At 46.3% G+C, this 53513-nt stretch overlaps 3 protein-coding genes across 18 annotated transcripts; all 3 read left to right on the top strand.

Annotated features, from left to right (window-relative positions):
* Positions 1–23562: 23562 nt before the first annotated feature.
* On the top strand, positions 23563–28311 carry SLAMF9 (SLAM family member 9; the record flags this gene model as incomplete). Its single annotated transcript, XM_081025242.1, is given in 8 exon segments — positions 23563–23618; positions 26341–26371; positions 26373–26403; positions 26406–26672; positions 27428–27468; positions 27474–27699; positions 28090–28098; positions 28101–28311. Coding segments are annotated over 8 exon segments (855 nt in total). The 3' UTR covers positions 28295–28311.
* Positions 28312–28364: 53 nt separating this feature from the next.
* On the top strand, positions 28365–32373 carry LOC308487723 (uncharacterized protein). The gene has a single exon (XM_081026327.1). The coding sequence runs from the start codon at positions 31346–31348 to the stop codon at positions 31856–31858; it is 513 nt and encodes a 170-aa protein (XP_080882453.1). The 5' UTR covers positions 28365–31345; the 3' UTR covers positions 31859–32373.
* Positions 32374–35292: 2919 nt separating this feature from the next.
* IGSF9 (immunoglobulin superfamily member 9) lies at positions 35293–52791 on the top strand. Of its 16 annotated transcripts, none has more exons than XM_081026315.1 (21): positions 35295–35319; positions 37312–37557; positions 37757–37945; positions 42958–43110; positions 44085–44239; positions 44479–44596; positions 45506–45647; positions 45750–45895; positions 45988–46130; positions 47451–47591; positions 48052–48168; positions 48379–48529; positions 48701–48824; positions 49053–49228; positions 49485–49735; positions 49945–50029; positions 50123–50299; positions 50511–50553; positions 50847–51710; positions 51973–52100; positions 52313–52791. In XM_081026315.1, exons 2-21 carry the CDS (start codon positions 37500–37502, stop codon positions 52492–52494), a joined length of 3543 nt encoding a protein of 1180 aa, XP_080882441.1. In that variant the 5' UTR covers positions 35295–35319; positions 37312–37499; the 3' UTR covers positions 52495–52791. The 16 variants fall into 16 exon arrangements, with proteins under 16 accessions (XP_080882446.1, XP_080882441.1, XP_080882437.1 ...); XM_081026314.1 differs by having other exon boundaries at positions 35298–35332; XM_081026317.1 differs by having other exon boundaries at positions 35300–35332; positions 44479–44563.
* The last annotated feature ends 722 nt before the right edge of the window (positions 52792–53513 follow it).

Here is a 53513-nt window from a genome sequence, read left to right as displayed (position 1 = left end):
CACGGCTGAACCCAACGCTCACGGCAGAGACCTTGGAGAAAAGACTGAGGGAAGAAGGCTGAAAACGGTGGTTTAAGGCCTCACTACCAAGCAGAGAACAGAAGCCTTAGACACTGAGATTAACCACCCCTCCCTACCCTGCCAGAGCTTGCCCAGCTAGAAGCAGAACAGTAGCAGTGTAGATCAAAAGAACAGAATATTTGCTGTTCTGAGAACTGTGGACCACAGACACAGATTAGCAGCCCAATTAGTTCTGGCAACAAGGAGAGAGCTGTGGAAGCTAGGACAGGCTGTGGTGGTGGTGGCAGCCATTGCTCTTGGCCACATCTCACAACTCACCTGGCCCCTGGCCGGGCGAGATTAAGAACTCAGTAGAAGAAATTAAGAATGAAATAGCCAGCTTAAGTAATAGAGTTGACCAGATGGAGGAAAGAATCAGTGACATCTAAGATAGAAACCTGGAAATGACACAGATGGAAGAAGAAAGAGACTTGAGACTTAAAAGAAATGAAAGAACTCTACAAGAACTTTCTGACTCTATCAGAAAGAGCAATATAAGAATAATGGGCATACCAGAAGGAGAAGAAAGAGAGAAGGGAACAGAGAATATATTCAAACAAATTGTTGATGAGAACTTCCCAAACTTGTGGACAGAGCTGGATCCTCGAATCCAAGAAGCAAATAGAACACCTAATTACCTCAATCCCAACAGGACTTCCCCAAGGCACATTGTATTGAAGCTGTCTAAAATCAACAACAAAGAAAGAATCCTCAAGGCAGCCAGGGAAAACTAGATGGTAACCTACAAAGGAAAGCCCATTAGATTATCATCAGATTTTTCAGCAGAAACTCTACAAGCCAGGAAGGAGTGGAACCAAATATTCAAACTATTGAAAGAGAGAAATTATAAGACAAGAATAATATATCCAGCAAAGATATCCTTTAGATATGAAGGCGGAATAAAGACCTTTCCAGACATACAGAAGCTGAGGGAATTTTCTAATACATTACCTGCACTACAAGAAATACTATAGGAGGCTATTCGATCAACAGGGACAATTTGTGGCAACATAAAATGGGGGAGAGTAAGGCCTCAACCGGAATATGGGAATGGAGAAAGTAAGCATGCTGAAGAAAATGGAATACTCTAAATATCAAACATTCTTTTACATGAACGTAAGTGTAACCACTCAAAAAAAATCCAGAACTGAAATATATATTGTAATAAAAGAAAAAACAGAGGGAAACATCATAGAATACCACCACACAGAAATAATAGACAACAAGAAAAAGGTAAAGAAACAATGGAGACATAGCCTTACCAGAAAACTAAAGATAGAATGACAGGAAATCCTCTCGTATCAATAATCACCCTAAATGTAAATGGACTGAACTCAGCAATAAAAACGCACAGAGTAGCAGATTGGATCAGAAAACTAAACCCAACCATATGCTGTCTCCAAGAGACACATCTCAGCTACAAGGACAAGCATAGTCTCAAAGTGAAAGGGTGGAAATTGACACTCCAAGCAAATGGTATCCAGAGAAAATCAGGTGTAGCCATACTGATATCAGATGAAACAGACTTCAGGGTGAAAAAGGTAACAAGAGACACAGATGGACATTTCATAATGGGAAAGGGGACTATATAACAAGAAGACATAACAGTCATCAATATTTATGCCCCCAGTCAGGGAGCACAGAAATACACCAAGCAATTACTAGCAGAACTAAAGGGAGAAATTGACCAAAACACAATTATACTAGTGGACTTAAATACATCATGGACAGCTATGGATAGATCATCCAAACAGAAAATAAATAATGAAATGGCCGCCCTAAATGACACATTAGATGAAAAGGACATAATTGACATATATAGAGCACTTCATCCTAAAACATCAGACTATACATGTTTTTTTAGTGTACATGGAACGTTCTCAAGGATAAACCATGTATTGGGACATAAAATCAGCCTCAGCAAATTTAAGAAGATTGAAATCATGCCAAGCATATTCTCTGATCACAAGTCTTTGAAATTGGATATCAACTGCAAAAAGAAAGCAGGAAAAAACACAAATACATGGAGATTAAACAACATACTTTTAAAGAATGACAGGGTCAAAGAAGAAATTAGAGGAGAGTTCAAAAGATACATAGAAACAAATGACAATGAAAATACATCCTACCAAAATTTTTAGGATGCAGCAAAAGCAGTTTTAAGAGGGAAATTTATATTTTTACAGGCCTATCTCAAGAAAAATCCCAAATAAGTAACTTCAGGAAAAATACAAAATAAGTAACCTCATGTTACACCTTAAAGAACTAAAAAAAGAACAAATGAAACCCAAGGTCAGCAGTAGAAAGGAAATAACAAAAAACAGAGCAGAACTAAATAAATAGAGAACAAAAAGACAATAGAAAAAATAATGTGGTTCTTTGAAAAGATTAACAAAAATGATGAACCCTTGGCTAGACTCACTAAGGTAAAAAGAGAAAAGACACTAATTAACAAAATCAGAAATGAAAAAGGGGAAGTTATCACAGATGTTACAGAAATACAAAGGATCATCTAAGAATACTATAAAGGACTATATGCCACCAAATTCAATGACCTAGAAGAAATGAACAAGTTCTTAGAAACATATAGCTTTCCTAGGATGAACCATGAAGAACTGGAAAATCTAAACAGAACGATCTCCAGTAAAGAAATTGAATCAGTCATCCAAAACCTTCCCAAAAGCAAAAGTCCAGGACCAGATGGCTTCACTAGTGAGTTCTACCAAACCTTCAAAGAGGATCTAATACCAATCCTGCTCAATCTCTTCCAAAAACTTGAAGAAGAGACAGTACTCCCTAACTCATTTTATGAGGCCAACATTACCCTGATACCAAATCCTGGTAAAGACAACGCAAAAAGGAAACTGCAGACCAATATCTCTGATGAAAAATCCTAAACAAAATTCTAGCAAATCGAATACAACAATGCATTAAAAAGATTGTTCCTCACGACCAAGTGGGGTTCATCCCCGGGGCACAAGGATGGTTCAACATCTGCTAATCCATCAATGTGACACATCACGTAAACAAAATAAAAGACAAAAATCATATGAGTATATCAATTGATGCAAAAAAAGCATTTGACAAGATACAACTCCATTTATGATTAAAACACTTAATAAAATAGGTATAGAAGGAAAGTACCTTAACATAATAAAGGCCATATATGACAAGCCCTCAGCTAATCTCAGAATTAATGGTGAAAAACTGAAGTCCTTTGCTCTACGTTCAGGAACATGACAAGGCCATCCCCTATCACCTCTGCTTTTCCACACAGTGTTGTAAGTCCTTGCCAGAGCCATCAGGCAAGAGAAAGAAATAAAAGGCATCCAAATTGGGATTGAAGAAGTTAAATTATCACTCTTTGCAGATGACATGATGCTATAGATAGAAAACCCTAAAGACTCCACCAAAAAGCTATTAGAAACAATCAATGAATACAGTAAAGTTGCCAGCTACAAAATCAATGTACAAATGTCCATTGCATTCCTATATACTAACAATGAAATCTCAGTAAAAGAAATACAAAAAACAATTCCTTTTGCATTTGCAGCAAAAAGACTAATATACCTAGGAATAAACTTAACGAAGGATGTGAAAGACCTGTATGCTGAAAAGTAAGACAATTGAAGAAGACACAAAGAAATGGAAAGATATTCCGTGCTCATGGATTTAAAGAATCAACATAGTTAAAATGGCCATATTACCCAAAGCAATATACAGATTTAATGCAATCCCCATCAAAGTCCCAATGGCATTTTTTAAAGAAATAGAACAAAAAATCATCAGATTTGTTTGGAACCACAAAAGACCCCAAATAGCCAAAGCAATCTTAAGAAAAAAGAACAATGCTGGAGGTATCACACTCCCTGACTTTAGCTTGTACTACAGCGCTACAATAATCAAAACAGCATGGTATTGGCAGAAAAACAGACACATAGACCAATGGAATAGAATTGAGAACCCAGAAATAAAACCACATAAATATGGACAGATAATTTTTGACAAAGAAGCAAAAAACATACAATGGAGGAAAGACAGCCTCTTCAATAAATGGTGCTGGGAGAATTGGATAGCCACGTGCAAAAGAATGAAACTGGACTGCTATCTGTCACCATGTACCAAAATTAATTCAAAATGGATCAAAGACTTAAGCATAAGACCTGACACAATAAACTGCATTGAAGAAAACCTAGGTACTAAACTTATGGACCTTGGGTTCAAAGAGCATTTTATGAATTTGACTCCAAAAGGCAAGGGAAGTAAAAGCTAAAATAAATGAAAGGGACGATGTGAAACTTAAAAGCTTCTGCACAGCAAAAGCAACCATCGACAAAATAAAGAGGCAACCAACTGAATGGGAGAAGATTTCTGCAAACAGTGCCCCTGATAAGGGGCTAATATCCAAAATATACAAGAAACTCATGAAACTCAACAACAAAAAGACATACAACCCAATTGAAAAATGGGCAGAGGACCTGAAGAGACATCTCTCCAAAGAGGACATACAAATGGCAAATAGACATATGAAAAAATGCTCAACATCACTAATCATCAGAGAAATGCAAATAAAAACCACAATGAGATATCACCTCACCCCAGTTAGAATGGTTATCATCAACAAGACAAATAGTAACAAGTGCTGGAGAGGCTGTGGAGAAAAAGGAACCCTCATACACTGTTGGTGGGAATGTAGATTGGTGCAGCTGTTATGGAAGGCAGTGTGGAGGTTCCTCAAAAAATTACAAATAGCATTACCATATGACAGCAATCCCTCTCCTGAGTATCTACCCCAAAAATCTGAAAACATTTATCCATAAAGACACGTGTGCTCTAATGTTCATTTCAGCTTTGTTTACAGTGGCCAAGACATGGAAACAACCAAAATGTCCTTCGATAGATGAATGGATAAAGAAGTTGTAGTATATATAGACAATGTAATACTATTTGGTGGTAAGAAAAGATGATATAGGAACATTTGTGACAACATGGATGGATCTTGAGAGTATAATTCTAAGTGAAATAAGTCAGACAGAAAAAGCAGAGAACCCTATGATTTCACTGATATGTGGTATATAAACCAAAAACAACAAAAGAACAAGACAAACAAATGAGAAACAAAACTCATAGACACAGACAATAGTTTAGTGGTTACCAGAGGGTAAGGGGGTGGGCGGTGGGAGATGATGGTAAGGGGGATCAAATATATGGTGGCGGAAGGAGAACTGATTCTGGGTAGTGAACACACAATGGGATTTATAGATGATGTAATACAGAATTGTACACCTGAAATCTATGTAAATTTACTAACAATTGTCACCCCAATAAATTAAAAAAAAAAAAAAGAAAGAAAGCAGGATAGGAATGATACCGAAGGGCAACTGAGTTCGGGGCTTGTGCTGCCTTCACTGCTCAGCCAATAGACTAACACAGGTGTTGGGCTATTTAGAATAAGCGTTTATTGTTAGAGCACCAGTGGTCTGAGAAGGGTGCAGGTTAATACCTTCAAAAATTGCCTTAACATTTTCAGACTGGCTTAGGGTATTCAAGGAAACATCTGGGCATTCCTCCCGAGGCTACATAATGGTTCCAGGGGTTTGTATGGAGCCTTCCCTCTGGCATCATCAACCCAGGAACAATGATGGGAATAGCGTGGAAAGAATGCTAGATCACAAAGATTGTGCTCAATAAACATAAGGGTATTAATCATAAGTTTCAGGGTGATTTTCTAAAGTAGGGAACTGGGACAGGACATTCCAGCTCAAGACACAGGAGGGCAATTACTAAGCTACAGGTCAGGCAAAGGTGAGGCCGGGGACATGGCAATGCCTCTACTATGGAGGTCCTAACTGGGCTCTGTTTCAATTCCCCGCTGTCTTTTATTCATTTTATTTCTGTAAAATTTGATTGGTTTTAAGGGTAGGGGACGATGACTGTTCTTGGCTGCTTCCTGCTGAGAGTGGGTGTTGTTCCATGTCTATGGGCACTAGAGTTTCTTGCTAATCTATTATAGCAGGGAGGGGGCTATTTATGGCATATCCTGCAATTAGACAGGCTATTTCCACTAGCTCTTATATTAGATCCCAGGTGGGGCACAAGTAAAGAGGAAAACCAGACTCAAAATAAGACCCAAGAGAAAGGAAATTATGAGCAGCTCCAGCAGTCATCAGTACTTATCAGTTTTGGGAGATTGGCTTGCCTATCTGTTTGAAGAGGAGTTTAAGGTCTTCAGTTGGCTCATAGAAACAGAAGCAACAGTCTTCCTTCTGGGAGAGTCCTGTAGAGAATTCGTGATACATGTTTGATTCAAGGGAAGTGGACCCAGCCACTGACTTTCTGAAGCCCAACAATAGTTGGGGTGCTCAGAAGAACTGCAAAGGGTCCCTTCCAATTAGGAGCTAACTGGTCTGTTAGGAACCCCTCCTTCTCTAGGCTTTTAATAGTACCTGGTCCCCTGGCTTTCCGGGGCTATAATGTGTAAAGGGGTCAGTTTGGGGGAGGTGCCAGTACCCCATATTTTCTAAGTGCCTGCTGAACCTCTTCCAAGTTAACAGTATAGGAAATAAAAGAATTGAGGTCAGACTCCAAAGCAATGGGCAGCAATTAGAGCCAGGGCTCAGAAGTCTCCTGAAAAAACTTTTCCAGAGACCTTTTTAAGTCTGCTTTGCTCATTTTATATTTCCTCTAAAGTATAGGTCAATGGTTAAGGAATAGGCTTGAGGATGAGCCCAAATTTTGGGGCTTTATTTATCCTCACAACGAAGTATGTTTCACAGGAAACAGGTCCAGAGTGAGTGGTCAAGACAATAAATGGCTCCCATATCAATCAGGAAATCAACAGGCTTACCTGCCACTTCAAGGGTCACCAGCAGTTCCACCCCTGTAATGAGAATAGCCTCTTTCTTCTGGGTTGCTGCCAAAGAACTTCAGCCCGGTTAGTCAACCACAGCCATTTGCAGGGAAGGAGTTGGTCCCCACTCCCTTCAGATCAAGGGACAATCCCTCCTCCAGTGCCCTTTTAGTTTGCATGGGAGGCACGGCCGCTTTGGAGGATCAGGACACTCCTTGTTCCAATGGTCTGGGCTTCCACATTCAAAGCAGGCTCCTTTACTGGTCTTCCTCTTCTGGGGTGGCCCTCAGGGTGGCCCTGAGGTGGCTTAAGCCCTAGTTTGTCCATAACTGCAGCCGAAAGTCTGGCCTGTCTAGTTTCCTGTCTCACTGTTCCTTTCTTTCCTTGTTTTCCCTGTCTTGGTTGTTAAGGACATTTAAATAAATTCCCTGCCCTTCTCTATTAAGATGTAATAGTAAGTCAGAATTACTGTAACACTATGCCAGGACAGGGAAAATAGGCCAAGCTTCCTTACACTTACCTATATCTGACACCAAGGAGGGCACATGAACTCTAGCAATCCCCAAATACAGAAGTTTACATAATTATTAGCAAAACTATTGTGGAGATTTAGTTTCCTTAAGTAATTAAAGACCTAATTAAGACAATATAAAATATAGACATTATTCTGATGACACATGTACTCTGCTTTTTAGGCAGAAAACTTTTTAATAATATCAGTAGACTAATCATCTAAGAAACTTTGTCTTATTTAGCGGAAAGAGAAAACTTTAATTTTGGAACAGCTTACTTTTGATATTCAAATTTACTTAATCACATTTAGCTTAATCATATATAAAATTCTCTCAAGATTTTGCTTTACAAACCTTTTACAAGTTCCCCAGTCCCTCTTAGTTCGTGTCCTCTCATTCATTCAGAAATAACTATCCATAGGACAAACTACTTTCATTCAATTCCTTCAAAAATGTATTTCTAGGGGCGGACGGGTGGCTCAGTTGGTTAGAGCGCAAGCTCTGGGCAACAGGGCTGCTGGTTCGATTCCCACATGGGCCAGCAAACTGCGCCCTCCGCAACTAGAATGAAGTCAATGAGTTGCTGCTGGGCTCCCAGGTGGCCAGATGGCTCAATTGGTTGGAGCGCGTGCTCTCAACCACAAGGTTGCCGGTTCACGGCAACCGGACCTGGAGCTGAGCTGTGCCCTCCACAATTAAGATTGAAAGGACAACTTGACTTGAATGGAGCTGATGTGTCCTGGGGAAAACACACTACTGTTCCCCAATAAAAAGTCCTGGAAATAGACGCTGTTCCCCAATAAAATAATGTTCCTTTTCCCCAATAAAATCTTTTAAAAAATGTATTTCTATACCTTATAGTTTCCTTGAAAACATATTATTTCCTTTCATATTAATTAGAATCCATAACCTTCAGAATCTTAACTTTTATTAACAATTAAAAGCAAGCAATCAGCATTTACATTGGCAAATCCAGGAACATATTTTGAAATCTCCAAAAGCATAGGCTTTTGTAATAAAATACAAGATATACTGATTAACAGATCTTAATTTATCTTTAAATATTCCTATGACAAGAAGCTAGAAATAGAGGAACTCAGACCTATTCAATAATTAATATTTCAGCATTTCATTATTTTGAAATACCTAGTTATTCAATAATTTTTATCATTTAACATAACTTAGCAAAACTAAAATCTTTAATTACCAGCAGATTCTGGGAAACTACGTTCAAGCATCTACATTATATAATTATTACTGAAAAGTTTCATCTAAAACCTTATTTTAGTTACTTCTTATTAGTTCTTAACTCTATGAGATTTTAAAGTTAATTATTACTCAAGCTATTCCCTTGACAAATTTTGTAACAGAAATAACATGAATTTATTTTTTGCAAACTCAGGTAAAATAAAAGATAACATATTTAATGTTAATAACTTTAAAAGAGATGTTTATTTAACCAAAAGTTAAGCCAGCTTTAGTATCAAATATTTTATTAGATCACATGATGCTGAAAAGTACTTGGGTTAGTTTTCATCATTTTAATTTATATAAGCACTTAATCATTTTCTTTAATCAAATGTCATAAACTGGTAATACCATCTGGAGGCAAAAACACTGTTGTATATAAAACACAGTCAAGAACAGATATCAACGATCATATACATATAAAGAGAACTATTAACAATTGTAGAGAGGCCCCTACAATTTTAAAGAGTCTGGAAAAAAGTGTAGGGGGTCTGGCTTGAGAATCAGCTGCTTGGTTTTAAAAGTCCCTCTTTTTTTTTTTTAAAGTATCTCAGTCTCAGACAGTAGTGGCTGTTTACACTTCAGGTTATCTGCAAGATCTTGAAAGTTACCAGAAGTTAGAAAAACCTTAAAAGACTTTTACTTTGGCCAAGTTTCTGAACATATATTTGGTGTCCAATTATAAGTGGATTAGGAGATGAGTGAATTCCCCTTTTCTCTAAACCATCAGCTTAGTTCCCTTCTTTTTAGTCTGTTATAAAGGCTTATACATAAGAAATTTCATTCTATTTCCCAGACCTCTAATAGAACAATTCCAGTTGCAAAATAGTATAATAATTCAATAAACTATTGAGCGACCAGCGCTCTCCAGAATCTAATATATACGTTGGCCAAGCAGTACTGTAATAGAACATTAATTTCTTTTTGGTCAACGGCTCATAGCTATAGTTTTGCCAATGACCTAATAGTCTGCCCAATGGGCTTCCAGCTGCATTGAAATCTTAGATCCCATTATTGAGTTGGAACAGATGCAGCTGCTTTTAGTACAGACTTAAACACACAGACACAGATCCAAGTATTCCCTGGATCAGGCAGACGAAACCATGAAAACCAGATTCGGATCCAAATACCAGATACAGAAACCAGACCTAGCTAGGTGACAGATTTGGATGCAACGTTGTCTTACTCCATATACATGAGCCATTGACCATCAGACAATTGACCAGTGGGCTAAAACCAGAAACCAGATGTGGCCTTAAGACTACCAGATGCCCAAAGGCCAAAATCACATGTGGTGGCTTTTATAGAGTGGCAGATGGACTCCACATTCCCAGGGAACAATGTTGCCAACCACAAGTATACTTCCAGAACCAGAGCAAGTTTGCAAACAGAGCCCCTTGCCGGTGGGGGTATTATGCCTTGCTGGACAATGAAGCCTCACCTATTGGTGCCAATGAGTCAATATGACCCCCAGATGGCCCTCAAGGAGGAACGCCAGACGGTGAGTGCAAAACCCTCTGGGGCCACCCCACTTTCCGGACCAGTAAGTAGAGGCTGGAAAACAGAGCAAATGCTTATTCTATCCCAACTGAGCAGAAGGGCATCAGTGATAGGAGAGCCATAGCACAAGGCCCACTTTGGTGAGCAAAATCACTAGGCAGCTGCATCCAGAGTCGGTCTTATGTCAAGGAATCTGCCCAGTCCCAGGCAGCCCCTGAGATCCTTTGCAAGGTGGCTTACCAGAGGAACCCTGAGGCCATCCCACTGCAGAGTCACCAGAAACTGAAATTGGAGGGCAACCGATTTCAGGGCTCGTGCTACCTGCATGGCGCAGCCAATAGACCAAGACAGGAGTTGGGCTATTTAGAATAAGGATTTATTGTCGGAGAACCAGTGGTCTGAGAAGGCAGCAGGTTAACACCTTCAAAAACTGCCTTAACATTCTCAGACTGGCTTAGGGTATTTAAGGGAAAGTCTGGGTGTTCCTGCAGAGGCTACGTGATGGTTCCAGGGGTCTGCATGGAGCCTTCCCTCTGGCAACATGGTTCTCTGGTGGTGTCAACAATCCAAGAACAATGATGGGAGTAGCATGGAAAGAATGCTAGACGATAGAGATTGTGATCAATAAGCATTAGGGTATTAATCATAAATTTCAGGGTAATTTTCTAAAGCAGGAAACTGGGACAGGGACATTTGGAGCTCAAGCTACAGGGGGACAATCTATTATTAAGCTATAGGTCAAGGAAAGGTGAAGCCTCTACTATGGGGCTCCTAACCAGGCCCTGCTTCAGGAATACAAGCTGGAGATGTTCTGTTCCTGTCTATGATGGGTGTTTGTTAGCTTGCAGGGATTTGCCATTGCAGTTGGCCTCGAACTGTTCTGTAGGATGTTTTTTTGTATTGTTGATGTTTACCTTTGCTATGAGAAAACTTTTTAGTTTGATGTAGTCCCACTTGTTTATTTTTTCTTTTGTTTCCCTTACCTGAGGAAATATATCAATAAAAATATTACTAATGGTAATGACCTAGAGTTTACTTCCTATATTTTCTTCCAGGAGTTTTATGGTTTCAAGTCTTACATTTAAGTCTTTAATCAATTTTGAGTTTATTCTTGTATATGGTATAAGAAAGTGGTCCAGTTTCAGTTGTTTTGCATGTATCTGTCCAGTTTCCCAGCAGCATTTATTAAATAGACTATCTTTACCCCAGTGTAAATTGTTGCTTCCTTTACCATAGATTAAGTGACCAAATAGGCTTGGATTTATTTCTGGGCTCTTATTCTGTTCCATTGATCAATGTATCTATTTTTATGCCAATACTATGCTGTTTTGATTACTATAGCCTTGTAGTATAATTTGATATCTGGTAGTATGATACCTCCAGCTTTGTTCTTCTTTCTCAGGATTGCCTTGGCTATTTGGGGTTTATGTTTCCATATAAATTTTAGGATTATCTGTTTTAGTTCTGTGAAAAATGCCATTGGTATTTTGTTAGAGATTGTGTTGAATCTACATATTGCTTTGGGTAGTATGGGCATTTTAGCTATATTAATTCTTCCTATTCACGAGCATGGTATATGTTTCCATTTATTTGTATCGTCTTTCATTTCTCTCTTCAATGTCTTATAATTTTCTGAGTACAGGTCTTTTACTGCCTTGGTTAAATTTATTCCTAAGTATTTTTGGTGCAATTGCAAATGGGATTGTTTTCTTAATTTCTCTTTCTGATAGTTCATTATTGGTGTATAAATATGCAACTGATTTCTGAATATTAATTTTGTATCCTGCTACTTTACAAAATTCAATTATCAGTTCTGATAGTTTTTTTGGTGGAATCTTCAGGGCTGTCTATATGTTATATCATGTCATCTGCAAATAATGACAATATTACTTCCTCCTTTCCAATTTGGATGCCTTTTTTTTTTTTCTTGTTGGATTGCTGTGGCTAGAACTCCCAGTACTATGTTGAATAAAAGTGATGAAAGTAGGCATCCTGTCTTGTTCCTGATGTGAAGGGGGATACTTTTAGCTTTTCCCCATTGAGTATGATGTTAGCTGTGGGTTTGTCGTATATGGCTTTTATTACATTGAAATATACTCCCTCTATTACCACTTTGCTGAGAGTTTTTATCATAAATGGATGCTGGATTTTATCAAATGCTTTTTCTGTATCTATTAATATGACCATATGATTTTTATTTTTTATTTTGTTTATGTGCGTAGCACGTTAATTGATTTGCAAATATTGAACTAACCTTGCATACCAGGAATGAATCCCACATAATCGTGGTGTATGGCCTCTTAATGTTTTGCTGGATTCGGTTTGCTAATATTTTGTTAAGGATTTGTTAGGGATACCAGCTTATAGTTTTCTTTTTTTGTAATTTTTATTTGTTTGTTTTGGAATCAAGGCAATTGTGGCTTGTGAAATAAACTTGGGAGCCTTCCCTACACTTGGATTTTTTGGAATAGTTTGAGGAGAATTGGTGTTAGTTCTTTTTTGAATGTTTGGTAAAATTCACCTGTATAGCCATCTGGTCCAGGACTTTTGTTTGTTGGGAGTTTGTTGATTACTGATTCAATCTCATTGGTAGTGATAGGTCTGTTCCAATTTTCTGTTTTTTCTTGATTCAACCTTAGAAGACTGTATGCTTCTAGGAATTTACCCATTTCTTCCAGATTGTCTAATTTGTTGATGTATAGTTGCTTATAGTATTTTATTAAAACTTTTTGTATTTTTGTGGTGTCAGTTGTCACTTTTCCTCTTTTATTTCTGGTTTTATTTATTTGGGTTTTCTCTCTTTTTTTCCTTGATGAGTCTAGTTAAAGGTTTGTCAATTTTGTTTATCTTTTCAAAAAATCAGCTCTTGGGGACGGCCCTGTGGCTCAGGCGGTTAGCGCTCCATGCTCCTAACTCCGAAGGCTCCCGGTTAGATTCCCACATGGGCCAGTGGGCTCTCAACCACAAGGAAGGCTGCCAGTTCAATTCCTCGAGTCCCGCAAGTGATGGTGGGCAGCACCCCTGTAACTAAGATTGAACACTGCACCTTGAGCTGAGCTGCTGCTGAGCTCCCGGATGGCTCAGTTGGTTGGAGCGCATCCTGTCAACCACAAGGTTGCCGGTTTCAACTCCCACAAGGGATGGTGGCCTGTGCCCCCTGAAACTAGCAATGGCAACTGGACCTGGAGCTGAGCTGCACCCTCCACAAATAAGACTGAAAGGACAACAACTTGAAGCTGAATGGCACCCTCCACAACTAAGATTGAAAGGACAACAACTTGACTTGGAAAAAAGTCCTGGAAGTACACACTGTTCCCCCAGTAAAGTCCTGTTCCCCTTCCCCAATAAAAAATAAAAAATTGAAGGGAAAAAAATCAACTCTTGGTTTCTTTCATCTTTTGTTTTGTTTTGTTTTTGTTTCTGTTTTATTTATTTCCACTCTGATGTTCATGGTTTCCTTCCTTGTACTGACTTTGGGTTTTGTTTGCTTTTCCTCCCCACCACCCCAGTTCCCTTAGATGTAAGGTGTAAGATAGGTTGATTTGAGGTTTTTCTTGTTTCTTTAGGTAGGCTATGAATTTCCCTCTTAGGACTGCTTTCTCTGTGTCCCATAGATTTTGGGTCTTGTTTGCATTTTCAATTGTCTCAAGGTATCTTTTGATTTCTTCCTTGATCTCATTATTGACCCATTCATTATTTAAGGAGCATATTATTTCGTTTCCATGTGCTTGTGTGTTTTTCAGTTTTTTTCTTGTAATTGATTTCTAGTTTCATATCACTGTGGTCAGAGAAGATGCTTCATCTGATTTCAATCTTCTTAAATTTACTGAGAGTTGTTTTGTGGCCTGATATGTGGTTTATCTTGGAAAATGTTCCACATGCACTTAAAAATAATGTATATTCTGCTGTATTGGGGTGAAATGCTCTAAAAATATCAATTAAATCCATCTGGTCTAGTGTGTCATTTAAGGATGCTGTTTCCATGTTGATTTTCAATCTAGAAGATCTGTCCATTGGTGTCAGTGGAGTGTTAAAGTCCCCTACTGTGGGTGTGTTACTGTTGATCTCTGCCTTTATGTTGGTCGATACGTTGTATTTGCTTTATGTATTTAGATGCTCTGGTGTTCAGTGCATAAATGTTTAGTAGGGTGATGTCCTCTTGTTGAATTGATCCCTTTATTATTATGTAATGTCTTTCTTTGTCTTTTATTGTAATCTTTATTTTAAAGTCTATTTTGTCCAATATAAGTATTGCTACCCCAGGTTTTCTCTTGTTTCCATTTGCGTAAAATATCTTTTTCTATCCCTTTACTCTCAGTCTGTGTGCGTCTTTCGATCTGAGGTGGATCTTGTTTGTAGAGCATATGCATGGATTTTGTTTTCTTATCTACTCAGCTACCTTATGTCTTTTGATTGGAATATTTAATCCATTTACATTTAAAGTAAAGTACATTTAAAGTAAAGCCATTTTATTATTCATATTTTTTATCTTCATTTGTTTGTTTGTTTTTTCCTTTCTTCTTCTTAAAGAAGTCCTTTTAACATTTCTTGTAATGCTGGCTTAGTGGTAATGAATTCCTTTAGCTTTTTCTTGTCTGGAAAGTTCTTTAGCTCTCCTTCAATTTTAAATGATAGCCTTGCTGGGTAGAGCAGTCTTGTTTTTCATCACTTTGAATATTTCTTGCCACTCAGTTCTGGCCTGCAAAGTTTCTGTTGAGAAATCAGCTGATAGTCTTATGGGAGCTCTCTTGCTGCTTTTAGGATTCTCTCTTTTTCTTTAACCTTTGCCATTTTAATTATGATACCGTGTTTCTCCGAAAATAAGACCTAACCGGAAAATAAGCCCTAGCATAATTTTTCAGGATGACATCCCCTGAACATAAGCCCTAATGTGTCTTTTGGAGCAAAAATTAGTACAAGACCCAGTCTTATTTTCGGGGAAACACGGTATGTCTTAGTGTGGGCCTGTTTAGGTTCATCTTGTTTGGGACTCTGCACTTCCTGAACTTGTATGTCTAGGAGTATTTCCTTTGCCAGGTTAGGGAAGTTTTTAGTCATTATTTCTTCAAATAGGTTCCTGATCCCTTGCTCCCTCTCTTCTCCTTCTGGTACTCCTATGATGCAAATGTTGTTATGCTTGATATCATCTCACAGGACCCTTAAAATATCTTCATTTTTTTAAGTTCTTTTTTCTTTTTGTTGTTCTGATTGGGTGTTTTCTGCTACCTTGTCTTCTAAATTACTGATTTGATCCTCTGCTTCATCTCATCCACTGTTGATTCCTTCTAGTGTATTCTTTATATCTGACTGGTTTTTTTTTTGGTTTCTATGTCCTTCTTTATGCTTGCTGTCTCTGTCGAAATTCTTGCTAAGTTCTTTAAACATCCTTAGAGCCAGTGTTTTAAACTCTGTCTCTGGTAGGTTGGTTGCCTCTATTTCATTTATTTCTATTTCTGGAGGTTTCTCCTGTTCTTTTTTTTGGGACATGTTTCTGTAGTTCCTCATTCTGGCTGCCTCTCTGTGTTTGCTTCTGTGTATTAGGTAGATCTCCTATGCCTCTCAGTCTCTGATGGGTGGCCTTATATAGTATATGTCCTATGTGGTCCAATGGCATAGTCTCCCTGATCTCCTGTGTATGTGTTCCAGGAGTGTCCCTTGAGTGTGTTGTGTGTGTTCTTCTGTTGTAGTTGGTTTTGGTGTGTCAGTAGGTGGAAGTGACTCCCATGCTGACTGACTGTGAGGATTGGCTATGTCCACAGTGTATAAGCTGCTGTGTGGGGCTCACCCCTCAGAGGAGAATTTTCCCCCATGGGCTCTTGTGCCGGTTGAGACCTCCTTTTGGGTTTGCCACTTTTGGGGTTAACCAGGTAGTGTTCTGGTGTGATCTGAAGCTGGCCTCTGGGTGTGTTGTTTCTGGTATCTCTTGGGAGGGGCTCCCGAGTAGGCCAATTTCAGCCTTGCCAGTTACCAGCCTGCTGCAACCCAGTAGGAGTGCAAAGCTATATGTGGTTGGCTGCAGCCTATGCTGAACCTGGAGGTGTGTGGGAGTGGCCTCGCCATGAACTGAGGCCTGCTGCCACCAATAGTGGGCCTGAGGCAGCTTAGAAAACGGCCTAGGGCCCTTTAGGCCTATTGCCACCCACTAGCTGCTCACAAGGCTCAGCCATTGAAAGAGCCTCTTTAGGTGCATGGGCCAAGCTATTTGACCTGGTGTTAAGAGTGTCCTTGGCGATGCGGCACTAGCTGGATGGTGCGGAGTACCAGGGAGTCACAAAACATGGCCTGTGGTTTTTACAATGTTAATGCAGATTCAGATTCTTATGCCAGTGCCTGGGCTATGACTACATAGCACAGAACACCACAGGGAGCTACTGCTCACCTCGGGGCAGTGCCTGGACTGTGTCCTCTTCACGAAATTCTCTTAGAACACCGCAATCAGCCACTGTTTGCCTCAGGCTTGCAAAGCCCCGAGAGCTGCCCAAGAGTGACTGTGTGACAGGTTTTGGGTCACTATCCACCATCAAAATATTCCTGGACCATCATGAGCCGTCTGCTGCTACAAAAGGCCTCCATGGCTTGTGGTACAAGGCTGGCCACCCAGGTGCCTAGTGTGCCCCTCATAATGCAGCTCTAGGCAGGCAGAGGGGTGTTCCAGGGATCTAAGTAGTGTGGTTGGTGGTTTCTACAAAGTCAGTGTAGACGAGGTTTCCTAACCAGTGCTAGGCCTGCAACCACCCTGCTAAAACACCCCAAGAACACTATGGTCAGCCACCACCTGACTCAGGCCCACAGGTTCCCAAGAACCACCAGAGATGCTGCAGTGCAGATCTTGGGTTATTGCTCATAAGCGAACTTTTCCCGGGCTGCTGTGGGCCATCCACCACTGAAAAAAGGCATCTGCAGCCTGTGGGGAGAGACCAGAAGCCCAGCAGTAAAGAGTGTCTGGAATGATATAAAGCACCAACTGTATAGAGGGCAGGGACCCAAGTCATCACCAAGGCAGTATGCAGGCGCAGATTCCACTAAACCAATGCAGTATCAGACTTGGCCCTTTGGTGGAGGGCTTCAACACTGAAAAGATGGTGACCTCCTATACTCCACACATGTGTCAATCTCCACACAGGGACAACAAAGGCTCCTGTCCCTCCAGCTCCCACCCCAAAGCCATTCACCTCAGTTCTTCCCTGCACATCCCTCAGCCACCCAAGCTGGTCTCCACCAGAGACCAGGCAAGTGCACACAAGGGAGCGAGTTCCTGTGGGGGTTCTATAAGAGGGCCTCTGGGTTTCCATCTGCCCTCTACCCTACTGGGATGGACAGAGTCCTCGCTGATTTTCACTGGCAGATACCATGGGAACTCCTCTTCCTGGCACAGGACTTTTGGGCTAGGGAGACCGGTGTGGGTCTGAGACCCCGCCTTCTTCAGGGAGGACCTCCCTCACTGAGATGTCCCTCCCGGCGTTCAACCACCATTCACGGGCTTGGGGTCAGCCTGATTCATGTGTCTGCCTCCCGCTACCAGTCTCAATGTGGCCTCTTCTTTATATTCTTAGTTGTAGGGATTCTGTTTAACTTGTCTTCAGATGCTTCTTGAGGTTGATTGTTCTATAATTTTATTTGTAATTTTGGTGTGATCCTAGGATGCAGTAGGCCTAGCGTTTACCCAATCTGCCATCCTGGACCCTTCCCTATTTTGATATAATTTTAGATTTATAGAATTACAGAGTTCGTGTATACCCTTCATCCTGCTTCCACTAATGTTAGCACTTTACTTAAGCATGGTGCAGTTGAACCAAATGCTTGAATCATAGATCATCTTTTCTCTAACACTGTGCTCCCAGGGCAGCCTTTTACTGATAACTCTGCATACTGACTGTGTGCTGCAAGGAGATGGCAGAGCAATGTAGCTGCAACTGGTGAATTTGAGCTGAATGTCCTCAACAAAGTGGCCTTCTTGCCCCCATTCTTCTCTATTCCCTTTTCCTGATTTGTTGTCCCTCACAGTACTTGATTACTTGCTGTTATATATTTGTCTGTTTGGTGTGTGTTGTTCTCTCCCCACAACTATAGTTGGGGCCACCCCAACTCTAATGGAAAATCCATGTTTCCCTGCTCACTGCTACACCCACATTTAGAACAGTGCCTGGCACTTAACTGGAGCAACAAAAATATTTGTAGGATGAATGGCTAATTTTATGTCAGTTGACGACAGCTCTAATAAAGTCAGGCTGCATCCTAGATTCTCATCAACTCTGAGACATTGATGAGCTGGTGTGTTGAGCCAGTACTGTGGAGAATTGGAACCTGATCAGTGCTAAATTCACTAAGAAAACTATTACCCTGTGCAGACCTGTCTGGGTGGCCAGCTGGCTTTCCTCAGGCCACTCCATTCTGTTTTCTTCAGGTTCTCCTGAGGACCTCCAGTCTAAAGTACAAATGAATAATAAGAAAGTAATAATGACATTACCAATAATAATAAAATTTACTGAGGGTTTTCTATGTGCTGGACATAGCCAGATATATTCTGTTACATCCCAAATGAGTTTAATCAAGTAAAGTCTTGCCAGCAAGACACCAGGAGACCTGGGTTAGGGCCTCAGCTTAGCCATTAAACTGTGTGGCTTTGGAGAAGTTCCTACACCACCTAAATCTCTGGGTTTTATTTCTTGTGTTTTTAATTTATAAAATAAAGGGTAGGACAAGATCAGTAGATTCTAAACCTTTTTTGTTTGAGCAACAGCACTCTGTTTCCAGCATCAACATCTATCAAGTGATAAAAGCTGACATCTCTTGTTCAAGCTTCTGGTCTCGTACCTGTTCCACCCACCTCCCTAATCCCCGCCCCCAGTCCCAGGAGAACAGACTCAACGAGCCCTCCAGAAGCCCAGAATAAGAAGGCAGCAGTTTCACAGTTCCACTTAGGGGGAAAGAAAAATTTTGTGTTTGGAGACAAAGGCATGACCAGCTGGGGAACTTCCTCTGCTTCAGAAAAACAGAGGAGCAGGCAGTGTGGCATTCTCAAACATTAGCTGAAGTGGAATCTGCTGGGACCTTGATAAGCAGGTGGATTTGCAGACCCCTCCTTCCCATGCCCTATATCCTGATTCCCTGGGTCTGGAGCGGGGCCAAGGAATCAGCATTGTAACCTGCCCTCCATGTGATTCTGCTGCAGATGGCACAAAACCTGCATTGTGAGAACAATGAGCATGAGGGAAGCAGAGGACATATAACCTAGCAAGTCGATTTCAGGAAAGAAGGGCAGACAAACCCTGCTTAAGAGAGAAGTTGAGGGGAGGGTGTGCGTGTGTGTGTGTGTGTGTGTGTGTGTGTGTGTGTGAGTGTGTGTAGGAACCACTCTGGGATCTTTGATGCTAGAGAAACAAGGAATGAGTTGTTTGGCAGTGTGTCAAAGAGGTTCAGCGTAGGACTCCGCATCTCTGCATGTCTACCAGGCTGATCTGGAAAAGAGGCAAGCTGTGTGGAAAACACCCAGCTGGGCTGAATGTCCTGGCCACAATGCCTGCTGTATCCTCAGTCCAGGGACTGATAGGTGCTGCCAGCAAATATTCTCGAGTAAATCTATTTATGTGTCTTCTGTTAGACACTTCCTGTGTATTCTTTTCAGTGGCCAGACCCTCGCCAATTAAAGAGTTTCCAGATTAATGCCAAAGCCCATGATCCTGAAATTTAAGTAACCTTCAGGAATAACCACAACTCACATTCCTTGAGCCCTCACCATGTGCCAGGCTCTGCTAAGTGCTTTAGAGGCGTCATTGCATTTTCACAATCACCCTATAAAGCAGGTATTGTGAGAATCCCATTCTGCAGATGAAGAAACCCAAGCACTTTGGTTTCAGATGCATTCTCTTATCTCCTGCCCATCCTCCTGTTTCCCCCAGATTTTCAGGGCAATATGTTGACCAGAAAAGCTAAGAGTGGCCTTGAACTCTCTTGTGTTCTAGGGTAACCATATAATTTATCCTATAAACCAGGATACTTTCTAAGAGTGAAAGAGGACAGTATTAATAATTAGGCCAGGACAACAGACTTAAACTGGGATTGTCCCAAGAAACAATCCCAGATTGTGGATAGAGTCATCTCATCTGTTTCAAACTTTGTCCATTCTCCTGAAATACCTGCCTTTGACACACACACTTAAACTTTCAGGTTCAGCAGATAATTTTGTCACTGTTTTAGAGACGAAATTGAAACTACCAGACAAGACTCCCCTTAACTTTTGCCACGTACAAATCTGCCTGCAACTCTGACCATCTGTTCTTATTCTAATGAAGGGCCATGTTGCAACTAAAGTCACTTCTCACTCCTGGGCCCTGAATCTCAGGCCTTGCTCCATTCATTATCTCCTTTCTTCCCTGCATCTTCAGCTGCACTCCCTACTGGCTTCTCTCCTCAGCACTTAAATGTGTCCAAATCTTTTCCATCTTTAAAAACAAAAAATCAACAACACTAAAACATTCCCTCTACCTTGTGTTCTCCTTTCACCTCCATCCTATATATTTCTCCTGCCCATCATAGATAAACTTCTTCTTTATTATTATTATTGTTGTTGTTATTATTGTTATTATTATTCCTAAAGTAAACTTCTTGAGAGAAAGAGTGTGACATAAACTCTGGGCTCTGGTGAGCTGGTTCCAGTGCATCTTTGCAGCCTCGCTTGTCTCAGCTTTTCTCCACCTCACTCTCTCTGCCCCACCTTATTGAGATTCTGTCTGTGCCTCCAAGTGCTCTGCTCTGTCCCAACTAGGGAATCCTGCACAGGCAGGTCTGTCTGCAAGGGACACTGCTTTCTCCTCTGTTTCATAATGGCTTCTTTGGGTGCAACTCAATGGTTTGCAGACTGTTTCAGTTCTCTGCAGCCACCTTCGTGGTTCAGCCAAATAATCTCTTTTAACCCTGACAATTAAAAAAAGGAAAAAGAAAAGGGAAAGCCATGTGTCAAGTGCATAGCAGACCCTCTGATAGAATAGAAGGTGACTTATTTGGACCTTTCCTGTTAATGGTTCCTCCAGGACCATGGCTCTACTATGTGTCTCTGTATCTCTCCAGACCCAAAGAAAAGCTGAGGGACTAACAATTGTCACCCCAATAAACTTTAAATAAAAATAAAAAAAGAAAAGCTGAGGGGAAAGTTTGATCAAAAGTTTAACCTTTATTATCACCCCATCCTCTTCATCAGAGTAGGACCAGTTCTTCACTGGTCCCTGTTTCCTAAGGCTGTTATATCAGAAGAATTGGGGTGAAAGTCTTATTTTTCATTGACTATTTGCTCCTAAGGACTGAGGCAAAAGAGAAAGGGGATCTACATTTTACTGGCTCAGCTACTTTATCATGTATAATAGTCTCTTAGTCTATATTCCTTCCAAAGAGGATCTTTGATGAGAACTTGGGTGGAGGAAGTCTTTCGGGGAGATGATCAGGAGACTGGAAAGAATGAGGAATATGAGATGGGAAAGGGAAAAAAGCCAGAAAAGGATCTGTTAATGGCTGCCGTGAGCAACCAGAGCTCAATCCCTCTGAAGAACCATGGAGAACAAGCCTCAGAATTGTCCCATAGAAGGGCAGGAAGGCTGGGACATCTATAAACCAACTCAGCGCTCCCCTGGCGGTGGCATCTGAAGTCTGTGCACTCCCCACTACTTCCTGCTGCACTGCTCCTGGGCTGAGGACCTTCCACTGCTTCAGAGAAAGTCCTAAAGCAGAAAAGCAGAGATGCAAACTTTGGGGTACAGGGACACAATCATGAAACTGTCCACCAGAGCAGGGCAGAGATCAGCTGGGTCAAAGGTTGTGGTGAGGGAACACTAAGTATATGCTACAAGTTAGGTGTCAGCTGGAACTCTCTCTGCTGTGGTCACTCCAAAGTGTCCGTGTGACAGGTATCAGGAGGTCAAAGGCAGTGTGAGGGAGACTTTCCTTTGTGGAATTGACAACAGGAATGAAGGAGAACCCATGTCACCACTTTTGGAACGCTCTTATTCATGGATGGAGAATTGAGAGAGGGAGGTTAGAAGAGATTTCTTTGAAAGTACGGTAAGTCCTCACTTAACATTGTTCTGAGACTTTAAGTGAAACGATGTATAACAAAACTAATTTTACCATAGGCTAATTGATATAAACAAGACTTAACTTCCTATTCTCCTCAATGTTGTAACAAAATGATGTTGAACAAAACATAATTATTTAAGGACCTGCTATAACTGTTACTTTATTGTGAATCCTCACTTCTCCCCCAAAGGATAGATGATGTTTTATCTCTGACCAGGAAAGGACTTAGAAAGCTTTGAAATGTGTGCCCTGCAGGTGAGAGTCTGAGGAGGACTTAGAAAGCTTTGAAATGTGTGCCCTGCAGGTGAGAGTCTGAGGAGACAGGAGCCTAAGTCTGGCATGGAAGAGCTGAAACCCATTGTGGACTGAAATCTGACTCCTTTGAGATAGCTGGGAGTGTGGTACTATGTTGTAGATCTTGGAATCTGTCAGGGTGAGAAATTTTTATGGTGAGCAACTGAGCGCCACCCATGAGACACAGCCTGCTTGGTTGGCCTGGGTGCCTTTAAGTGGGGACAGTGGAGGGGAGAGGGAAGGGGGCGGGATGTATGGCCAGGGTGTCCAGGGCCTGAGAAAGTAGTTTCAAAGAACCACCCAGAATAGAGATGCATCCACCTTTGGTCAAAAGTAGGAGAGAGGGAACCAGTAGAAACTGTTAAGAAACCATAAAACTACCTTCAAGAGAAAAGAGTCCATCTTAACAGTCTGCCAGACCTGCAGAGAGCAAAGCCATTCAGCTATTTAAGAACGATGTCATCACCTCCCCTGCCTGCCTACCTTCCTAGAAAAGGGGACATGAGTTGGGGAGGGGAATTGAGGGGAACGGGGTGGAGGGGCAAGCTGAGAGGGAGCAGAGAGGAGTTCCTTCTCCCCCCTCCACTGTAGTCTCCTGCCAGAAACAGACTTATACTGAGGCAAGTTTGATTCTAATTCAAGTTTGGAATTTGTATACTACATGGCACAGGAAGTTCTCATTTCTGAACTGAGACCAGAAACTAAGGCCAGGGTTCTCCTCTGGGGCAGGGGAAGACTACTCCACTGAATAAGATTAATGGGGCAGTACGAGACAGAAATGGGATTGTATTGGGATCACAATTCATGAGTCAGAATGAAAATCAAGTTTTTCAAAGCACTTGAAAACCATGCCCTGAGAAGTATTTTCTCCACATTAAATTGGGAGGCCTTAGTGAGCAGGGCAGGGTAGGGACTGGAAGATGAAATTACCTTTGTCCACTCAATAAGCATAATGTGCTGTTTATGGAGACAAGGTTAATCAATCTGAACACAGTTACCTTTTGGCTGACCAGCACATTTACTGTAGCAGCCATGAAGGTGCCCCTGGGCCTCCTTTACAAGAGAGAACTTCTCTTCATCTGCAAGAGGTGCAGTTACCTGACAACCTCCAGCTGCAGTGCCTGCAGGATCCATGCTCCTCCTGGGCAGCTGCAGCCAATGACTGTGTGCAGTGAGAGTACAGGCTCTTAGTTCCAGGGCCCCCTGCTGAGTTAGCGGATGCTACTTTGCATTGTGGTCCAAGGCTCCTCTTGCTCAATTCTGCTTCCTTCCCCTTTTATCTCTTACAGACGTGACCTCCCCCACACATTAAACTTCTTTCATTTCTAACTTCAGCATCTACTTCTCAGAGAACCTAATTGATATACTAACCCTTGAAACTCTGAACATTATGCACATGACCTTGGGGAATTTTTTCCTTTGCTTTAATTTTTTAAAGGGAAGTTTACATTAAAAAAAGTTTTCATACTCAGGGTGAGATTTGATGTACCTTTTCAAAAATTCCCAGCCCCTGAGGTTTGATGCTCATAAATTGAACTTAATTAACTACCTACTTCATTCTCTTCCTCACTGAGGAGATCTTACTCATCCCTGAAGTCTCAGCTTAAATATTATTTCTCCCAGAAAACTTTTCCCTGATTTTCCTGACTTGAATCTTACTAAATTCCCTTGTCATAGGCTCATCAGTTTTTCTTTTGGTAGGACTCATCAAACTTGTACTTACTCTTCTGTGGTCAGTTGTTAGCCTACAATCTCCATGAAGTCATGATCTAAAATTCTTGGTCACTGCTCCAGCACTTAGGACAATGTCTGAGCAATAGAAGCTACTCAATAAATACGTGTATGAGTGCCACATTTGCTAACCTAATGGTATGACATGTTGGCCCAGGACCAGAACTGAATATATCTGCCTCCACTGTGCCCTTGGTCTTGAGACACCACTCTTGCTTCCTCATCATGGCACAGATTCATAAAATTGAGTATTGGAAGAAACTTAAAGTTTATTTAGTCTGAATACCTCTCTGTCCCACAGTGTAAATGTCCCACAGTGTAAAAGTGTAATGGCCATGGTAATGAGGAGGTATCTTCAGAACAAAAGACAAAGCAAGCAACTCCATAGAATATAACAGAATTTATTATAGGGTAATTTACTTATGGGAATGTAGGGTCACAGCAGATAGATGACCCAGAAGTTCTGTGCAAATTATTCTCCAGTAACAGACTCCTGTTATAGTACTTTTTTAATAGTGTAACTCAGGTACTAACGATTGTCAAGACCAAGAATGCAGTATTGACAGCGGCCATACCTCTTGGTGGTCTCGATACTATCACCCGTTTGATATTTATCTCAGTTGTCATGCCATTCTGGCCATTACTAACAAAAATATTTATGGCTACATTTTAAGGAATACAGATAGCATGAACTAGAAAGCACCGATAGTCTTGCTAAGGACAATATTAGATTGGTCAAAGATCACAGCATGAAAACTCCGGGATACAAAAATGGAGTTGCTTTTGTTCACATCTATTACATCTATTACGTCTATACATCTAATGCCAGAGATGTTGCAAAATATCCAAGCAAGTGACTGTCCAGTCTTAGTTTGAAAACTAGGAGGTCACTCATTGCATCCTGGACAGCTCTGACCATCAGAAAGATTTTTGATTCTCTGCACTTACCCTTAACCTGATTTCCTATAGCTTTGATCCACATCATAGCCTCACAAAATGACTTAAAGTCTTTCCATAATATTAATAACCTTCATCATCTCTCTGATCCAAATTGCTTTTTTTTTTTTAGAGGGTTATTTTTTTTCATCCTCTGAATAAATCTCTCAGTTGGGAACATAACTAGCTTGAAATAGAAAAACTTCATTCATTCATTCATCCATTCCAAAAATGTCAGTTGAGTGCTACATGTGTCAAGCATAGGAGCCAGAAATATCCCAAAAGATGGAGTCTGTCTAGGGAGATAAAGAGGTTTATAAGATCAAATGATCTCAGAAACAGAGGCGCTGCCAAGGCTGGATAGGAAGTGTTCTAAGAGTTCAGGAGACGTGGTATGTCTGGGAGGCCTGGGGACATAGATGTTGTAGAGTCTAGGAAGGCTTCACTTAGGAAATGGGATCTGAGCTGAGCTGATGAATAGGAAATATGAGTCAGTGGGTAAACCATCTTGACAATGAGGCTCAGAGAGAGAACTCTTCCCAAGATGGACAGGGAGGGACTTTGTGAGGATGGAGGAAGTTAGAGGGCTGGAGATAGGGTGAAAATTATTTCCCTTTCCTCAGGACTGTCAATCATTGTCTATAGTAGCTTCCTGACAGCTTGTCTTCTTCACAGCCTTGGGCACTGACCAAGTCACACATTCTGGTGCACAGGGCTGCTGACATGGCAGCCCTTCTGTGGCTGCTCCTCCTCCTGCTGCTCCAGGAAGGTGAGAGAGACTGCAGCTCCAGAACAGGTGTCCTCCCTCCTTTGTTCTGTTCTGCTGGGCCTTAGACTAGCAAGGTACTTCCTTTGGGGTTGTATACTTTAGTTCTTCTGGAGTGAAGAAAAATTGGATATGGCTTCAGGGCAGGACTAAGAGATGAGGAAACCTGGGAATATGGAAGGGAGAGCACCCCTGGTAGGTGCTCAAGTCAGGTTCAGCTGAAAGCTAAAACCAGAAGAGGCAGCTGGAGGACAAAATTGAGTGTGGGGCTATAGAAGCTGCTTAGTTGAGATTGAGACCACAGTCCTGCTGCCAGACTCAGCAGCCCAGAGACAACAGCTGGGCTGTCTGCATCCCTTTTCTTTCTTTATCTGCAGCCAAAGGAGATTCTGGAGATGGTTTGGGTCCTGAGGAAGTGGTTGCAGTCCTTCAGGAAATACCATGGAAATACCATCTGATGAAGAGGTTGAGAACATCATCTGGTCCTCCCACATAAGGCTTACCACTGTGGTGCTGGAGAAAGAGGGACATCCTGCTACCATCACAGTGACCAACCCTCGCTACCAGGGTCGAGTGAGCTTCCAGAACCCCAGCTACTCTCTGCACATCAACAATCTCAGTTGGGAGGACTCGGGGCCTTATCAAGCTCAAGTCAACCTGAGGACATCCCAGATCTTTACCATGCAGCATTACAATTTACGTGTCTACCGTGAGTTTAGTTTAGGAACCAAAAATCCACTTTCTCTGGCTTTTCTGAGCTTCCCATGCAAAGAAGGAAGGGTCGCAGGAGTTGGGGTTATGGTTTGAGGGGCTGGGACTAGAAAGCAGACTGTCCCCAGTGTGCCCAACCCCAACATCTGGGCTGCCGCCATGGGTGGAGTAACCTGGAACAGCGAGTCACTGGGCATGGAGGCTGTTCCTGTGGAGGTACCCAACACAGAGAGAGAGATCAGAGTCTTTGTGTGTAGATCTCTAGTAGACCTGTTTCTCCCAGGGAGATTTTACATCCTGGAGGTGAATGCCACCTCCATTCTTGAGCCTTTTATCCTCCTATATGTGATTTGAGGGCTACTAATCAGTGACTCCTCTCTACTTGAACCCAAGTTTCTTCTTAGTGCCTGTGACATTGACTGATAGTCTACCTTGATTCTTGCAGAGACAATGATTCAACTATAAATGCCCCCCTGAGGGTGACAATATGTTCTGGGATCAAGGAGACAGAATGGGGTTTGGAGAAAGATGGGGTACCAAAGCAAGAGAGAGAAGTCAAGGCATGAAGGGGAGGTGGAATATGCCACAAGCAGCTCTGTCTGCCTCAGCATCTGCCCAGGGAACTCTGCTTTATCGTTGTTTGGGTACAGGGGCTCTCAGAGGACAGCACCCAAATTCTAGTAGTCAGGAACTTAGGAAAACAGATAAAACCCCTGATTACCCAGAGGGCCTTTTTGTCCCTCCTTCATCTAGGACGGCTGTTGGAACCTCGCATCACTGTGAACTTTGAGATCTCTGAGGAGGTTCCTATAATATGTCTCTGATATGCTCTGTAGAGAAGGCAGGCCTGGATGTGACCTACAGCTGGATATCCCAGGAGGACAGCAATGACACAGCACATGAAGGCTCTGTCTTCAGCACATCCTGGAGGCCTGGGGACAATGCCCTCTCCTATACCTGCAGGGCCAGCAACCCCATCAGCAACATCAGTGCCTGTCTGATACCCGCTGGTCCCTTCTGTGCAGGTACCAGGACCCCAGATATTCCTGAGCTACTGCAAGCCTCAGGCCACCACCTCCCTCCCTCAGTTCTTCCCAAGATAGTATATGAAATTTAGAATCTAACCCCCTCCCATAGAGACTTGACCCCTGGATTGGGAAACAGCCCTCCCTTTTCCTAGAGCTCCCAACTTCCAAAGGTCTCTTCCATTATCTCATTCAGCTTGAGACTGCTGCCCAGATCTCAGTTCCTGAGCTTTTGTGAATAGAATATGTATTTCCAGAGACACTTGAAAAGGAAAATCAACTGACTGAATCTGTGTCACCTCTGTCAGATTTGGGGCAGGTGTCTACCCCCTCACCTGGACCTCACCCCTTCCTCTGGTGAGTCCCCCCACCTTCCTTCTTCTGTCTTAGATCCTGGCTATCCTCAGAGAAGTCCTCAGCTTCCTTTTGCCTTCTGGCCAAGGCATTACTCGTTCTCTTGCTGCTGGTAACTCTGGTCATGGGGCTGTGGCTCATCCAAAGCCAGGCAAGATGCAAGACACCAAGAATGAAGAAACTCAGGAGAAACAGAATGAAGCTGAGAAAGAAAGGGAAGCCTGGCTCCAGCCTACACTGATCACATCCTTGGGGAGCTCTGTCCTGACCACTGTTTCTTCCCAGAGCCCAGGAAATCCTCCCTCTACTCCTCAGGCTATCCTCTTCCCAGGGGCCAAGGGTGGGAGTCCAAAGTGCCACACTCTTACAGGGAATATTGTCTGGCAATAAAGTCAAATTAGGTGACTGCCATTTTGGAGGAGCAAGGTGACTCTGGCAAACCTATGTCTTCCTTCTACTCCAGGTGCCCCCTCCAAATCACCTTTCCTTATACTCCAGGTGCACCCTTCTAAGTCCACATGCTCCCCCACGCCTGCCTTTGGTGACGGAAGTGAGTGTTCACAATGTGATATTGGTGTGTTATTATTAACCAGCTATCCCCTTCCCCACCAACTACAGAACATTTGCACTTTAAATAAGAAAAGGGAGAGATTTCTTCTAACCTAACTGAATCTGTGACTTCTCAATGGGAGCATTACAGGCACTAAGAACCCTACATGGGTTGTATTGTTCCTGCTAAGATTCTTCTGCTCTCATAGCCCTACTTCCACCCTGGCAGACGAGTTCACTTAACTACTCCCACGCAACCCACCCCAGTCTAGAGGCTGTGCTGCCAGGAAGACAGGAACCCCCTAGTGCAGTCCTATTCTGGGTCCAACTGAGCCTGGGACCCTTCAGTCATCTCCCTGATGCCAGCTGCTCTGGGCCTCTGGTGCCTACCCCATAGGGATGATAACTCAGCTGGATCAATAGCTGAGGTCTGGACCCTTCACCTCTGTTTGTGATTAATATTACTGTCCTTTCTGTCCTTTTTCTATAGATTTCCATGTCTCAGACCTCTCTAGATTCTTGTCCTGGATTAATGCCCACCCCTTACACACCACCCCCTCAAGCACAGACCCTTATGTTTACTTTCTTGCTCTTTCCCGAGTCCAATGACCAGCCAGAATTCCTCACCCAGGCCTGATCTGCCACTGCCCAAGACTTGGGCATCCTCACAAAATCAAATCTTATGCAGCTGCCATGGGGTAGGGGGATTGGGCGGAGAGTTGGGAGCCACCCAAGTGACAGGACATGTGTAGGGAGTGAGTGAATTGGAGGGGGTGGTGTAGGATTCAGTAGGGACAGTGCTGGGTGAGAGCTCAGATCTGGGCTCTGCTCTGCCACTCACCTCTTGCTTGTGACATTTTGTTCAGGAAACATCAACTGGGGCACTGTGGCAGAAACTGCCCAGAAAGCAATTTCCAGGCTCTTGGCCTCACATAGAAAGGTGCTGGCTCAGGTAGTAAATGGCCATCAACTGTGATTGGATGGCCATCAGCTGTGGCTAGTTGCCTGTCAGCTGTAACCAGTGAGCCATTGGCCACTAATATAACTGCTGTGGCTATGCTAGCAGGAAAAATGGGGGCTAGCAAGAAGTTGGTGGCTGAGCTCGCAAGCGGCGGAGTGTGGATTGCGGATTGCAACTAACAAGTGGGGAGTCGGTTGGTTGGCAGAAAAGCGGATAGCAGGTCGCACGTCGTGTGAATCCAGCCTCCAGCGAGACTATAGTGGTATGGCTCCCCTACCTATGGCTCAGTGGGTGTTCCTTTTTGGCCTTGCCATGTCCTGCGTTCTTATGTGGGACCAGAGACCCCGCAGGCCGCCCCACTAGACAGGCACAGTCCCTTTCCACAAGGAACACTTTGAAGGAGAGGATTGGAGCTCTTAGAGACATGGCTAAGGATGTACCTTGGCTCCCACAGAAGCAGGAGGAGCAGGTGACCCTGGGGAGTTTCAGAAGAGATTCTGAAGGGTTGGGAGTTGGTCGTGTGGCAGAAACCATACCTGACATTTCTCTGAACCTCACCTTCCCCTCTCTCTCTGTGAGGAAAAGGATCCTGACCTCCAAAGTATCTTTCAAGAGGAGGGATACTAGGCCATGAATGGGGCTGTGGGATGCATTGGAGAATCTTGGAGACCAAAGACACTGCTTTTGGGAAAACAGGACAAGTCGGCAAGACACTAGTGTACCCAGAAGGAGGGCTCTAAGCAGAATGGGGCATGGGCAGAAGCCAAAAGCCAGGCCTCCCAGACTGGAAAGGAAGCAGAACCAACAGATAAGCAGGGATTTCCTGCCTAGGTTTATGAGCAGGAAAGTGAGCCCCTTGGGGCTTGGGGCGGAAGTGGTGAGGGTAGGAAACCAGTCCCCAAAGAGCCCCTAAGATTGGTAACAGATCAACTACTCTCTGAAGTCATGAGCCCAGATCTTGCTGGAAGGCAGTCCATGGCCTGAGGCTGGTTTTCTGTGCTTCTTCTGTGGCCTGAGCAGTCCCACTCTCAAAAAGGCCTGAGTTCTAGGGCCAAGCCTGCAGCCCCTATTTCCTCCAGTTCCTTAATACCTTTCTGAACACTGGAAAAAACAAAACCAACTGGAGTCTATCTTGCATACACAGGGGCAGCTCATTCCTCAGAGTTAGGCACACAGAAAGTAAATAGAGGAGTAAATGGTCCCAGTACCGTTGACCCAGGGCTCTCCCTAGAATTTGGCAAAGTCCCTTCTTCCACAGGGCCTCTGAACAGAGAAAGGCTGAGGTCCCAACAGCCCAGGTGTGGGGACAGAGTTCCAGAGAGTAGTTTCCAGGCTCTCGGCCTCATGTGGAAGGTACTGACTCGGGTAGTGGACGGCCGTCAGCTGTAACCAGTGGGCCAATTAGCCACTGATCTAACTGCCGTGGCTGTGCTAGTGAGTGAGTCGGGAGTCCAGTCGAGAGAGTAGAGAGTCGAGTCGGTTGGTTGGCAGGCAGAGAAGCGGACAGCAAGTTGCAGGTCGTGTGACTCCAGCCTCCCGTGAGACTGGAGTGCCACCAGTGAGACTACAGTGGTATGACTTCCTTACCTATGGCTCCGTGGGTGTTCCTTTTTGGCCTAGCCATATCCTGCGTTCTTATGTGGGGAGCAGGACTAGAGACTCCGCAGGTCGCCTCGCGTGACAAATGCTGCAGCGAGCAGGGTCTCCCCCATGACACCAGGGCATCTGGAAGAGGAAGGCTGAGACCCTTAAAAAGGTGGAAGAGGCCTTAACCGCACTAAGATGGCGACTCCCATGCATCGGCTCATAGCCCGGAGACAAGCTGAAGCAAATAAGCAGCATGTAAGGTGTCAGAAATGTTTGGAATTTGGACACTGGACTTATGAATGCACAGGAAAAAGAAAATACCTACACAGACCTTCAAGAACAGCAGAACTAAAGAAAGCTTTAAAAGAAAAAGAAAATAGATTATTATTACAACAAAGCATTGGAGAAACTAACATAGAAAGAAAGACCAAGAAAAAAAGGTCTAAGAGTGTAACCAGTTCCAGTAGCGATAGCAGTGACAGTTCAGCCAGTGATTCTTCATCAGAGAGTGAAGAAACGTCTACCTCATCCTCCTCAGAGGACAGTGACACTGATGAAAGCTCCTCCAGTTCATCGTCTTCTGCCTCTTCCACAAGCTCGTCCTCGTCCTCTGATTCAGACTCAGATTCCAGCTCTTCCAGCAGCAGCAGCACCAGCACAGATAGCAGCTCTGAAGATGAACCCCCGAAGAAGAAGAAAAAGAAATAGAATTGCTCCATCCATGTTGGACTGCTGGACTGAAGACATTAATCTGATTCTCAGAAGGGAATTTAGACTATGTTAAAGCCAAATAGGTTAACTGGCCAAAATTTGTAGAGGTTTATAAATGTTTTACATTGTAAGAGCATAAAAGGTATTAATAATAATGGATTATATATATACACTTTTTTATTTTAAGGGTGAATCTTGTTTTCCTTTTTATCTCTAAAACTTAAAGCTGAAATCCAGTAAATCTGGTTTTGTGATAAAACTTATGTTTTCTCCCTGTAAAATGAATGCTATACTTTATTATATGTTAGTGTTATGTATCAGACATGTTTTCAGGATAATGCATCAGAGTATCTGGCAGTGTTTTTTCTAATGCTTTTGGCCATGTGTCGTAATGTTACATGGCCATGTGTCGTAATGTCAGATTTAATACATTGTTATTATAAGCTTAAGCCTTTTCCTACTGTTATAAATGTGCTCTATTTTTATGTTTATGTTCAGAAAGGTATTTTGACTCTATCCTAAATGAAAAGTTCAAGGAACCTATTAATATATTTATACCTTTCAGATGGCCCAAGTTTCAAGTTACTATGTGGTGTTATTCATTTTCTTCTTAGAGATACACTTTTGTGAGAAAAATCATTCTAAAGGAACTTGAAAAGAAACAAAAATTTTGAAACTACTTGGAAGTCTAATCTTGGTGCCTTTTGATAAATTCAGTGTATCAGAAAAGAAAGCAGTCATTTAAAACGCTGACAAGTAAAAGTGATACAAATATCTTTGTGTGTTAATATGCTATAAAAGGTACCATTCAAAGTGGAAAAGAAGGTAGGAGAAAGAGATGATTTTTATTACCTCTTATTAGAGCGATGTTGGTTACCTTTTACTAAGATTTTTTAAGCTTTCATAAAGATTGCCTTTTACCATTTTCGCAATTGTGGAATGACAGTTTATGTGGTAACTGGTCATATACAACAGTCTACTGCATAAATATGAATGACTTGGATTAATTTGGTGTGTTTACATAGCACATACACAGTTGAAATCTAGCGTGAAGGTGAAAAAAATACTGCATAATATTTCTTAAAAGTAAAGTACCCTGCTGTAGTGAGATTATTTGGTTTAACATCACTTTATTCTGTGATGTCTTTTAAACTTTTTGGAAAGAGGTATTATTTGTAGAAAAATCTTGATTTGGGTTAAACATAGGTTTTTAAAACTATGAATGTTATCTTTTTTATATTTTGATGAAAAAGTAGTAGAAAATTACTTTTGAAGAAAATGAATGGGCTTCTATTTAAATGTTGAAATACATGTATGTTGTGAGTTGAAGGAGGTGGTAATTACCTGAAGGTTTACAGAACCATCTCCTTTCAGTGATTGTAAATAAACTCTCAAAACATCCAAAAAAAAAAAAAAAAAAAAGAAGGTGGAATATAAGCTCAGAGAGGCCCAGTCCTCTTCCTCTGTAGGAAGCCATGATAGTAATCATCTGATAGTACTGCAGTCTGCAAAGTTTGCTCACCCTTAGAAACAGGTGAAAACAAACTGAGAGGAGAGGGGTAACATTTAATTATCTACTAAGTATCAGGCACTGGGCATACAGTACTTCATTTCTCATCAGGTGACAGGACCAGTGGCCACTGGCATGTGGTCAACCAAGTCCCTATAATTGACAACCTTTTCTGATCTTGTCAACAAGCTGAAAACATGTGGGCTCCCTGATACTTTGGTTACACAGAATCTTAGTTGGTGGACAAACTTTCCCAGAAAGTTATGATTAAGGGTCAAAGACAACCTGATGAGAACCTTTAGTTTTCAGGTTTACGGACTTTTTTTTTTCTACCTTTCATTTCTGGCATTGCGTGGGAACAAGTTGTAAGAGAGACTCGTGTTTTTACCAAAAAGCCAACAAGATACACCTGAATCACAGCAAAGTGACAATAATAAAACACACAAATAAGCTTCCAAAAATAAATGACCATATCATACACTTTTAAAAATTGAAAATCATTTAAATCTCAGATTCACAAAAATTTATTTTAATGTTCAAGTGAGATTAGTTTATCCTCATAAAACACGGGAGATAGCAGAAATGAAACCCACTGGAGGAGCTCTTCCCCTCTGGTTGGTGAGGAGCCAAGAGATAAAAGGTGCTTCACCTATCTCTCCCAAGCACTCTACCTGGCCTTGCTTCCAGGTGTGTCCACTAACACGGTTTCATTAGTCTTATCACTGTTAGTTCAGTCTGCTACATTGTAAAGTAATGCTGAAAACTGCCACTCTGGGAGAATTTGCTGGAGGAACGGTGGGACAGACCATGTCACTGATCCTGCCTCTGCTCCTCCTCTGCTTCCTCCTCCACATTTCCATCTCAAGCACCAAGACGTTTACACCAACAGAACTTTCCAGCAGAGTCCCTACCAATAGACTGGTGATGGGTGGTGAGCTTCCTGGCCCAGGACGTGATCAGGTGAGGCTGGCTGATCACCTGGAGGGAGGATGAGGCAGAGACACGGTGTGAGCAGTGGTTAAGTGCCAGAGGCGGTGGGTTGATTAAGTCAGAGTTGGGTCTGATCCTGGCTCTGTCATGTCCTAGATGGGAAGTCGGGCAAGTTACTTCACCTCCTTCGTTTGAGCCTTGGTTTTCTCATTAGTCATCTAGAGCCATACCTACTTCAGTGTCTCTGCAGTTTAGGTCAGTTATAAAGCATGGAGTCCATGGTCTGGCACCTGCAAGGGTTCAGTAAATGATTAGTTATTTCATTCTTCCTCTTTCAATCGCCCGTGTCAAGGTGTCTCTCTTTTCCCCTCTGGGCCTGTTTCTCTGAGTGGTTGGTGCTGGGCGCTGCCGCGGGAGCTGACTTGGCAACCTCAGCTATGGCGCAGCCTTCCCCTCCCCACAATGCAGAAGGCGCCTGGGCAGGATCTGGGAGCTCGCCAGTGCGGACAGGTATTTCCAGTCCCGCCAGAGGAGAAATGGGCGGAGGTGGGAATGGGGGTGGGGGAGGAGACCAGAGGAGGAGCTGGGTGGATCCCCTGGGAGAACGGCGGGGAGTCCTGCTCCCCTCCGGGTACTCATGCTCCAGGCTCAGATTTCAACCCTGGTTGCGACTGCTGCAGGTTCAAAGAAGGGAGGGGGTTTTGCACCGGAAGGAGGGCGTGCAAGAAGCTAGGGACCACTGGAGCAAGGGCCCTAAACCAACCGCCCTTCGGGCTTTTCGCGCCTGATCGCAAAGCTCTCCACCAGGGGGCGACCTGCCCACGTGCCGCGGAGTACAGCTCACCCGAAACTGCAAGTCCCAGGCCGCCAGAAGGTCGCGCCCGCCCCCTCCTCCCCCTGTTGTTCCCATTGGCCGCCGCGATTGGCGGTCTCCCAGGGTGACGGAAGGTGCTTGGGGCGTCCGAGGCTGGAGGTGGGTCCGCCCCCTATTGTGTCGCGGAGAGAGTGGAGCTGAGCGGTGCGTGGAGCAGGTGAGGGTGGGGGCGTGCTAGGTAGATGGAATGGGGGTGTCCACGGGGGAATGGAGAACTGTGTGGGAGTCAGGCGGACAGGAGAAAGCGGGGGATTTATGGAGAGAAGTGGAATTCTCTGAGGCACAGAACTAGGGGAGTTCTGGGGCGTGAAGAGGAACTCTTGGGGGGGGGGGCTTCCCCGAGAACTGGAGTAGTTCTGGAGATACTAATACTTCTGTGCAGGGGAGCTGGATTTTTGTGGATTCCAACAGCAAGGAGTTCCAGCGGCTGGGAGAAGGCGAAGGAGAAGGGAGTTGAGGGTGGGACATCAGAAGAGTATTGTGGGCTGAGGCAAGACAACCCTAGGGAGGGAAATTCTAAGGAGGAATGGGTGAGAGAAGTAGGTGCGTGGGTGGGAGGACACAGGGATTTTCTTGAGGCCCAGAGGACCCAGATGCAATTAGAGATCAGGTGCAAAAACGGCATGGGGACTGAGAAGTAGAGATAACTGGAATGGGGGAACTAGGAGAATGAAGGAGTGCTGGATGGGGAGACCAGACAGGTGAGGACATGCTGTGGGGCAGAGGAGTTGGAAAGATTTTGGGAAAAGCAGAGGAATTCTTGGGAAACCCGAGTTGCTAAGATTCAAGGAAAACTGAGCCAGGTGGGACTGGGGTTTCGTATACAATTGGAAAAAGATTTGTTGGAAAAGTGTGGGAGACCTGGCTAGGGGCAGTGGGAAGCAAGGGGAACTTGTTCCAGTGAGTTGTCAAGAGTTAGACACACGGCCATTTAAATAGAGGCAAGGGCCAGGCTGAGGGACCTGGGGATATTTTATAGCCAGTCCCAAACTTTGAGGCCCAGAGTAGAGTGGAGGCCCAGAGCAGAGTCCACTTGGATTTGCCAGGCCAAGATAGGACCCCCATCTCACCCCCAGGCCATTATGCAGGGAGCACTAGTCGCTCTAAGTCTGGGCTGTTAAGAGTTCCTACCCTCCATCTCCAGGACTCACTGTACACCACATAGACTCTTGGCTTTTAATGAACCATGTCCTTAAGGATGGGGAAGGGAAAACTGCAAAGGCTGGGCCCTGGGGATATTGGAGGGGAGTGAGTGGGAGGAAATGGGGTGAGGCACTTTTCAGGGTGTCTAGCAGAGGGTGGCTGCCTGGCAGCATCATGAAGAGGAAGTGGCACCAGCAGCCAGCCCAGGAATCTGCCCAAACCTGGAGGGTGCTGCCTGGACACACACACACCCACACACCCACACACCCCACAGCCCCATACCAGCTGGTGGGGAAGGCAAGTGTCTTCCCTTCCAAGTGCATTACTCACTCATTGTTAAAGCTGTATTGGGAGGCTGAGTGGAGAAAGTGTACTGTTCCTCAGTTTCCAGGGTTTATGGAGGCTGGGAAAATGGGGCAGGGAATTGTGTGGGGATCCCTTAGGGGCCACTTTCTGGATGTTGTAATCCAGGCTTTGCCCTTGACTGACTCTGTCCCCCTGAGAATGGTACTCTCTGAGAATCCCAACGTCCTTATTTGTCACTGTTGGGGTGGAGATGATAATACTAGTTCTACTTTATGTGCCACCTTGTTGTTAGCATCAGGACAAATGAAAGATAAGGAAGGGAGGCTTGCCTGTTAGGGGCTGTTTATCTCTCATGCTTCCCTGAAAATTTTTTTTCTGAAAGTATAGGAACCCCCAGTTCCCTTGAGCTTCAGTTTTCTGAGATCATTAGCAACCTGAATTTCCCTACATGTCCTGGTCTTCCCTGCCAGCACTACCTCATTTTCCCAGTGCCCCTTCCCAGGCCTTATTCCTAGGGTGGGGGTGTGGGGTGTCAAGATCTCTGATCTCCTGTGACCCCCTTCTCTTACTTATCTGCTTCCTCTCCTTTCTCTTCCTTTGCTGTCTTCCTGGACTTTCTCTTACTGTGGGGTCTCTTCTGGTTTACTATATTGGCGAACTCTGTGTTACCTTGCATTTGGCATTTAGATCTGGCGGTGCTCCAGAGAACAGCTTCATCAGGTGTTAACGTGAGCCAAGCCCTAACCAGAAGAGTGGGAGCCGAAACCTGTTACCTAATCAGAAGGACTGACAGTTTGCTGGGCTGTGGACATCCCCGGGCCCATCTACCTGGGCCCCTGTGGATAGGGGGCGCTGGGTGAGCAGGCAGCTGGGCTATGGTTTGGTGCCTCAGTCTGACCATCCTCAGCCTGATCATCAGCCAAGGGGCTGACGGTGAGCTGGATTCAAGAATTCCCTGTTAGTCTTGGGATGGGGGCATTCCCCAGGGGTTCTCTCTGAGCATGTGAGGGTTCTGGAGAGGTGAGGGTTCCCTCAATTACAGAGTCCTAGAGAGCCCCCTGAGATGCTGATGGGACCTCCCTTCTCAGCCCTGACCTGCGCCCTGCTGTCCCTCATGCCACCCACCATGCAGGTCGAGGGAAGTCTGAGGTGGTATCAGTGGTGGGCCGGGCTGGGGAGAGTGCCGTGTTGGGCTGTGACCTGCTGCCCTCGGCTGGCCGACCCCCCCTGCACGTCATTGAGTGGCTGCGCTTTGGGTTCCTGCTTCCCATCTTCATCCAGTTTGGCCTCTACTCTCCCCGAGTGGACCCTGATTACGTGGGTAAGACTTAGCCGTAGGCTGGAGGGATTGCCAACAAAGGTGGATTGGGTGGGGTCTGTTGTGTCCCTGCCCTGACCTCACCTCTAGTTCCACTGCTTCAACCCTGCTTAGTAATTGTGGCTCTGCTCCCAAGCTGCATTTACACACACACACACACACACACACAGACACACACACACACACACACATACACACACGGTATAGCTGTGCTGTTTAGAACTACAGTTGGTCTTTTCCAAAGGAGATTCTGCAGCCCTCTTTCAAGTATCCAACCTAATGCTGTAAATTACTTTTCTAGATCTCATCAGGAAGCTTCCCAGACTCCATCCTTATCTTCCCTGGTTTCCTCACATGACCCTGTCCTGGTCTCTGGCTTTGCTCATTCCCCTGCCCTTTCCATCTACTGTCTTCAATGCTAGTTTGGGGGTTCTGGGCCTCTAGGGCCTGGACTGATGAGTCAACAAAGAGGGCGGGTGGATGACCTGTCTGCTTCTGCAGTGGGGGCTTAGCCTGATTCTGAGTACAGAAGAACATGTACACAGAGAGATGGGCTGGGGAGGACCAAGTTCCTAAAACATCAGCAAATGGAAGGGGCTGGGCTTGGTTCCTCCTGTACAGTCTTAAAATAGTGTATAGGCCTCCCTAGGCCCTAGCTGACTCCTTCAAAAAGCTCAGCTTCCTCCTAATCCTGTCTGGAGCTTTAATCTGAATGGTTTAGTGCAGGTCTCAGAGGGAAGTGTGTGGGAGGGCCTAAGGATGAGTCCTTTAGGAGCTAAGAAGAGAAAGCCCAGGAAAGGCCACCTGGGAAGTCACTGATGGCAGGTGGGGCTTTCCCTTTTCCCTTTTTAGTTTGAATCCTGCAGAATCCCTAGGATTGGTTGAGCTCTCATCCAAGGGGCTGGCTGAGCAGAGGGGAGGGCAGCAAACTGGGGGCAGTTGTTGGCAAACTGCCTGGTGTGAGTGTATGTGTCTACACAAGCCCACGAGAATTGATGAAAGCAGCCCCAGTTAGGAAAAGTGGAAGGAAAGCAGCTGTGCCCACCAGCCCTCCCTCTGTGCCTCTGCCTGCTGGCTGAGAGGGATAGAGGCTGCCTGGCTGAGGCTGGGCAGATGCAGAAGATGCTTGACTAAGGGCCCGGCAGGAGGAGGGGGAGGAAAGGAAGAAGGACTTTTCCTGGGACTCCACCAGGATGTGCAAATCTTCTTCCCTCTGCCCCCCAGATCTTGAGATCTGGTCAGCCACTGCTACCTTTGGGATTTCTTTATGTCTGCCAGAGCTATGAACAGTAATCTCTGGGGCTTTCTTCTTTCCCCTACCTTTTGTGCCCACCCTGCCCCCAGTCTGGAGCTCCTGGAAGGGCAAGGGCTAGTCTGTATGGGCCCTGGGGGGAGGCCCCTATGCCCAGTAACCCTTTACTGCCTGCCAGTGTGGAAGGGGCCTCTCAGCCTTTGTATAGGGGACTCTGGACTGCAGTTGCTAGGTAGTGGGAGGTTGAGGTGCTCAGGACAATGCTGCCCTGTTTAAACTCTGGGCAAGTGAAGGGGCTATAGCCTGGGACTGTGTGTAAAGCTGGTGCCTAGAATGAGAAAGGGACCCTGAAAGTAACGAGCTTTAGGGACTGCACTAAAGGGCAAGCTTCCAACCTTTAAAGATTCTAGAATCCATCTAGCAAAAAAGACTAGCTTTATAGACTAGTATGAAAGCAGTATAAAACCAGCTAGGACTAAATACTAGGGTTAAGTTAGCCATTGTGTGTGAAATGCCAGCATGGAGCCTGGAGTACCTCCCTACCTCCATGGTGTGAAATGTGACCAGGCATCCAGAGGAAAAAGAAGCATGCCTTAATCTACTCCAGCTTTCCTGGGTTGGGTCTTAGACCAGTCCTAATCCATGGGACCAGCTTTTGGTCTTTTACTTCTGTGCTATATTTCTTGTAGTTTCAAAATGCCCCATACAGCAGAAGGGACATGAGTTTTCTCTCTGTCTTGAGCTGTTTGATACAAATCAGATATCTCATTCTCCCCCTTGCTCCCTCTAGTCATCTCCCCTTACTGCCTTTTATCCTTCAAAACACTGCATAGTCACAGTTTCCTGGAAGCCTTCTGTACTTCTCTTGCTTCATAGTCTTGCTTCATAGTCTCTTGGAATATCTGGGCACAGCACCATTTTTTGAACTTGCACATGAATGTGAGTGTGGGTTCCCGGCCTTCTGAGAGCTTTCAAGAGTTGGATTACGTCTCCTGCTTCCTTTATACATCCCTGCATGCCAAGAGGTCTCAAGTCTATCAGGCTGTTGCTCTGTGGTAGAGAGTGGGACTCCAGGAGGTGTGCCCAGGACTCAGGAGGACTCAGGAGGACTTGGGACTGCCTACCCCGGCCCTCTTCCTGTCCCTTTTTTATTTTTTGCCCTACCCCCCCTGATTTTTAAGCCATTGTTTCTGTCTAGTTGTAGGATACAGTTCCCTGGCCAATGGTGGTATTATGAGCCTTGCCGTCCACCCAGCTGAGGCAGTCGGTAGCTGGTCGCTGGTCAGCTGATCACAGCAGCTCATGGCAGCCCTTGTCAGCTAGTGGCCGCTTACTCACGGCTGCCAGCTGCTGGCCTGGCCACTCTGGCCGGCTGCTGGCCAGCGCAGCCACCGGCTGCTCACCGTAGCACACGTCAGCACACAACAGGCCGCTGCAGCACACAGCAGCTCACACCAACCTCCAGCTGTTCAGGCCCATGTGGGAGTTGAACCAGTGGCCTTCGGCTCCAACAACTTGAGCCACCAGGCCACCCCCTTTCCTGTTCTTCTGTAACAGATCTAGCAGTCCCTATTAGAAAAGTTAGGACATGCAGTGTGCTTCACTGGATGTTCTGGTCAGCACACATTTGGAACTGCTACCCACTGGCTACCAACACCCCTGAGTGAGAACACACTGAATGTGCTACATGCCTTGAGCATAACGTGATCCTAACACCAGTGTGCAATGGGAAGTACATCCATCTGGAGAAAGAAGGCCTGGCTTTGTCATTTACTAGCCATGAGATTTTGGAAAGAAACTTAACATCAGTTTCTTAATCTATAATGGAATTCTTGGGAGAATTAAATATGGTGACAGTGCCTAATATTTCATGGCCCATATTCATTGCTCAGTCTTCCTTCTCTCTTCTGCCTTCTTTGTAGAGCTTAAAGATCACCACAGTGAAAAATTACTGCCACACTGCAGTTAGAGGAAGTTGCGGTCTGCGGGGGAGGGGGAGGGGAAGATGGCCAGGCAGATTAGGGTTACTGAGGAATCCCACTGGTGGGTGAAAGGGTGTGATTATGTTAAATATTTACCTGCAAGGGCTAGGCTAATCTCCTAGGTGGGGATTTAAACACCTAGCCCTTTAAACAGATCCACCCTTAGATAATTCACACCCCTCAACCTCATTCTTGGGAGAAAAAAAAGTCCCTGCCTGCTAGCACGAAGCAGGCCTCCACCTGATCATTCTCTTTTTCCCCGGATGGCATCAGGGGCTCCGTAGGTTTAGGTTATAGTTCGGATAGATCACCCTAGGGGTAGAATGAAAGCAGATTAGAGGGGGTGAGTACACAGACAGCTTTAGAATTTCTAGTATAAGGAAGGGCTAATTTGGGGCACAATCTGGATGGTTGGAGTGGGCACAATGCTAAGGGACTTGTCTAAGAACTGTTATTTGTTTTGCATAACCCAAAGATTTAAAAAAATGTCATTGCATCCACATAAAAGGTCAAGGAGTAGGCAGCTGATGAACGTAGAGGGGTAGGTTGGACGGGGGAGACCTCTTAATAAGCTATTGGAGTAATGCAAGTAAAAGATACTCAGGACTAAACTAAGGTGAAAGTGGTAGAGAAGGAACAGATATTTAGAAGTTGGGATTTGAAAGGTTTACTGAACAAGTAAAGGCGGGTGGGTAATGGAGAGGAATAGGTGATGCCAGGTATCTGGTAGAATGACTTGGTGCATGGTGGTGCTATTATTCACTGATACAGGATGAGTAAAGGGAGATGATGTGTTACCAGGTAAGGGACAGGGCCAGGATTGAATGCAGGCTTCTGATTTCAAATCTTGAGCTCATTCATTTGTTCAGTCTTTATTTGAGCACCTGCTGATGCCAGACCCCATGCTACCTGCTTCCCTACATGATCTTTTCCCTCTACCCCACCCAGATTCCTCTCTTATTTTATAGACGAGGACACTGAAGTTGAGAGAGGTTAATAACTTGCCCAGAGTACATAGCAGAGCTGCCATTCTCACTAGGTTGTACTGCCAGGGACCCACGAAGTTGTCTGGGGTGCAGGGCTGTCAGGGGAGGTGCTGAAGGATTTGGAGCACCTTCAGTCAGCTTGGTGGTGTGGTGTGGATGCTGACTGAGGGTAAGAGTGTGGTGTCTACCTGTGCTGGGCTGTGTGGCTTTGTGGAACTCTATGTGGTCAGTCAGCTGGAGCCTGGGTGCCCTGGGACTAAGGAGATGGGGTGATGAGGCTGCTGACCTTGCTTCCTGGCTGGGCTGGACTCTGGCCACCCTCAGGCACATAGGCCACTGATAATAGCCCTGAGGAATTAGGGGCTTTGGTAGGTGATGTCTGGGTGCCTGCTCAGGTCCCAAACACTACTGAGGCTTCCGGAGACAGAGTTCTCTGGCAGGAAGAGTACTCATGGGACCCATATACTCTTCCCTACAAAATCCCAGGGATGGGTAGATCCTGTAAGAATTGGGAGGAGACTCAAGTGCTGGTTTTTCAACCTTTCAGTGGAGGGTCTTGTCCACCGCTCTGTGTATCTCTTTGTCGAGACTAGATCCCACCTGCTGTAAGGCAGGAGCCACCAGAGGGGCTGATAGAGGGATCTCCCCTCAAATACTCCAACTTCCTCAATGTCTCTCTGGACGCCAGTCTATCAGGGTAATTGAGACTGGCATATTTTTGACCTCTGAGAATGACCAAGGGTTTGGGGCTCCCATGGGTTCTTGCAGCACCCTGATTCTGGGCTCCTCCTCCAGGGCGAGTCCGGCTGCAGAAGGGGGCATCTCTCCAGATTGAGGGCCTCCGGGCAGAAGACCAGGGCTGGTATGAGTGTCGTGTGCTTTTCCTGGACCAGCACAGCCCTGAAGATGATTCTGCTAACGGCTCCTGGGTGCACCTCACAGTCAATTGTATGAAGCTAGGAGCAGGCAGTGGAGAAAGGAGGGGCGCAAGATAATGGGACCTCTGGCTGGTTGGGGAGGGGAGGAAGGCAGTTCTGATGCCCCACCCTTGCTGACACCTTGTTTGCTTGCTCATTGTTTGCATCCTGCCCCTCCTACCCCAACTCCTGCCCTTTCTTTTCTTCAAATCTTAGTCCAGTTGACCTTCTAGGCCAGGGGTGTCCAAACTTTTTTCAACGTTTTTCACCAAGGGCCATATGCGGTAAAATACACAAATAGCCGGGCCACTCACTTGAGGTGAAGTACGTATTGCCTCACCTGGTTTATTTAAGTAAACTAAATATATTTTTGGAATTTGCTGCGGGCCAATTAACAATGGATCATGGGCCGCAGTTTGGACACCACTGTTCTAGGCTGTTAGGAACTTCCTCTTCCCCTCTCTTCCCTGCTCCTGCCTCCCTGGCCAGGAGAGGGTAATGGGTAGGGGCTGTTTGAACGCTGAATGAAACAGACCACACATATACAGCATTTTGTTTTTTCAAAATACCTTTTAATCCAATACCTCATGAAATGTCTCTCAGCCCCAAAAATGAAGGTCATAATTATTCCCATTTCATAGATGAAGAGACGGGGACTCAGAGAGACTGGGTCATGCCACTGATTAGAGACAGAATAGAGTCTAGAACCCAGGCCTCCTGACTCCCAGAACAGTGGTCTTCTAGAGAGCAGTTAGCTTTCCCCTGGCTCTGAGCACACTGCCTGTGCTCGGCCCTGGCTGCCAACTCTGCAGGCCAGTTCTGGGATGGGCTGGTGCACTCCTCACTGGGCCCTGAGTACAGCAGACAGGGTGGCCCTGGGCTGGGGGTTCCTGTGAAGGTGGGTGGGCTGGTGGGCTGAGGGCTGATCTGTCTCCCTGCCCTGAGAGATGCACCTTTTTGGGCTGATAACCCCTCTGGCAGCTCCTGATGTCTCTCTCTCTGCAGCGCCCCCTCATTTCCTGGAGACACCTCCGCAGGTGCTGGAAATTCAGGAATTAGAGGCTTTGACCTTGCGTTGTGTGGCCCGCGGTAGCCCCCAGCCTCATGTGACTTGGAAGCTCCAAGGACAGGACCTTGGCCAGGGCCAGGGCCAGATGCAGGTAAGTCCTGCTACTGGGCAGGGTGCGCCAGATAGAGTGAGGGTCAGGTGTAGGCCTGGGAGCCAGGCTGAAGGATGGCTAAGGCCATGTTGGGAAACTAGCGGGTGGAGGTGCTTTGACTTGGCTTCCTGAGCCTGGGGTGCGTCTCCCTCTGCTGGCCATTCTCAGAAGTGCAGGGTCTGAGGCCTGTGGGAGGGTAGGGAGACTCCTGGGGTCTTCCTCATTGATTCCTACCTTAGGTGCAGAATGGGACGCTGTGGATCCGCCAAGTGGAGCGAGGCAGCTCGGGGATATACACCTGCCAAGCCTCCAGCACTGAGGGCAGTGCCACCCACGCCACCCAGCTGCTGGTGCTAGGTGCACTCTGAGGGGAGGGCCTGGAACTGAGAAACCTATATATAAGGAGTGGCCTGTGGTTGGGGGTGCACAGGACAAGAGTTAGGAAGACACTTGTGCCTGAAGGCAGGAGCTGTGGGAAGTGAGAGAGCCCCCAATTTAGGTGCAGGCTGTTCCTCTGAAACTAGCATCTTAAATTTTAAAAGGATCAGTAAACAGATAAGTAGTTAGTGCCCAGCAATGTGGTGTAGTGTAAAGGGCATGGGCATGGGCCCATGTTAGAGCATGAGCCGTGTGACCCCCTTGACCCTCAAGTTCGCCATCTATATAAAGAGGTTCATATCTACCTCTCAGGACGTGGCAAGAATTTAATTAGGTTCAGCTGAGCACCGTGATCATCACATTGTAATTCCTGGTCAAGACCTTCCCTTTAGAAGGAAAGCTGAGAAATAAAAGGCCTGATTCGCCCATGAAAAGATGGTTGGCCAGGCAGGGAGGGGTTGGATCAAGAAGTTTGAGTTTAATGTGGTAGGAGATAGCAGCTGTTTGGGGTTCTTAAGCAGAAGTGTTATATGGCCAAAGAGTGAATGGCTATTCAATGCATGAATAGCCATTAGAGTGGCAGAGATGGAGGAGTCTGAGTTTGGGGGTCACTGCAGCATCTGGGGGTAAGGTACTAGGTACCTGGATTGGAAGAAGAGACAGAGGTGATTTAAGGTGTACCAGATGAGGTATATAAAGGGTAAATGAGCAGTGAGCTAAAACTGATCACCCTCCCCAATACACACACGCACACACACATTTCTAGGCAGGGGAAACTGGGCAAATGGGGTTCCAGAGAGCAGGTCCAGGAAGAATCATAGAAGTGAACTCAGGGTTCTGGGAATACTGTGGGCTCAGTCCCCTCCTTCCTCTTGTACTCCCCCACAGGACCCCCAGTCATCATGGTACCCCCCAAGAACAGCACTGTCAATGCCTCTCAGGATATTTCCTTGGCCTGCCGGGCTGAGGCGTACCCTGCTAACCTCACCTATACCTGGTTCCAGGACAGCATCAATGTCTTCCACATTAGGTGGGGCTCTGGAGGGTAAGGGTGGGGAACCGGTGGGAAGGCTTTGAGGAGCCCCTGGGCTGACCAAGGCCTGGACCCCTCCTCACACATGCCATATTGCAGCCGCCTACAGTCACGTGTGCAGATCTTGGTGGATGGGAGCCTGTGGCTACAGTCTGCCCAGCCTGATGATGCTGGCCGCTACACCTGTGTGCCCAGCAATGGCCTTCTACACCCACCCTCAGCCTCTGCCTACCTCACTGTGCTCTGTAAGCCTGACCTGAACTCCCCCCACAGCCTGCGTCCCTCCCGTGGGCCAAGCCAAGCTGCTCCTGCACAACTTGCCACTATTTTTCCCCAGACCCAGCCCAGGTGACAGCAATGCCTCCTGAGACACCCCTGCCCATAGGCATGCGAGGGGTGATCCGGTGCCCAGTTCGTGCCAACCCACCACTGCTCTTTGTCAGTTGGACCAAGGATGGGAAGGCCCTGCAGCTGGACAAGGTACAGGCTTGGAGCAGGGGGAGGAATATCTTAGCTTGGATTTATTCTAATCAGGACAGTTGCAGTGGCGTTAGCTCAGTTTAATTCAATTCAGTGACTAGAACATACACTTATTATTGGGTACTGTGAAGAGGGTTGCATGGGGAGCAGGAGCAAAGAGACATCCATGTTTAAGAAGAGCACAGCCTAGAGGGGGAGGGACAGCAACAGAGACACTCCGCTGGAAGGCCAGGGGTGGAGGAAGCGCCTTCTGGTTAGGACTGGTCAAGGATAAATCAGCTACAGCTTCTGGGACTTTGATGATGGGCCTTGAAGGGTGGACAGACAGTCCATTCAGAAACCAGGGCTCAGAGGCAAAAAACAATATAGTGCCTTTATGACAATGAATCGTCCAGCTTGGTGGGAGTACCTGTGTGGATGCAAATGGTGCAGAGATAGCTGGAAACACAGGTTGGGGCCAAAAGAACTCTGGATGCCAAGTGAATATTAGTCATTCCAAGATGATTGGAATCTTTTGTGTGTCTGCAAAGACTATAAATTCCTTGTGGGCTAGTATTACATCTTTTAATCATAGTCTCCTCGGGGCTTCTGCAGTAATAATGCTCAATAAATTTTTGTTGAATGTTAAAAGTCTAAGGGCAGTTGGAGACAGTAAAGTTGTTTGAGCAATGATGTGACGAGATGTGATGAGAAGGAGTTGAGTTTGTCGGATGGAATGGAGGGGGAGGAGTAGACATAGGGATAGGAGTTCAGGGGCATTGAAATTGGGGTTTAGGGAGTGGTCCAGGTGAGAGGTTATGAGGCCTGAATTAGAGAAGAGAACATGCAGATGGATGGGCCTCACATCTAGACAACAGGCCTTCCTAGAGGACAGAACTGGGGAGTAAGGGAGGGTGAGGAGTCAGATGTGAGCGAGGACAGTGGGGCCTCTAACATAGAAATAAGGAAGCCAGGAAAAGAAACTGATTTTGGGTGGAAGATGCTGAATTTTGTCATGGGTCCCAGAAATAGATGAGGGTCCCAGAAAGCATGGAGCACACACACAGCTCAACCACAAGGGGTGCATCTCACATTGTATTCTCTGTGAGTGGCACCCCCTGGAGTTGTGCAGAATTAGCTGTCACACCCATTGGGAGAGGCCCCTCTCTGGGAAAAGGATATGAAGGGCTGGAATGCAGAGAGGTCAGGCCTAAAGGTAGAGTTGTGGACTCCTCTGCATAGCTGTGGGCTTCTCATACTATCTCCGCCTGATATGGCCTCTCCATCTCGGCCTTGCCTCTGCTGAGTTTCTTTCTCTTTGTCATCTCCTCTTCCTTCCAGTTCCCCGGCTGGTCCCAGGGCCCAGAAGGCTCACTGGTCATTGCCCTGGGGAATGAGGACGCTCTAGGAGAATACTCCTGCACCCCCTACAACAGTCTTGGCACTGCAGGGCCCTCCTCAGTGACCCGAGTGCTGCTCAAGGTGACGCTTAGGGTGGGCCAGCAGCAGTGGGTCAGGTGGCTAAAGATGCACCTCATGTGGACATCAGGCTGACAGAGGGGGGTGAGAAGGGGCTTCCAAGTCTGTTTTCCACTGTGGCTACAGCAACAGCTGTCAGGCACCATCCCAGAGTATTTTGCAGAGATAGTACATGGTGGGGGTGGAACATCAATCACATAGCGTATCCACAGAGTCAGATATTCTGCCCGCCCCCATCTTACTAACCTTGACTCTACCCCACCCCCACCCCCGTGTTCTGTAGAGGTCTGTACACCTCCAGAGAGGCCTCCCAGCCCCCCAGTCCTTCCCTTTCCCACCAAAGAACAGAGACAAAGCTAGAGAGATACTGAGAGATGAGACTAAGATGTGATATGACAGAGAATCCCAGAGAGGAGACAGCAGTGTGAGAGAGGCCCCTCCCAATGCCAGCTCTGGCTTGCAGGCCCCCCCAGCTTTTTTAGAACGGCCTAAGGAAGAATATTTCCAAGAAGTAGGGCGGGAGCTACTCATCCCCTGTTCAGCCCGCGGAGACCCTCCTCCTACTGTCTCTTGGGCCAAGGTAAGGCTCCTGAGCCCGTTTTGCCTATACTCTGCCCATTATACCCCTGTCTCTCTATGCCCCTGGCCATTTTGTGGGAAGGAGGATATGGAAAAGGGAGGGCTGTCAGAGGCAGGGTGGGGAGAAAGCTGGAGCTGCCCAGAGAGATCAGTGGTGCCCTTGGTGAGGGGTGGCTGCGTGTGTCTTCAGGGCTGACCAGTGATTCTGTAGGTGGGCCATGGGCTGCAGAGCCAAGCCCAGGTGGACAGCAACAGTAGCCTCATCCTGCGACCCTTGACCAAGGAGGCCCACGGACGCTGGGAGTGCACCGCCAGCAATGGTGTGGCCCAAGTGGCCACCTCCACGAATGTCTACGTGCTGGGTTTGTGGCTGCAGAGCCGGCTGGGGGCTGCAGGAAACTGTGTGGGACAGAAGATGGGGAATCATTTTTGGAGGCCCAGATGGGGATGGTGGTTGGGGGACTCCTGGGCTCCCCTTAGCTCTTTACCTTCCCTCAGGGTACTGACCATAGTCCTCCATTCCCCTTACCAAGGCACCAGCCCCCATGTTGTCACCAATGTGTCCGTGGTGCCATTGCCCAAGAGTGCCAATGTCTCCTGGGAGCCTGGCTTTGATGGTGGTTATCTGCAGAGATTCAGCATCTGGTATACCCCATTGTGAGTGACCTCCCCTGCCACTGCTCTCTTCCCCATCCTGATTCTCTCTGGTCCTCTTCCCTTTGTCCCACTCCTCCATCCCAGCCCTGCACCAACTCTGCTGCTGATTTCCAGAGAATCTTAAGTTACCCTGTATGGTTGAGGGGACAGGAGAGGTAAGTTCTCCAGACTCCAAGCTTCCTGGTCTTTCTAGTTCATAGGATATCTCCATTTCCTCATGTCCTCCAGGGCCAAGCGTCCTGACCGAACCCACCATGATTGGGTGTCCCTGGCGGTGCCCATGGGGGCTGCTCACCTCCTTGTGCCAGGGTTGCAGCCCCACACCCAGTACCAGTTCAGCGTCCTAGCTCAGAACAAGCTGGGAAGTGGGCCGTTCAGCAAGATTGTCCTGTCTGTCCCTGATGGTGAGAGACCTCTCAACCCAGAACAGCAGACAAGGATGGGGAAGAGCTGGCAGGGAAAGCCTGGATATGGGAGGACCTGGGTGGGAAGAGGCAGACGTGATGGGCAGCTTGGGGCCTGGAGGGGTTTGTGGAGGATGATCCAGACTTGTTTAGGAGCTCTGGAAAAAGGGTTGGGCCTCAGGGGTTGTGGAAGGTCAGGAGATATGAGGAAGGGCACTGGAGATCCAATTTCTGCTGTGCCTGTCTGCCATTTCAGGGCTTCCTACCACACCAGCTGTTCCCAGGCTTCCCCGGACAGAGATGCCGCCTCCTCTATCCTCTCCCCGAGGTCTGGTGGCAGTTAGGACACCCCGGGGGGTACTCTTACATTGGGATCCACCAGAACTAGTCCCTAAGAAACTGGATGGCTACATCCTGGAGGGCCGACAAGGCTCCCAGACCTGGGAGGTGCTGGACCAGGCCGTGGCAGGCACAGAAATGCAGCTGCTGGTGCCAGGCCTCATTAAGGTTAGTGTGGGAGGTGGGCACAGGGGTTCCTCCTGTGTCTCTCCAGGCTCCAGCTCCATTCCCCAAAACTGATCTTCTCACCCAGATTTGACCATTTTCCCAGCTTCTCACTTCACCCATATTTCCCAACAGCAGCATGTTTCTGAATGGGGTTAGGGTAGGTGGTCAGGCCTGACCCTAATCTACTTCCTGGACCCCCCACCCCCTAGGATGTTCTCTACGAGTTCCGCCTTGTGGCCTTGGCTGGTGGCTATGTCAGTGATCCCAGCAACATAGCCAACGTCTCCACTTATGGTGAGAACCTGGCCGGAGGGCCAATGCTGGGGCCTGGGGGCTATTAGCCCACTGAGTCTGGACACCGACCCTCCTTCATGGCCCCTTGCGCAGGCCTGGAGGTCTACCCGTCTCGCACCCAGTTGCCAGGCCTCTTGCCACAGCCCGTGCTGGCCGGAGTGCTGGGCGGGCTCTGCTTCCTGGGGGTGGCTGTTCTTGTGAGCATCCTGGCTGCTTGTGTCACTAACCAGCGCAGGGCCGCCCGCCGCCGCCGCAAGCGCCTTCGCCAAGGTAGGACCAATTCCTATCAGCGCCTCCTACCTGGAGGAAAGCCCACCCTCCTGCTGGGTCAGGGGCCCTCCTCTTCTTCTGCACCCAACCTTGCCTATACTATTCCCAGCCGGATGGAGCTGGGCACCTGCTATTGGGTGAGGGTCTGTGCCTGGGGCCTTGGAGGGCCGTGGGTTTGCCTGTGTCATGTCTGGTTCTCCTGCCCTTACAGATCCACCACTTATCTTCTCTCCGCCCCAGTTATCAGCTCTACTGTAAGTGCCTCCACCTCCTGGGCTTTCTTTTGCCTTCCCACAGAGTGCCCCTTTTGTGCAATTTGGGGTGGGAGGCATGGGAGGTGGAACAGAAGTGAGAGGACTGGCATGCAGGGCCCCAGACTGGGGGCAGTCTAGTCTTGCCTTTGCCTCCCTCCACCCCTCCATTGTATGTCCTTCCTGGCTAGCTCTCCCAGCTCTGCTCTGTTGTGTACCAGACCTCTCCAGGCCTGACACTGTTTCCTAGGAGGGGGACTGGCCCCTACCACAGACCCTGATCTGTTCTTCCCCAGCTCTGCTCCAGGTTCAAGCAGTCCTGATAGTGTGGCCAAGCTGAAGCCCCAGGCTTCCCCAGTTCCCAGCCTGCACCAGAGTCTGCTCTTCAGGGAGCCCCCTGGATCCCCCAGCTCCCCTCTGGAGGATCCTCCTAGCCGGGGGCCCTTGCCCCTGGAGCCCATTTGCCGGGGACCAGATGGGCGCTTTGTGATGGGACCCAACATGGTGACCCCCCAAGAAAGGTCAGGCCCTGAGCAGGCCAAACCTCAGACCCCGTCCCAGCGTCAGGCCAGGTCGTATGACTGCAGCAGCAGCAGCCCTAGTGGGCTGCCCCAGCCCCTCTGCATTGTAGACATAAGCCCTGTGGGGCTCCATCCTGTAGCTCCACCAAGTCCTCTGTCAGGTCCAGGACCCCTGCTCCAGTACCTGAGCCTGCCCTTCTTCCGGGAGATGAATGTGGATGGGGACTGGCCCCCTTTCGAGGAGCCCAGTCCTGCTCCACCCCTAGATTACATGGACACCCAGCCCTGCCCCACTTCATCTTTCCTTCAACCCCTGGACTCCTCCCCTGGGTCCCCCACGGCCGTACTTCCTGGGGCCGTGGTCAAGGCTGGGGCCGCTCCTGAGCCCTCATACACAGCACTAGTTGACTCGACATTGAGGGAACAGCTGCTGCCAAGCATTCTCCCTGCCGTCCCTCGGGGCAGCCTCACCAGCCAGAGCAGTGGGCGGGGCAGCGCTTCGTTCTTGCGACCCCCCTCCACAGCCCCCTCAGCAGGAGGCAGCTACCTCAGTCCTGCTATTCTGGGAGATAGCAGCAGCTGGGCCAGTGGCCCTGAGAGATGGCCCCGAAGGGAGCACGTGGTAACAGTCAGCAAGAGGTGAGGGCAGTCCCTGCCTATTCCTGCCCACCCCTGCCTTCTCAGACTTTCTCCCCACCCCTCTCCTGATACCCTCTACCTTCTCTTCTACTCCCACCCCGGGGCCAGGAAACCTCGTCTCCTTTTAGAAGCTTTGGTTGAGGTCCAAGGATCCTCAGGGAAAACCCATGGCCCTACCTGAATTCGGGGAGCCCAGGTTCAGGCTTTTCTGCCACTCTCTCTTCCTCTACGCACCTTACTGCCCATTTCTCCTTTTTAACAGGAGGAATACATCTGTGGATGAGAACTATGAATGGGATTCAGAATTCCCTGGGGACATGGAAATGCTGGAGAGTCTGCACCTGGACTTGGCTGGCCCTCGACCCCGACCTGAAGCTGAGCCAGAGCTAGGTATGTGAGCCCTCCAGAAAGGTGGGCACTCCTAGCTTCACTGTCCCACATTCACCCATAGCCTTAGGACCCAGGCTGTTCTGGTCAGGCCCCAGACCCTAGGCTCTCTCCTCTTCTTCCTTGGCTCATCTGCTTTGCAGGCCCAGGGGCACTTCATGGTGCCAGTGAGCCTCAAGACTTCTTCCTCTCATTGTTCTGCCCTCCTCTTGCAGGTGAAAAGACTCCAGAGGAATGCTGCCTCCTGAACACTGCCCATGCTCCTGACCCTGAGGCCCGCTGTGCTGCCCTTCGGGAGGAATTCCTGGCCTTCCGCCGCCGCCGAGATGCCACTAGGGCCCAGCTACCAGCCTATCGACAGCCAGTCCCCCACCCTGAACAGGCCACTCTGCTGTGAACGCCTTAATGTGAGGCAGGGTGAAGGCACATGGACCCTGCAAAGGAAGTCCCAACAAGACCTAGCTCCAGCCTGGCAAACTGCTCCTGCCCCTTTGGGGCCCAGGCATAAATCCTGATGGGCTCGGGTGGGCATAGTGTGGGATGTATATGCTGAGCCCCTCTAGTTTGGGCACTGGAACAGGCATGCTATGTCTGCTGGTGTGTGTGTGTGTGTGTGTGTGTGTGTGGTGGTGGTGGTCGTCGTGGTGTTGGTGAGGCTTTTTTACAGGTGAATTAAAAAAATCTAGAAAATGTTTTCTGTGTCTGGCGTTGAATTTAAGAGGGCAGTGGGAAAATCCCAAACACTTAAAAAGGAGGGGACTCTTTCTGAAGGAATGGAGGTGCATTCAACATCCATTTAAATAGCATGTATTGAGTGCCGACTGAAGTCACCTACTAAAGACCAGCCTTTGAACTAGATGCTGAGAAAATACAAAGTTCACTAAGTCATGCCTTTGCCCTTGGGGAGTTCTTTCTAGTCAGTGAGGCAGACAAGTGAAACAGTCACAGTATGATGCGATAAGTTCTGTGATAAAGTGATGTGTTGGTTATGGTAACACAAAGGAAGGGGTCAACACAGTGAATCCTTACAGCATGTGCTGGGACAAATGCTTCATGTGGGGGATCTTTAGAGTCCTGACAGAGTGGGGACAATGATAACAGCTGAGCACTCCCAATGTGCCAGTACTGCTCTAAGATCTTTACATGTGTGTCATGCAGGGTGGCGTGCGGGCTCTCTGGTTCCGTTCCCCACATAACGCAGGACATGGTGAGGCCAAAAAGGAACACCCACGGAGCCATAGATAGCGGAGTCATACCACTATATTCTCGCTGGTGCCTGGGCTGGAGACAGGAAGCAGGAGCCACGTGAACTTCAACCTGCTGTCCGCTTTTCTGCCAACCAACCTCACTTGGTAGCTGCAATCCGCTGTGCTAACTGCAATCTGCTCTTGCTAGCTCAGCCACCATCTTCTTGCT

This window comes from Rhinolophus hipposideros, assembly GCF_964194185.1.
Source record: "Rhinolophus hipposideros genome assembly, chromosome: 19".
NCBI lineage: Eukaryota > Metazoa > Chordata > Mammalia > Chiroptera > Rhinolophidae > Rhinolophus > Rhinolophus hipposideros.
The sequence above is the reverse complement of the archived record's forward strand: the minus strand, read 5'-3'. Positions and strand labels throughout refer to the sequence as shown.

Excerpts from the sequence above, each read along its gene's own strand:
- LOC308487723 (XM_081026327.1), top strand. The coding sequence starts at position 31,346 with ATGGCGACTCCCATGCATCGGCTCATAGCCCGGAGACAAGCTGAAGCA.
- IGSF9 (XM_081026306.1), top strand. The coding sequence starts at position 37,500 with ATGGTTTGGTGCCTCAGTCTGACCATCCTCAGCCTGATCATCAGCCAA. Across the intron at positions 50,300-50,510 it reads CCGCAAGCGCCTTCGCCAAG|ATCCACCACTTATCTTCTCT; the intron begins GTAGGACCAATT and ends CTGCCCTTACAG. Across the intron at positions 52,101-52,312 it reads TGAAGCTGAGCCAGAGCTAG|GTGAAAAGACTCCAGAGGAA; the intron begins GTATGTGAGCCC and ends CTCCTCTTGCAG.